At 46.1% G+C, this 72,089-nt stretch overlaps 1 protein-coding gene across 1 annotated transcript; it reads left to right on the top strand.

The window, feature by feature from the left end:
• The first annotated feature begins 13,108 nt into the window (after positions 1 to 13,108).
• prrt1 (proline-rich transmembrane protein 1) lies at positions 13,109 to 42,562 on the top strand. Its single transcript, XM_073065335.1, has 4 exons — positions 13,109 to 13,311; positions 24,722 to 25,017; positions 33,372 to 33,545; positions 40,851 to 42,562. The coding sequence occupies exons 1-4, from the start codon at positions 13,293 to 13,295 to the stop codon at positions 41,025 to 41,027; spliced, it is 666 nt and encodes a 221-aa protein (XP_072921436.1). The 5' UTR covers positions 13,109 to 13,292; the 3' UTR covers positions 41,028 to 42,562.
• The last annotated feature ends 29,527 nt before the right edge of the window (positions 42,563 to 72,089 follow it).

Consider the following 72,089-nt stretch of genomic DNA (forward strand, 5'->3'; position numbering starts at 1 on the left):
TATCTCAAAAAGCATTAATAATAGCTTTTAAAAAGTTCTTAAGTCCTGGCGGTTGAATTGTAAAGCCTAATGGCATTGGGGAGTATTGACCTCTTCATCCTGTCTGAGGAGCATTGCATCGATAGTAACCTGTCACTGAAACTGCTTCTCTGTCTCTGGATGGTGCTATGTAGAGGATGTTCAGAGTTTTCCATAATTGTGTGCATTTGGCCTTTTCTTCTTGGAGCGACAGAGGATGAGACGTAACCTGATTAGAGATGTACAAGATGATGAGAGGCATTGATTGTGTGGATAGTCAGAGGCTTTTTCCCAGGGCTGAAATGGCTAACACGAGTGAGCATAGTTTTAAGGTGCTTGAAAGTAGGTACAAGGGGGATGTCAGGGGTAAGTTTTTCACACAGAGACTGGTGGGGCGTGGAATGCACTGCCAGTGACAGTGGTGGAGGTGGATTTTAAGAGACCCTTAGGTGCATGGAGCTTAGAAAAGTGGAGAGCTATGCGATAGGGAAGTTCTAGGCAGCTTCTGGAGTTGGTTACATGGTCAGCACAACATTGTGGGCCGAAGGGCCTGTAATGTGCTGTAGATTTCTGTGTTTCTGTGACAGTCCAGGCCTGCTTTCTCGAGAGCTTATAGAGAGACAACCTATATAATTATAGAGTCAAACAGGCCCCTTTGGTCCAGACAATCCCATCTGCCCACTCTTGGCCACAAGATATAGGAGCAGAATTAGGAAATTTGGCTCATTGAGAAAGCTCCATCAGGTCTGATTTACTTTCCCTCTCAAACCCACTGTCCTGGCTTCTCTCTGTAACCCTTGACGTCCTTACTAATTAAGTGCCTATCAACCTCCGCTTTAAATATACTCCCGTGGCAATGAATTCCACAGATTCGCCTCCCTCTGCCTAGATAAATTCCTCCTCATCTCTGTTCTCAGTGATGTCCTTCTCATCTGAAACTGTGCCCTTGGGTTCTAGACTCCCCCACTGTAGAAAACATCCTCCCCACATCCAGGTCTTTCAATATTCAATAGGTAGCAATGAGATCCTCGCTCATTCTAAACTTCAGTGAGTACAGCCCCAGAGAATTCAGAACCTCTTCTATCGACGTTACTTATCCAGAGGGCATTCAAGTGTCGCTAACGTGCCCGGCTCAACCACTGTTTCTGACAGCTCATTCCAAATATGCACCAGCTCTTGTGTGAAGAAGCTGCCCCTGATCTCCCTTTAATCTCTCACCTCTGTTCTTAACCCTATTGCCTCCCTGGGAAAAAGACCATGTGCTTTCACCCTGTTCATTGTATACCTCTTCAGGATTTATGAGCATTTGGAGAGACATAATCCAATGGTCAGCATGGCTTTGTCAAGGGCCTGCAATCTCCTGCCTCCCAGGAATTCCAGGGTCTATAAAACCTCCCCTTGTAATTCAGGCCCTCAAGTCCTGGCAACATCCCGACATGTCCTTCGAAAGATTCAGAAGATTCCAAGGTTCAAAGTACATTTATTATCAAAGTATGTGTGAAGTAAACAACCCTGAGATTTGTCTTCCCACTGACAGCCACGAAACAAAGAAATACTGTGGAATCCATTCAAAGAAAAATACCAAACATCCGACACACAAGATAAAGGAACAAATCAGGCACAATGCTGGAGGACCTCAGCAGGTCGGACAGCGTCTATGGAAAAGAGGACAGTCAACACTTTGGGCCGAGACCCTTCATCAGGACCCTGTATAATGTTCATGAAGATCAGATCAGGTATCGGGGTGGTGTCCGCTGATGTCAGGATACCAGTGCAGGGACCAGCGTCTGGACAAGTGCCACAAACAGGGGTCGCTCTTGGTGCAGTGGGTGACCATGCCACGTTATGTGCCCTTCACTCTCCATGAAGTGTTGCAGTATGCCGTCCTGGCCATTGGATCAGGCTGTCGATATCATCTGCCCAGTCCACTGGAGCTGACTTGCATGCTGGGACAGGAACGTTCCTACCTCACCAGGGTATCAGCCCACTGGCTACCCTCCTGTCGAAGCGGTGTACCGGGGTGTGGCCACTGTCACATGCAAGCAGCTACTTGGAGCCACAGATGAGAGCTGCCCAGAATGGACATGACAAGCCCCTCACCATAGATGCTACCCCTCATGGACACCCCATTCACCCTGTATTGGGGTAGAACAGCTACGTAGAATCTGCCGTGCAAGTAAACGATAAGGTAGAAGATCAAAGCAAGGCAGATTATGAGATCAAGATCACATCTTATTGTGCTAGGGAACCATTCGATAGTCTTATAACTGTGGGATAGAGGTTGTTCCTGTGACTGTTGGTATTTGCTTTCAGGCATTTGTACCAGGGAATCAGAGGTGCCAGTGTCTGCAGCTATAAATTCCTCAGTATTTTCAGTTCAGAGGATCTGTCCTGAGACCAGCATGTAAGTGTCATTATGAATAAAGCTTAGCAGTGTCTTAGCAGGATTTATGAGCATTTCGAGAGACTTAATCTGATTCAGGATAGTCAGCATGGCTTTGTCAAGGGCAGGTGAACCTGATGTAACAGAACACATCCATGAAAGTGGAGCAGTGGATGTAGCGTATATGGATTTCAGTAAGGATTTTGATAAGGTTCCCCATGCAAGCTCATTCAGAAGGTAAGGAGGCATGGGATCCAAGGAGAACTTGCTTTGTGGATCCAGAATTGGCTTGCCCACAGAACGCAAGGGGTGGTTGTAAATGGTTCATATTCTCCATGGAGGTTAGTGACCAATGCTGTTCCACAGGGGTCTATTCTGGAATCCTTCCTCTTTGTGATCTTTATAAATGATCTGGATGAAGAAGTGGAAGGGTGGGTTAGTAAGTTTGCTGAAGATGCAAAAGTTGGGGGTGTTGTGGATAGTCTGGAGGTTTGTCAGTTTACAGCACATCGGTAGGATGCAGAACTGAGCTGAGAAATGGCAGATGGAGTTCAGCCCAAATAGGTGTGAAGTGATTCATTTTGGAAGGTCAAATTTGAAGACAGAATATAGTATTAATGGTAAGTCTCTTGACAGTGTGGAAGATCAGAGAGACCATGTCCATTGAACACTCAAAGCTGCTGCGCAGGTTGACAGGGTTGTTAAGAAGGCGTATGGTGTGTTGGCCTTCATCAACTTTGGGATTGAGTTCAAGAGCTGTGAGGTAATGTTACAGCTACACAAGACCTTCGTCAGATCCCACATGGAGTACTGTGTTCAGCTCTGGTCACCTCACTACGGGAAGGATGTGGATGCTATAGAGCGAGGGAAGAGGAGATTTACAAGGATACTGCCTGGATTAGAGAGCATGCCTTATGAGAATAGTTTGAATGAATTTAGCCTTTTCTCCTTGGAGTGATGGAGAGAGCAGTTTCTTGAATAAGTTTCATGGTCAGTTCAACATTGTGACTGAAGGGCCTGTAATGTGCTGTACATTTCTATGTTCTATGTTCCATGTCTCCACTTCCTTAGAAGTTTGTGAAGGTTTAGCATGACATGTAAAACTTTGACAGGCAGTTTGAATGGGGCACGACTGCGCAAGCGCAATAAGTTCGGCCTGTGAGAACAGCGGGAGAGTTTAAAAAGCGAGCAGATTAATGGAGTGGGCATCGTAGGAGTGGGTGACGGAGTAGAGGGAGACAGAGTAGGAAGGCTTTGGCTCGAGAGGCTTTGGCGAGCAGAGGCTGAGGATGAGTTTGCTCCCAGTGAGGAAAGGCTGGGTAAGCTCCTTTAGTAACTCTAATTAGCTTAGGAGTAGGTAATGGAGACAGCAGTTAGGACAGTTGAGTGCTCCGTTTGCAGTATGTGGGAAGTCAGGGCGAGCACAGCTGTCCCTGATGACTACACCTGCAAAAGGTGCATCCAGCTGCAGCTCCGGACAAACCAAGTTAGGGAACTGGTGCCAGGGTCCGCGATATCTCGGATCGAGTTCTCAGTATTCTCAAGAGGGAGGGTGAGCAGCCGGATGTCGTGGTCCATGTAGGGACCAATGACGTGGGTAGGAAAGAGGAGGAGGTCCTGCAAAGAGAGTTTGGGGAGTTAGGTGCCAAGTTGAAGGACAGGACCTCCAGGGTTGCAATCTCAGGATTGCTCCTCATGCCACGTGCTAGTGAGGCTAGAAATAGGAAGATAATGCAGCTGTAACAAAACCCAATTTCCCTCAGGATCAATAAAATATGTCTGTTTGTCTGTCTGTCTGAAATACATGGCTAAGGAGATGGTGCAGGAGGGAGGGCTTCAAGTTTCTGGACAATTGGGCCTTGTTCCAGGAAAGGTGGGACCTGTTCCAACAGGACGGGTTGCACCTGAACTGGAGGGGGACTAACATCCTTGTGGGAAGGTTTGCTAGTGCTGCTCCGGGGGGTTTAAACTAGATTTGCAGGGGGAGGGGAACCAGACTGTTAGAGCAGATAGTGAGGTGGAGGAGGATAAAGGTCATGCAAGAGCTGCAAGTATAGTGCATGGAGTAAAGCCAGATCTAACATATAGAGAGGCTTTGAGGAAAGAGAAGCAGAATAAAGGGTGTAAAGGTAGTAAGGTAGAAGGGCTAAAGTGTGTGTACTTCAATGCAAGAAGCATCAGGAACAAAGGTGATGAACTGAGAGCTTGGATACATACATGGAATTATGATGTAGTGGCCATTACAGAGACTTGGCTGGCACCAGGGCAGGAATGGATTCTCAATATTCCTGGATTTCAGTGCTTTAAAAGGGATAGAGAGGGGGGAAGGGGAGGAGGGGTGGCGTTACTGGTCAGGGATACTATTACAGCTGCAGAAAGGGTGGGTAATGTAGCAGGATCCTCTTTTGAGTCAGTATGGGTGGAAGTCAGGAACAGGAAGGGAGCAGTTACTCTACTGGGGATATTCTGTAGGCCCCCTGGTAGCAGCAGAGATAGCGAGGAGCAGACTGAGAGGCAGATTTTGGAAAGGTGCAAAAATAACAGGGTTGTTATCATGGGTGACTTTAACTTCCCTAATATTTATTGGCACCTGATTATTTCCAGTGGTTTAGACGGGGCAGAGTTTGTTAAGTGTGTCCAGGATGGATTCCTGTCACAGTATGTTGACAGGCCGACTAGGGGAAATGCCATACTAGATCTAGTATTAGGTAACGAACTGGGTCAGGTCACAGATCTCTCAGTGGGTTAGCATCTGGGGGACAGTGACCACCGCTCCCTGGCCTTTAACATTATCATGGAAAAGGATAGAATCAGAGAGGACAGAAATTTTTTTAATTGGGGAAGGGCAAATGATGAGGCTATAAGGCTAGAACTTGCGGGTGTGAATTGTGATGCATCATCAATAACTCTCGAAGACGTGAGGCGAGATATCGGTTTTTATTGGCTGGAAGAAAGAACAAGCAGCAATTGACCACCACACAACATCCTGGAGACTGAGGAAGGGGCTGTGCCTCCAATTTCCTTTATACCGGGGTCTGTGGGAGGAGCCACAGGAGCAGTCAACTGGGGGGGGGGGTGTCCAGACACGTATATGTAGTTCACCACAAATTGGGATGATGTTTTTTGCAAGGAAATGTACTATGGACATGTGGTCGATGTTTAGGGATTCTTGCAGGATGTTAGGGATAAATTTGTCCCGGTGAGGAAGATAAAGAATGGTAGGGTGAAGGAACCATGGGTGACAAGTGAGGTGGAAAATCTAGTCAGGTGGAAGAAGGCAGCAAACATGAGGTTTAGGAAGCAAGGATCAGATGGGTCTATTGAGGAATATAGGGTAGCAAGAAAGCAGCTTAAGAAGGGACTGAGAAGAGCAAGAAGGGGACATGAGAAGGCCTTGGCGAGTAGGGTAAAGGAAAACCCCAAGGCATTCTTCAATTATGTGAAGAACAAAAGGATGACAGGAGTGAAGATAGGACTGATTAGAGATAAAGGTGGGAAGATGTGCCTGGAGGCTGTGGAAGTGAGTGAGGAACTCAATGAATACAGTTTGTTGTCCATCCTGTTGGGATCAGTCTTCAACTGATTCTATTATGTTTCTTCGATTTACTGAGATTGCCCATATGAAAATGAACCTCAGGGTCGTATATGGTTACATATACGTACTTTGATAATAAATTTACTTTGAACTCTGAACTTCTGCCAGATGAATGGTGGGGGATGGGGGGGGGGGGGTCAAGAGAGAATGCCTGTGGTGTGTGGGGTCTTTGGTTATGCTGGCTATTTTACTGAAGGAGTGAGAAATATAGACATAATCTGTGGCTGGTTTCTGAGATGTGCCCACAACTCTGCAATTTCCTGCAGTCACGGGCAGTGCAGTTGTCATACCAAGCTGTTATTTATTTCAGTTCATGGTGTAGACAATGTCAGTAGGTTGGCAGAAATAAAAATAATGTAGTCTGCAGATGATACTCTGGAGAGCAACCAACCATGAAAGTGAAAGGACTTGTTATATGTTTCATTCTGATGCACCCGTTGCCATAGATGCCAGCGTCTGACTGTTAACATGGTCACATGTCTGGAAGGGTTAATGTTGTCTCCTGACAACGAGCCAGAAAGAGCAAATAGAATTTAATGCATGGGTGGGTTGTCAACATCAGGCACTTGCTGAAGAAGCATTTATGATTATTGTGACATGGATTTAAAAACGGTTTGTATTTAAAAATTCCTTTGCTTGTTTGGAGCAATATTTAACCGAACTCCTCAGTCTGGCAATGTATTCACATTCCCAGCCTGTCCCTCTAGCCATCTGCCACCCTCACAGTTCATTGAGGGTTCTGTACTCCATGAATCTTGCGCTCGTACACGGTCTGGTGTGTCATCATTGCTCAGCAGGAAGCCTATTTGTAAGATGATTAGACTTTCCACTCTGGAATGCTAATCTTAACCCTTGCCATCCATTTCTATCTGTATTCCTGCTTTCAAAGTGTGACTTCATTGTCGGTCTAATGCCTTAATCTTCCTCTCGGTGTCGGTCCTTTTCACTGGGTAATGGGTTCAAGGTCCAATGGTGAGGATGATTAACAAAGAGCATCCACAGGCCAGACCTCTGCTCCGCATTTGAAGTCCAGTGATACTGGCATGGGATGAAGGAATTCTGCAGCCAGGTCTTCACTCTGCACTGGAACGTCAGTGACATAGATGGGTGATGAAGAACATCTGCTCGAAGGCCTTAAGAGCAGGAGGCACAAGGTCTGGTCAGTTGGTGTGCCCAGTGTTTAAATCTGGAGTTCGCCTGGAGTTCGGGGTCTCGTCATCAGCTAGTCTGCAGGTCAATGCGAAAGATGTATTTCACTGTATGTTTCGATGTACATGTGATTAATAATTAAACCTAAATCTGGATTCAAATTTGAATATTGATGTCCTGGCAATGATATCCACTCTTAATGGTTCTTCAATTTCATACTTTTCAACACTGAATGTAGAACAGTAGAACAAAGTGTTGACCCTTTAACCCACAACGTTCTGCTAACCTGGTGGATGAATCAGTCATTGTAAATTATCCTGTGATTAGACTAGGATTAGATCAGGGCATTGCATCGTTCAAAGGGGTGGAAGGGCTTATTCCGTGCTGTAACTCAATTAATAAAATAAATACAAACCTTCCTCATGCTTAGTCTATCCCTTCCCTCCTTTCTTTTATCTATGTGCTTCTCTAAGGGTCTCTTCTATTTATTTAGTTGTTTACTTGCTTACATACTGAGATAGAACTTGGAACAGGCCCTTCTGGCCATTCAAGCTGCACCACCCAGCAACTCCCCCCCCCCCTCCCCCCCGCGATTTAATCCTAGGCTAATCACAGGATCTTTTACAGTGACCAATTCATCTACCAAATGGTACGTGAGCACCCGGAGGAGACCCACGTGGTGATGGGGAGAACATACAAACTCCTTACAGGCAGTGGTGTGAATTGAACCTGGGTCACAACAACTGTAAAGTGTTGTGCTAACCACTACACTACCATGCTACCCGAGATATATTAAATGCCCCTACCATCTCCCAACCAGGCACTTATCACTCTGTGTAAAAGTCCTACCTCTGACGTCCTTCCTAAAGTTGACTCCATTCACAGTAAGTGATGTCCTCTGGTGTTGCCATTGCCACTCTGGGAGGATGGCGCTGGCTGTCCGCTCTACCTATGGCTCTACGTTGACTTTTATCTTCCTTTTATCCAAAGAGAAAAGCCTGAGCTCACTCAACCTTTCCACATAACACACGCTCACCAGTAGAGTCAGAGAAAAGTACAGCACAGGAACAGGACCTACAACCCAGATAGTCCATGCTGAAACTTTTAAACCACCTGCTCCCATCAACCTGCATCGGAACCGTAGCTCTCCATATCCCTACCATCCATGTACCTAGCCAAACTTCTCTTAAACATTGAAATCAAGTTTGCATGCCTCACTTGTGCTGGCAGCTCATTCCACACGCTCACAACTCTCTGAGTGAAGAGGTTTCCCTTCATGTTCCCATTAAACTTTTCACCTTTCATCCTTAAGCTATGACGTCTGGTTGTAGTCCCACCCAACCTCAATGGAAAAAGCCTACTTCCATTTACCCTATATTTACCCTCATAATTTTGTATCCAATGTTACAAGGAATAAAGTCCTAACCTATTCAATCTTTCCTTATAACTTGAGTTATACCTTGTCATCATCCTTGTCAATTTTCTCTGTAATCTTGTTTACCTTGTTTACATGTTTCCTGTAGGTATGTGACCAAAATTGCACACAATACTCTAAATTAGGCCTCACCAGTGACTCGTACAACTTCAACATAACAGCCCATCTCCTGTACTCAATACTATGATTTCTGAAGGCCAATGAGTCAAAACATTGAGAGGAATAGACAGAGTGGACAGCCAGCGCCTCTTCCCCAGGGCACCACTGCTCAGTACAAGAGGACATGGCTTTAAGGTAAGGGGAGGGAAGTTCAAGGGGGATATTAGAGGAGGGTTTTTCACTCAGAGAGTGGTCGGTGCGTGGAATGCGCTGCCTGAGTCAGTAGTGGAGGCAGATACACTAGTGAAGTTTAAGAGACTACTAGACAGGTATATGGAGGAATTTAAGGTGGAGGGTTATATGGGAGGCAGGGTTTGAGGGTCAGCACAACATTGTGGGCCGAAGGGCCTGTAATGTGCTGTAGTATTCTACGTTCTATGTTCTAAAACCTTTCTTTAAGACACTATCTACCTGTGACACCACTTTCAATGAATTATGGACCAGTATTCCCAGATCCCTTTGATCTTCCACACTCCTCAGTGCCCTACCGTTCACTGTGTAAGACCTACCCTGGTTAATCCTACCAAAGTGCAACACCTCACACTTATCTACATTAAATTCCATCTGCCAATATTCAGCCCATTGTTCCAACTGGTTGAGATCCAGCAGGATGTGTTGGATTTTGTGTTGGGTCATTTCAGGTGTGTTGGATTTTGGCTGGGTCATTTCAGAGGATCATTTACACTCCAGAGTATTGATAGGTCTGAAGGCAATTGATTGAGGAACATCACTAAAGAGGGTGAACCCTCACAAGGTGGAAGATCCCAATGGATTACCTGATAAGGCTCTGAAAACATGAGCCAACCAGGTAGCGGGAGTATTCAAGGACATTTTCAACCGCTCACTGCTGCGGACAGAAGTTCCCACTCTCTTCAAAAAGGCAACAATTATACCAGTGCCTAAGAACAATAATGTGAGCTGCCTTAATGACTATCACCCCATAGCACTCACATCGACAGTGATGAAATGCTTTGAGAGGTTGGTCATGACGAGACTGAACTCCTGCCTCAGCAAGGACCTAGACCCATTGCAATTTGCTTATCGCCACAATAGGTCAACAGCAGACGCAATCTCAATGGCTCTCCACACAGCTTTAGACTACCTGGACAACACCTACGTTAGGATGCTGTTCATCAACTATAGCTCAGCATTTAATACCTTCATTCCCACAATTCCGATTGAGAAGTTGCAGAACTTGGGCCTCTGTACCTCCCTCTGCAATTGGATCCTCAACTTCCGAACTGGAAGACCACAATCTGTGCAGATCGGTGATAATATCTCCTCCTTGCTGACCATTAACACTGGTGCACCTTAAGGATGTGTGCTTAGCCCACTGCTCCACTGTCTCTGTACCATGACTGTGTGGCTAGGCACAGCTCAAATACCATCTATAAATTTGCTGATGATACAACCATTGTTGGTAGAGTCTCAGATGGTGATGAGAGGGTGTACAGGAGTGAGATATGCCAACTAGTGGGGTGGAGTCACAGCAACAACCTTGCACTCAACGTCAGTAAGATGAAAGACCTGATTGTGGACTTCAAGAAGGATAAGATGAAAGAACACATACCAATCCTCATAGAGGGATCAGAAGATTTACAAGGATGTTGCCTCGAGGAGATTTACAAGCATGTTGCCTGGATTGGGGAGCATGCCTTATGAGAATAGGTTGAGTGAACTCAGCCTTTTCTCTTTGGAGTGACAGAGGATGACAGGTGACCTGATAGAGGTGTACAAGATGATGAGAGGCATTGATCGTGTGGATAGTCAGAGGCTTTTTCCCAGGGCTGGAATGGCTAGCATGACAGGGCACAGGTTTAAGGTGCTTGGGAGAAGGTACAGAGGAGATGTCAGGGGTAAGTTTTTTAACACAGGGAGTGGTGAGTGTGTGGAATGGGCTGCCGACAACAGTGGTGGAGGCGGATATGATAGCGTCTTTTAAGAGACTCCTGGATGGGTACAGGGAGCTCAGAAAAACAGAGGGTTATGGGTAACCCTAGGTAATTTCTAAGGGAAGGCCATGCTTGGAACAGCTTTGTGGGTCGAAGGGCCTGTATTGTGCTGTAAAAAACATAGAAACATAGAAGACCTACAGGTTTCTATCTAGGTTTTCTATGTTCTCTGTTCTCTAGAAGTGGAGAGAGTGAGCAGTTTCAAGTTCCTGGGTGTCAAGATCTCTGAGGACCTAATCTGGAACCGATATATCGATGCAGTTATAAAGAAGGCAAGACAGCATCTATTAGGAGTTTGGAGAGATTTGTACTGCAGAGAGCATTCCGACAGGCTGCATCAGTGTCTGGTATGGGAGGTGGGGTCTACTGCACAGAACTGAAAGTTAGCTCCATCTTAGGTACTAGCCTACAAAGTACCCAGGACATCTTCAAGGAGCGGTATCTCAGAAAGGCAGCGTGCATTATTAAGGACCCCCAGCACCCAGGGCATGCCCTTTTCTCACTGTTACCATCAGGGAGGAGGTACAGAAGACTGAAGACACACACTCAGTGATTCAGGAACAGCTTCAGATTCCAAAATGTACATTGAACCCATGAACACTAGCTCACTTTTTAAATATATATTATTCCTGTTTTTTGCATGATTTTTAATCTATTCAATATACTGTAATTGAATATTTTTTTTACTTACTTATTTATTTTTTCTTCTTCTGTTAGGTATTGAATTGCTGCTGCTAAGATAACAAATTTCTCGACACATGCCGGTGATAATAAACCTGATTCTGATTCTGATTCTAAATCAGCTGAGGAATAGACAAATTGGCTATTCCTAACTTAATTAATTGAGATGAACATTATTTAATTAGTCTTGTTTCAGCAGGATTGGTCAACAGTTTAAGACAAAGTATGGAGTTTTATTTTATTTTAACTTTATTTAGAGATTCCATGCAGTAACAGGCCCTTCCAGCCTAACAAGCCAATGCTGCACAATTACACCCATGTGATCAATTAACCCACTAACTTGTCTGTCTTTGGAATAAGGGAGCACCCTGAGGAAACCACACAGCCAAAGGAGATGGCATCTTAAGGAGATGCTCCCATTTCATCCCACATTCTAAAGGTGTGTGGTTAGGGTTAAGGTCATTGAGTTATGAGCCCATGATGTTCTTTTGGAATTGTGAATAAACTCCTGTTGTCACCAAAGTCTGTCTTTCCTCCCCACCTGGGTTCTGATATTACCAACACACAGAAGAATTGATGGGTCAATCCATAAACACAAGAAATCCTGTAGATACTGGTGAGGCAGCATCTATGGAAAGGAATAAACAGTCAACGTTTGCGCCTGAGACTCAGTAGAGGAAAGGAAGGGGACAGAAATCAGAACAAGGATGGGAGGGGAATGAGTACAAGTTGGCAGCCAATAGCTGAAGCCAGGTGAGCGGGAAGGTAGGTAGATGGGGAGGAGGGATGAAGTACGAAGCTGGGAGGTGATAGGTGGAAGAGGTAAAGGGCTGAAGAAGAGGAATCCAATAAGAGAGTGTGGACCATCGGTGAAAGGGAAGATTAGTTTCCCTTTTGACAAGTGATTAAGTAAGGAGCATATTTAAATTGTAGAACCAATGGGTAGTTGAGGAGAAGGGTTGAGAGGGGAAACCAGAATGGAAAATGGAAAAAGACAGAAAGAAAGAAGGAAGGGGAGAAATTACTAGAATTTTGAGAAGTCAATGTTCAAGCCATCAGGTTGGAGGCTACCCAGATGGAATATGAGTTGTTGCTTCTTCACGGTGTGAGTGGCCTCATTATGACAGTAGAGGAGGTTATGGACGGACATGTCAGAATGAGACTAATGGCCTCTGTTCATGCCATAGGGAAAATAAAGATCAGGGATCAGAATTATTTGTCAGATCATCAACAGAAATTTGCTGTTTGCTTTGGCAGGACAGGCAATGAAATGCAACAACATTCTACAATGATTAATAAAAATTGGATAAATTATAAAGAATGAATAATATAGGATTATAATGAATTTTTAAACGATCATGAAACCAAACCATCTGTCATCAAGAGCATTTGGCATCTGGGTAGCCTCCAACTTGTGAACTCTACATGTGAAAATTCGAGGATGGGGACAGAAACGTCGGATGAATTTGGATTACAGGCCGTAATCTCTTTGCACATTAAAACAAGCAAGGGGTGCAAGTGGAGGAGAAATGAAGAGATATCCTCCTTTTGTTCCAGTGGTCCTTTGCCCTACGTCTCTCTGTACGCCTGGCATCTCTGCAAGCCAGCCAAGGGGTTAACCGAGGCTCTGGCGACGGCAGATCGGATAAGTGTGTGATTGACGTGGCGATGGAGCAATCAAAACGGCTACTCGCAAACGAGGGCGGGCTCCTGTGCTTTGAGCGCCACTGAACGGCAAGCAGGCTTTGCCAGGTTAGGTTGAGGGTGCAACCATGAACAGTTTTTACTATTAGACGATATAGGCAGGCAGAGGGATTACTGCAATTTATTTTATCTGCTTATCGATCTTTCCCTCCTTTAATCTCAACAAACGTGAGGCTTCTGTTTTTTTTTTGAAAATCCCATTTTAACACAGCGACCATGTCAACTGAAAAAACAGGTAAATAGATGTTCCCTTCTGACTTTGATGTTTGTCAGCCCAAAGAGATTCTGGATCGGATTACTGCTGAGTTGAGAGGGCTGGGAGAGTTCTGTTTGGATCTTTTAAAGGAACAGTCCCGATGATGTGACAAGTTCAGCCAATTGCACGTCATTCCTAAAACAATATGTTTATCGCAACAATACTGCATTAATGACTGCAACCACTGTATTAATATCGCAGCGTGTTAACTGCGTTAAAATAGCAAAATAATAATGTTAATATTGCAAATGCAACATAGTATTAATATTGCTACACATTATTGATCGTAGTAATATTCCAACATAGTAATGACCGTATTAAGTTCGATACAATTATTGACTTCTTTATTGATACAATGCAGTCTAGTAAAACTGTACCATTAACTGCACTAATGTTGCGATATAATAGTCATCGTATTATTGAAAATATATTATAGCAACCCGCAATAATGTTAGTAAATGATGCATTAATAAGCACATTATATGTGGTTAACCTCTTGATAAGTTTAACTCAATTAATAGAATGAGGTTATTAACCTCTTTGGAAGGAAATATTAGCCATATTAATATTGCATCAAATTAAGCCTATTAATAAAAATGCTCATTTTGTTTGTTGTATAGATAGTGTAACATTAGTTTCATTATTATTAATATTTAAATATATTATTAATTGTTTTCATTCCATGCGTGTTAGCGATTGAATGATGTTATTAAATTTAGAAATTTCGCAACACACTGAACAATTGTAAGTGTTACTTTTTAATATCGCAGCACTGTAGTAGTTCAAATTACCACAATGTACATTTTGACCACAGCCTGTAGCCGGTGTACTGGGAACCCTTGCGAAGGGATTGATTTAGTGCTACTGTGTAACATCAGAGCAGAATTAGGCCACTTGGGCCATCGTGGCTGATTTATTATCCCTCTCAACCCCATTCTCCTGCCTTCTCTCTATAACTTTTGATGGCCTCACTAATCAAAAACATTTAAATATACCAATTAACATAGTCTCCACAGCTGTCTATGACAATGAATTCCACAGATTCACCTCCCTCTTTCCTTTCTTTCTAAAGGGATATCCTTCTATTCTGAGGCTGTGTCTTCTGGCTCTAGACCTCTCCTCTAATGGAGACGTCCTTCCCACATCCACTCTATCCATGTCTTTCAATATTTGATAGGTTTAACTGAGATCCCCTCCCCATTCTTCTAAACTCCGGTGAGTACAGGCCCAGAACCATCAAATGCTCCTCAAGCATCAACCCTTTCATTCCTGGGATCATTCTGGACGCTCTCTGGACGCTCTCCTCCTCTGGACGCTCTCCTATGACAGCACATTGGGTATATTTAAGGTGAATGGGGGAGGGTGATGAAGTAAGAAGCTGGGAGGGGCTAGGTGGAAAGGGCTGAAGAAGAAGGAATCTGATCGGAGAGGACCACCAGCTTAAGAATCAGAATCAGACTTAATACAGTACTGGCAAACAATTCTGTGCAAATATGTATAGCTAGGGTGTCTAAGAATTTTGCGCAGGATTGTACTTTTCAATGTGGAGAGTGAGTTTGTAAGTCTACTGGGAGCAAACGATGTTGGGAATGGTGAGAGTGGAGACTCCAGGAGGGGTGTGGGACAGGTGGCAGAGAAGGAGTCTGGCTTAGTGATCATTACAGAATGTCTCTCTGGTGCTTCCCACTCCCTCCCCCTCCGTTTCCCCTTTTTCCAACCACAATTCCCCTCTCCCTGTCCCATTCCTACTCTCAGTCCACAATTCCATATCAGAATCTGGTTTATCATCACTCACATATGTCATGAGATTTGGTTTTTTTGCAGCAGTACAGTGCAATACATAAAATTACCACAGTGCTAGGCAAAAGACTTAACTATATAGGTGTGCCTAAAGATTTTGCACAGTACTGTATGTCATGAAATATGTTGAAGGGGATGATGAGGGGCAAGCAGGAGAGAAGGGGTAAGAGGGGAGTCAGAATTGGGAATGGAAAAAGAGAGAAGGAGGAGAATTTACTAGAAGTTAGAACACCCAATGTTCTTGGCTACTCCTCAAATTGGGAGGAGGAGCCAAGAACCTCTATGGCCACATGAGGCCATGGTAATTTATTTATGAGGATAAAGTTTATTCTGTAACATAAAAATAGATTTCACACAGAGCCGCTAGTCATTACTGAAACATGCTGCAAACATCCTTTATCAACCCAGAGTGTCTGGGGCAATGAAATTCAAGTTATGGGAATGTCCAGCACCAGTGTTGCTCTCGATATAAGACAGCAGCAGAGATCTGCATTTTGATGTGGGGATGGTGACGCAGAGAAAAACCAGCGCAGCGTGAGTCTGTTTACGTGAGAAACCGCCCTTCTCCGAGAGAGTGAGCCAGATACCTGAGAGACCTACAAACAGGAACAGGAGTGGCGCAGATAGTTCAGACACAGGGTGTGGAATCAGAATCTGTAATGGGCTTCAGTACAGACCCACTTTCCAGGGTTCTGCAGTTCATGTTCTCAGTATTATACTTCATGTGCACAAATTGTCTTCTTTTGCACCTTGGTTGTTCATCAGTCTTTATTTTTGAATAGTTTTTCTTTCAAAAATTCTATTATACTGTATATCTTTATTTTTCTGAAAATGCCTGAAAGAATGGATCTCAAGATAGTGACATATAAGTATTTAGATAAAACGTGTACTTTGATTTGACTTTATTGTCACTGACATACCTTGTGAGGCTTGTTTTGCAGTGGCAGTAGAGAGTAGTACAGAGAAAAGAGAGGGGGAGAGTGAGAGAGGTTTTGCAATCAGAGACAGACAGAGAGAGAGGTGGAGAATAGGTGAAGGAGGGGAGGGGAGAGAGAAGGAGCGGGTGGGGGAGAGAGAAGGAGATGGGGAGAGAAAGTGAACAAGGAGAGAGAAGAAGGGAGAAAGAGAAGGAGAGAGAGAAGGAGAGAGTGTGAGAGAAGGAGATAGAGAGCAAGAAGGAGTGGGAAAGAGAAGGAGAGAGTAGAAGGCAAAGAGGAGAGAGAGAAAGAGATAGAGAAGGAGAGAGGGAGAAAAAGAGAGAGAGAGCAAGGGAGAAGAGAGAGAAGGGGAGGGAAACAGAGATAGATGCATTGCAGAGAGAGAGAGAATAATGCTGCAGAGAGAGAGAGTGGGGGATGGACATACTGCAGAGGGACTTTATATATAGCAAGAATTAAAGGGAGATACTGCAAAGAAAGGCACTGTAGAGTGTCAGAGAGTCTGGGGAACTAGGGCAATGAGAGATGGATAGAAGTATACTGTGCAAGGAGGAGGGGACAACGGGTTAGGTAAATTTAGTTAAAGTTCTGTCAGAGAGGCAGATGCCAGATTTATTTATCATGTGTACATGGAAAATTTGTCGCTATGTAGCTTAGTGGTTAGCGCGATGCTATTACAGCTTGGAGCGTCTCTCCTTCCAGATAATCCTGCAACTGCTGGGCCTAAACACCTCCCACTGCAACTGGATCCTAGACTTCCTGACTGGGAGACCTCAGCCAGTCCGGATCGGGAGCTGCATCTCTGATGCACCATCAATAACTCACGCCGAGACTTAGGAAGTGAGATATCGGCTTTTATTGACTGAAGAACAACACTACATCCTGGGAAATGAGGGAGAGCAGCAGGCCACAGTCGCCTTTATACAGGGGTCTGTGGGAGGAGCCACAGGGGCAGTCAGCAGGGTCTTGGGAGGAGCCACAGGAGCAGTCAGACAGGTATATCTAGTTCACCACAATCTCCAACACCATCACACTGAGCACGGGGGCTCCCCAGGGCTGTGTGCTCAGCCCACTGCTGTTCACTCTGCTGACCCACGACTGTGCTGCAGCACACAGCTCGAACCACATCATCAAGTTCGCCGATGACACCACCGTGGCGGGTCTCATCAGCAAGCGGGGAACATTGTCATGACCTCCCAGGGCAAGCTGGTTCTGGATTGGAAATCTAACACGGTGGATCCCGAGTCTTCAGCAGCCTTTCCTTTCCAGGAGAATCTTCTCCTCCTTCTGTTGCCCTTCTTCTGACAGACAAATTTCAGAAAGAGCAGCTAGGTCAATGTGGCATGAGAGTATGACCATAAGACAGGAGCAGAATTAGGCCATTTGGCCCATCGAGTCTGCTCCAACAGTTCATCATGCCTGATCAAGTTTCCCTCTCAGCCCCATTCTCCTGCCTTCTCCCCATATCCCTTCATGCCCTGACCAATTGACAATCTATCAACCTTTGCCTTAAGAATGGCCAATGACTTGGACTCTACAGCTGCCTGTGGGAATGAATTTCACAGGTTCACCACTCTCTGGCTCAGGAAATTCCTCCTCATACTCATTCTAAAAGGACGCCCCTTTATTCTGAGGCTGTGTCCTCTGATTCCCCCACCATAGGAAACATCCCCTCCTCATCCACTCTGTCGAGGCCTTTCAACATTTGATAGGTTTCAATGAGGTCATCCCCTTATTCTTCTGAATTCCAGTGAGTACAGGCCCAGAGTTGTCAGACACTCTTCAAATGACAAGCATCTCATCAGTTCTCTGGCAATGATCGGGGGTTTCCTCTCTGCTCGAGCACTGGTTGCACTATGTGCGCAGTTCCCAGGCCCTAAAGGTCATGTTTCTTTGTTTTTTGACCATGGGTGGTGATCCGTCTGGACGCTGTAATCCAATTGGGAGCTTTGGAATCGGGTTATTCTTAACCCCTTTCCTGAGAGGGCTGAGCAGAGCGGATCCTAAATAAGACTGCCCGGTAGTGGGTACAGCTGCTGAGGCCTCTTCCTATCTCAGTCCAAGAGTACGGGGACTGAATCAAGCACCCAGTGCCCAGGGTAGCAGCTCATGTCTAGGTGCTTCTAGAACAGTCGATGTTTCCCATTCTGGCATGTTGGTACATGACCTCTGCTATTGCCATGACGTGGTATCTGGGAAGCCTCCAACCGTCCTGAGCCCAGAACGTGAGCACCGTTATGAAGAAAGCATGGCAGTGCCTCTAATTTCTGAGAAGTTTATAAAGATTTGTTGTCACCTGAAAGTGACAGATTTGTGTAGATATGTGGCGGAGAGTATATTGACTGGTATGGAAATAGCACTGCTCTTGCATGGAGAAACCTACAGAATGTGGCCCAGTCCATTATGGGTAAAGCTCTCCCCACCACTGAGTACATCTACACAGATTGTAGGTGTACAAGATAAGGAGAGGCATTGATCGTGTGGATAGTCAGAGGCTTTTCCCCAGGGCTGAAATGGCTAGCACGAGAGGGCACAGTTTTAAGGTGCTTGGAAGCAGATAGAGATGAGATGTCAGGGGTAGGTTTTTACGCAGAGAGTTGTAAGTGCGTGGAATGGGCTGCCGACGGCAGTGGTGGAGGCAGAAACGATAGGGTCTTTTAAGAGACTCCCGGATGGCTACATGGAGCTTAGAATAATAGAGGGCTATGGGTAAGCTTAGGTAGTTCTAAAGTAGGGACATGTTCGGCACAGCTTTGTGGGCCGAAGGGCCTGTGTTGCACTGTAGGTTTTCTATGTTTCTATGAAAGCAGCATCGATCATCAGGGACCCCAACTACAGTTCATTCAGTTCTTGCTGCTGCCATCAAGAGCTTCCGGACTCACACCGCCAGGTTCAGGAGGAGTTATTGCCCCTCAAACCGTTGAATTAGAGGAGATAACTTCACTTAATTTCACTTGCCTACAAGCTATGGGCTTACTCTCAATGTCTCTTCATCTCATGTTCTCAATATTTATTGCTTATATATTTATTATTATTTCTTCAGTGCAGTGTATTTGCACAGTATGTTGCCTTTTGTACGTTGATCCTTTGCCTGTTATTTTGGGGTGGGGCAGTCCTTACTGGATTCTATTTCGTTTCTTTCATTTACTGTGAATGTCTTCAAGAAAGTGAATCTCATGGTTGCATACAGTGAAATCTATGTACCTTGATAATAAATTTACTTTGAATTTTGAACCTTAAAACAAGAACGTTAATTCCTCCAATTTCAGTAATTTCTCCTCCCAGCCCTTCCCCCTTTCTCCAGTCCCCATTCTTGTTCTCCTCTCACCCCTTCTCTTCTCTTCACCTGCCCAACGACCCCTTTCCCCCTTCCCTTTGTCCCATGCTCCACTCTCATCTCTTATTAGAATCCTTCTCCTTCAGCCCATTTCTTATTCTTCTTTCTTCCACCTTCCTTTCCAGTCTTGATGAAGGATCTCAGTTCCAAATGCCAACTGTTTATTCCTCTGCTGACATGCTGAGATCCCACTGCATTTTGTGTGTGTGTGGCTCTGGATCTCCAGCATCTGCTGAATCTCATTGCCCTTCAGTTGTGGTGTGAGCAGTGCCTGATGTGATTGGAGTCTTGCCAACAAGGTGATAATTGATTGAAGGATGTTCCCCTTGGAGATGGACAGAGAAACCAGCTGGCTGAGCCATTATCTATTTACCTCTTTGTTGGATTCTCAGATACACAATCAATGAACCAGGAAATTCTGAGTGTAGAGCGATCTTTTAAAACGCTAACTCTAACTGATCGTTCAACAGAAACCTATGTTTCCATTGTCTGTACTGTTGAATTTTTTCTCTCTCTATTTGAAATCAGCCTAAGATAAGATAAAGATTGGCTTCATTTGTCACACGTATATTGAAACAAACAGTGAAATGTTCAACACGTACAAACAAGCTGGAAGAACTCAGCAGGTCGGGCAGCATCCGTGGAAACGAGCAGTCAACGTTTCGGGCTGAGACCCTTCGTCAGGAAATGTGCTTTGTGCAACAATGGCCATCACAGTCCAAGGGTGTGCTTGGGGGTAGCCCATAAGTGTCACTGCACTTCTGGCGCCAACATAGAACGCCCACACTTACTAAGCCTAACCCAAGCATTTTTCGAATTTGGAGGAAACCCATGAAGTCACGGGGAGAATGTACAAACTCCTTACAGACAGTGGCAGGTATTGAACCTTGATTGCTGTTGATGTAAAGCATTACGCTAGCCACTAATGCCACAGTGCTACTGTGTTCAAATAGAAGTTATAAAAACTTTAATTATCATTCAACCATATGTAACCATCTCACCATGGCTCATAAAAAAAAATTAGGCTTGTTAGCTATCCTTGGTTAAAAGCCAAGTGACTCAGGGATACTTGGGTATGGTGAAATAGCTATCTCCAATGAACAACACATGTCTAGGGTCGGTATGAGTCGGGTTCAAACAAAATAAAGTTATGGTGAATGCTGTATAAATACTGCACAGTGCAGTTACTTTTTCACCAGGAAATAGTGGAACTTACACCAGCATAAATATAAAGTGGAAGTATATTTACAGATATTAACAAACAACTTACAGAACAAGGGCCCATTACAGTTCAACCAATCTGTAATGTGCACATTAACATCAGAGTTCATTGCTAGTAGTCGGGAGCCTTGCTTTAATTACTCACAGCGCTGAACACGCGTTCTGCGTAAAGGCCACCAGCCACAGTTCAAGTCTGTTATGAATGAACTGGCTGACTCAGAAGCATTGCCACTTTCTCCATGGAACCATTCGTCTGCAGCAAGCACTTCTTCAGATAGCGTCTCTCCTCCAGGCAGGGTTCTGCGAGTGCCTTCCATTTTCTCTGCTCCGCACCCCACTTCTTCCCCAACTCCAGCAAAAAGATCTCTACCCAAAACCCACGTTCTCCTAGAAGCTGGATGTCACCGATCTCTCGCCAGTGTTCCACGGCAACCTACTGGACAGAATGTTATCAAAGCAAACCTGATTGACTGACACAATATTCCTAATCTGATTAAATAACTTCTTAGAGAATAGTACAGCACATTACAGGCCCTTTGGCCCACAATGTTGTGCTGACCCTCAAACCCTGCCTCCCATATAACCCCCCACCTTAAATTCCTCCATATACCTGTCTAGTAGTCTCTTAAACTTCACTAGTGTATCTGCCTCCACCACTGACTCAGGCAGTGCATTCCACACACCAACCACTCTCTGAGTGAAAAAACTTCCTCTAATATCCCCCTTGAACTTCCCTCCCCTTACCTTAAAGCCATGTCCTCTTGTACTCAGTGGTGCCGTGGGGAAGAGGCGCTGGCTGTCCACTCTGTCTATTCCTCTTATCTTAACAGAAACCAAAATGCTGGCAGTAACACACTGCGTTTTACAGAAAAGTTGTAAAAAATAAAGTACCCAACAGCCTGACTCTGATTCTGAGCATAGCTGTAGCCATACAATAAGACATCATCTTAACCAGGGTATTACACATACATGAATACACCCAAACGAAACAGCGTTCCTCCAGGACCAAGGTGCAGAACACATTACCAACAGCACGCAACACACTGCACAGAGCAGAAATAGCACATATGGTTACTATTTCAGAAAAACACAAAGAAAAAAATAATATAGCTCAGATCACTGAAGAATTGCTGCTAAGTTATCCTGGTCCAGCTTGATCTACTACTGAACATGCACAGGATGGCCAGCCCCCAATACCGGTACAGATTCCAGTGCATCCCACTGAGGCTACTCTACACCAACTCGACATCTCCTCCTCTGGTCCGCTCTAGCAGTCTTGACCTATTCCTTGCCACAACCGAGGCAACGCAGCTTTCCCATCGTTTGTCTTGCCAATGAACCAGTGAGCAGAACTTGCAGTACTTTATGTTACCCATGTCCAACAGAGTGTTGGGACCACAATAGAAATGTGCGAGGCAGTCACTCACACCGAGCAGTGTCTCGGCTCAACGGCACACGATAGGTCCAGGTGGCAACACAACAACGTCCAGCTCCATCACTATCAAACAGCTTGCTGTTGTTCTTGAGGAACTGCCTTTTGAAGATGACCTTGATGGTGGGCAGGGTTAGGAACCAATCAGTTGTGCTGCTTTCTTCTGTCCTCCCTGCTGTGTCGTTCACCCTGACCCTCTGTTCGGGAATGGCTACATTCCTTGCTGACTCAACCATGGAGCAAAAGGTTGGGTGGCTCAGAAATACAAACCCTTCCATGGGTTCCTAACTTGTGGCTGACGATGGGAGCCTGAGGTGGTTTGCTCGGTGAGGAGGACGTCACTGATAGAATGGCTGCTCATTTAGTTTAGTTGTCATTCCACCATACGTGAATACCCAGAGTACAGCCAAACAAAACGGCGTTACTCCGGGGACAAGGTGCAAACCACAGTACCAACAGTCACACACAGCACAAGGCACATGTAAGGTCACAGTGAAATACAGCCACACAGAAGAAGTCGATGACTGTTGCAGCAGTCTGCAGTCAAACACAATGGAGCTCGTCTTCTGCCAGTGAACAGTGTGAGGCAGCACTGACTCCAGCGTTGATGCCGTGCCACACTGCCCCAGCACTCCAGTGGAGCACACTGACTCTCGGCGGAACAGCTGACAACAGGCAACAACGCGGCCCGAGGCCTCGTCCTCTATGACTGACACCATGCAGCTCCCCTCCCGTCGCCAATAAATCAGAGAATCAGACTGGCAGCATTCTACACCACCAAGAGAAACAACTAAGGCAATCACTTGCCGATAGACTGCACACCAACTCCTCCAATGCCTCTCCGTCGCAGAGAGCAGCACGATCCTCACGAAGTCCAACTCCTTGAGTTTCTCTGCCCATTGTACTTACAAACAGGAGCAGGCAACTCAGCTCCTCGACCCTACTCCCACATGGATGATCTACATCCCACCTGCTCACACTAACTGTTCATTCTCTCCCTGAACAAGCAGAATGAGAGTAGTGTTCATTCTCACTGACATACGTCATGAAATTTGTTGTTTTAAAACAGTGGTCAGTGCAATGCATAAAATGACTATAAATTACAATTACTATAAGAGTATATAATACATTTATATTGAATCATTATCACTATGTGCTGCGTCATATGACGTGGGCGATCATGATCATCCTTGGCAAATGTTTCTCGCATTGCCTTCTTCTGGGCAGTGTCTTTACAAGTCAGGTGATCCCAGCCATAATCAATACTCTTCGGATTGTCTGCCTGGTGTCAGCGGTCGCATAACCAGGGTTTGTGATATGGACCGACTGCTCATACGACCCTCCACCACCTGCTCCCATGACTTCACGTGACCCTGATCGGGGGGAGGAGAGGGGCTAAGCAGCTGCCACTCTGACTTGCAGGTTAGGGGAGGGAGGGAGCACCTTACACCTCCTTTGCTAGAGATGTATCTGCACCCTGTCTCCCAATAAAAATCAATAAATAGTAAAAAAGAGAGAAAATAGTGATCCGAAACACAAGAGTCTGCTGCTGTTGTTAATTTTGAGCAGCAAATACAAAATGCTGGAAGAACTCAGCAGATCAGGGAGCATCTATGGAGCGGAATGCTTTTAGAGCAGGGATCCCCAGCTTGGGGTCTCTGGACCCCTCGGTTAATGTATTGGTCCAGGGCATGAAAAGTTTGTGAATCCCTGCTTTAGTGCAATAGGGTCAAAAGCAGACAAATAGAACTCTGCCAGTAGATAACTTGCTCGGCAAAGATGGACTGAGCGAGGGGGCCTGTCTATCTCTACGACTCCGTATCTCTTTATCAAAGTTCAAAGTAGGTCGACTGTCAAACATCTGTTGTGCAAAAGAGGACAAATCATGCAAACAATAAAAAGGTAAACAAATTGGACATAGAACCTGAACTGTAGGGTTCCTGTAAGCGAGTCCGCAGGCTTCTGAGTCAGTTCAGTGCTGAGGCGAGTAAAGCCAGTCCAGGAGCCTGAGGGCTGTAGGGTAACAATTGCCCCTGTACCTGTCATCATGAGACCCAAGATTCATGCACCTCCCGCCCAATGGTGGTAGTGAGAATAGAGGGAGACGGGTCAAATGCAGGCCGTTGGGCCAGGCTCAGTGAAATGTCCTCTTTATTACCTACTCTCCTAAAGAACTCTGTATCATCACCAAATTTACCAAGATTACCTTCAGTGCATTTATCAGGTAATTTATTGGAGTTATATAAAGTACTGATCAGAATCAGAATCAGGTTGACTATCACTGATGTAAGTCTTGAGATTTGCTGTTCTGTAGCAGCAGTACCATGTAATACGTGAAAATAATGATAAATAGTACAAAAGAATATTTAAGAAAACTAAATAAGTAGTGCAGAAAGAGAGCAAATTAGTGAGGCGGAGTTCATGATTCTTACAGAAATTTGATGGTGACTGGGAAGAAGCTGTTTCTAAAACATTGAGTGTGTGTTTTCAGGTTCCTGTACCTCCTCCCTGATGGTAGTAATGAGACAAGAGCATATCCTGGATGGTGAAGGCCCTCCATGATGGATGCTGCCTTCTTGAGGCATTTCCTTTTGAAGATGTTGAAGATGCTGAAGATGGTCAGGACATGAATAATCGTTCCCCTTTCTCCATACTTTGTAGGTCCTTCAGATGCACCAGTTCCGACATCTTCACCTCCCCCCTACAGCCAGGCGATCGAGCCACGACTCCATGCCCTGTCCACGACTTACTCCGTGCAGACACAGATACCCGCTCCTCCTGTTGACGTGCGGGGACACATGCAGGAGACAGCATTCCACAGCGGAGCCCCAGGGTTTACCACCTTGCTGCCATGTGGAGCTGTGGGCCACTCCTCCTACGTTGTACCACCACCCCCTGGCTATGCCGTCCAGCTGCAGCCCTACACAACCCTTATACCTGTCTATCCCATCGGGAATGTAAGTACCATCTGATTGTGCAGTCCTGACTGGGCGCGTAATGTTCGTTTAACTATTATTTTTGAATGCCATCCTAACCTTAACCAATGCGGGGAAGCAGGAAGATTAAAGAAGTAGCTTTATTTGTCACACACACATCAAAACATATTGTGAAATGCGTCATTTGTATCAATGACCAACACAGTCCGAGGATGTGCTGGGACAGACCAGGTGTCACCATGTTCCAATGTAGCATTTCCAAAAATGATGGCAGTATAATTTTTCAAGATGGCGGCGCGATGCAGCTTGCAGCGGCCACTCCGGAGCTGGTTATCTGTTATTTGTGAAGCGGGGTGCCGTGCGCAATCATAATCGATTGAAAATGGACGTGGGAGCACGGAGGACCATCGGGAAATCTCCAGGAAGACCTTCTTCATTGCTGCTGCTGCTGTGAGGTCCGGGATTCTGCTGGGTAGGACAGGCCCCCAGTCCTCGGGGTCGCGTTGCCGATGGCCGTTGGCAGGGCTGTCTTAATACGCTCGGCAGAGGATGGTGCTCGGAGAAGCTGTGCCGGAGGGGATGGTCGGAGGCTCGGAGGTTCGACGGACTCGGAGTCCGCTGCGGTCAGGTCGCTTTCGGTGTGTGCTGCGTCTGCGAGGCTGAGTTGGGCGGTACCGTGGAAGCCCATAGCGGGGGTATTCCCTTCTGCCGCCGGCGTGGGATGGCGAGTCTGTCGGGACCCTGGGGACTTGTGGAAACCGTGTGGTGATTTCTTTTGAACTGATAGTCCTTTAACATCTTTGGACTATTTTTACTGTGCCCATGGTCTGTTTTTTTATCAATTATGCTATTGTTTGCACTGTTGTAACCATGTGGTTTTGTGCAGGTCTTGTAGCTTTAGTTTTTGGTCTTGTTTTGTCTGGTGGATTTGGAGCTCCTTTCCGGGGAATGCGCTAAGACGGTAGTGCGATATTAATACGCAGCAGCCTCTCCGGACTCTGGACTGGGGATTGCCAAACGTTATGTGGATTTTCTGGTGTAGTCTGTTTTGTCATATGCTTTTCTGATATCATTCTGGGGAACGTTGTCTCATTTTTTAACTGCATTGCATTTGTGGTTTCTAAATGACAATAAACTGAATCTGAATCTGAGGATGATGGCACCATTAGATGGTGACTTTTGCATGCAGCTCCAATAGAAATCATCAGATATTCCCACTAGGGACATGACAGCTGTAATCCAGTCACAGCCATAGGTAAGCAACACTGTTTTAAGATATTTGATACACAAAATCAAAGGACCTCAGACAGCATACTCAGGCCCAGAGTGCATTTCCCCTTTAAGAAAACCGAAGCAGGGATGCCACACTGGACTACAGGTACAATTGAACCAGAAAGGTCTTAGACTTTCACTCTCAACTATCCTGCTGGCAAATGCAAAATAAAACTGGAGACCTTGGAGGAAGAGTGATGTACCAAAGGGACATCCGGGACTGCTGAGTACTCTGCTTCATGGAAGCATGGCTATCCCCCGCCATTTCAAACACAGTGCTGGAGCTCAATGACTTCACCATTCTCTGCAAAGGCAGGACTGTTGGGTTGTTTAAAGGTCGAAGAGGTGGAGTGGTGCACAAATGTTGTGGTTCTGTCTCAGTCGTGGTTACCTGACCTGGAACATCTAGCAGTCATAGTTTGTCCATTTTATCTGCTGAGGGAGTTTTCCACCATCAGGCAGACACTGGAGGAGCTGAGCAATGTAATCAGCAGACATGAAACAAGACTCCCTTCACTACCATTGTGGGAGATTTCAACCAGACCAGCTGGAAGAACTCTCTGAACAACTACCACCAACATATCACCTGTGGCACCAGCACACTTGACCATGGTTATACCACCATCAAGAGCGCTTACTGTGCCATCCCACGCCCTCATTTTGAAAAGTTCAATCACCTGCCTGTACTTCTACTCCCAGTCTATAGGTAGAAACTAAAGACAGCAGCACCGGTGGTGAGGACCAAGAAAGGTCAAGGAAGGCAGAGGAACGCTGACGGGACTGCTCTGAGTCGCAGGACTGGACAATGTTGACTGGAGTGGGGGCTTCGAGCTTCGGCTCTTGATAGGTCACCCAAGCCAAACAGGTCAAAAAGTAGAGTGGTCGATCGTTCCTTGGGTTCAGGGGTTCAGTTCAGCGCCAACAACTCTGACTGGGCAAACAAAACTGTTATGGAAATAGCAATGAAAAACCCTTCTACCTCTGAGTGGCCAAGGACAGAGAGATGGAGGATTGCCATTGCCGCCCTAAACACCAGCACTGTGTTGGGCAGCAATGACAGTCCTCCGTCTCTCTGTCCTTGGCCACTCAGATCTAGAAGGGTTTTTCAAAGGGCAGCAGAATCCCTTCCCTGCAACCAGCAGCAAGTCTTATTTAACTCAAAGCTAAACACGCGACAAGTTACAGTGACAAATAAACCTATCCAGTAAGTGTTTGGAATGCAGAAGGAAATGGAAGGACCCGGAGAAAGCCCCTGCATTCCAAGGGGAGGACGGACAGACACTCCTTACAGAATGGCTGCGGAATTGAGCTCCGAGCTTTGGGACACCCCAAACTGCGGTAGCAACAAGCCAGCTGTTGTGATTCCATCATTTAACCACATCACGTACCCATCACCGTCACCAGTACCTCCTCCAACTGTGATAAGCTGTCAGGTTATCTGACCACTATAAATGAACATTCAGTGTGGTTTTGTGTGTGAGAAGAGAGTTGATGGGAAAAAGTTTCAGGAAAATGTGGAGAGGGTTATGGGGTCTGACGGGATTACTCTGTTGCGGGCTAGCATGCACCCAGTCAGGCAAATAATATCCTCTTCTGCAGTGGCTTCTTCATGGTGTACATCTCAATCACTCGAGGTGTCGAGGGACCATGGGGTAGTGATGCAAAAACAGTTTGAATCCCATTTTAGCAGCTGGGATTTTAATGAATGTAATTGAATGAATTCTGAAATCACAGAGCTATTATCAGTAATTGGATTGTGGTGAAAAACACATCTGGTTCATTAATTCTCATTCAGGGAAGGGATTCTGCTGCCCTTTGAAGAGCAGGGGTGTATTGAGACCCGTGACAATGTGGAATATTCTTAACGGGTGGCACAGTACCATAGCGGTTAGCAGAATCTCTTTATAGCCCCAGCGATCATGGATTGGGGTACAATTCTCTAAGGCATTTGTATGTTCTGCCAATGACTGTGTGGGTTTCCTCTTGGTGCACTGGTTTCTCCCTTCATTCCAAGGATGTGTGGTCAGGGGTAGTGCATTGTGGCCTTGCTATGTCACCACTAGGAGCGTGGCAACATTTGCAGGCTGACCCAAGCACATCCTTGGACTGAGCTGGCTGTTGATGCAAAATACGCATTACACTGCATTTCAAATCTTCTCCTATGTTTTATGGTCTAAAGATTAGTGATTTTTTTTAAAAAGCTTGGCATTATTTGGCACATGTACATCAAAACATACAGTAACCTTCCTCATAAGTTGGTGCCAATAACTTAACGAAGTGATCCCCCAATTATTTTCCAAAAATTATTGTAGCTAAGTACAGACAAAATCGACAAGGATGTTGCCGGGACTGGAGGACCTGAGTTATAAGGAAAGATTGAATAGTTTCGGGCTTTATTCCTTGGAATGTAGAAGATTGAGAAGAGATTTGAGAGAGGTATACAGAATTATGAGGGGTATAGGTAGGCAGGCTTTTTCCACATTTAAGAGAAGTTTGGGTGGAAGGCAGGGGTATGGAGGGTACGTTGATGCAACTAGGCTGTCTAAATGGTTTGGCACAGACTAGATGGGCCAAAGGGCCTGTTTCTGTGCTGTCTATTTCAGGAATAACCTCAATGCTGTAACGTGGGAAGTTCAGCAGACAATTTGTGCATAGTTATCGACCACAGCCTCCAAAAGGACCACAACCTCATCGTGGTTGGGAGGCTTGCGTGCCTCAATGACCCAAGGAGCTATGCTGGCCGGGGTCAGGGCTTAACGCATTGACCCTTAATTGGATCACCCATGCCAAACAGGTCAAAGAGTAGATGCATCAGTCTAAGTGTGGACCGTTGGTTCTCCAGATTCGCAGGTTCAGCTCAGAGCTAACAATCCCAACTGACCAAACAAAACTGTTACAGAAACAGCAATGAGGAATCATTCTACATTTGAGAATCTCGCCAAGAGCGAGATAAATCTGGTTTTTGGAATGTACAACACTGGCAAGCAAGTACATTTAACCACAGAAATGCATTGTTACAGCCTATATATCATATACTGGGTGTCAGTGAAAGCAGATAAACAGTCTTGTACTCAGGATGGAAAGGTGGTCAACGTCATGATGGCGTGGCTGCCATTTTGAAGAAAGACATGGAGAAGTGCTTGTTGGAGTGCAAACCTATCAACAATAGCCTGTAACATATGGGGAATCAACAAATACAATGTCCATACCAAGGTGAAGCTGTTCCACAGCTGTGTTCTGTCCACACCCTTGTATGGGTCAGAATGTTGGCACGTGACAGAGACCGACCTTGTCAATCTGTTGACATTTCACACCACGAGTCTCCAGGAGATCCTCCACACCTTCTGGCCAAGAATGAGCTCCAGCATCACCCTACGTCAGTACCTTAAGAGGACGTGGCCACAGTTATCATGAAGAAGCATTAGAGATGGACTGGGCACATGAGAAGAGAGGCTAACTCCATCATCAAAGCGGCACTTGTCTTCTCCCCTGCAGAGCAGAAGAAACACAGGAGACCAAAGGCACCTTGGGGCCACACTGATGAGGTGGAATTGAGGGCCCCAAATCAACAGTGGAGAAGATGGCCAAGGACACTTGGAGATGGAGCACCTCCATTGCTGCCCTGAATGTCAATGTTGCAATGAGCAGGAAGTAAGTAGCTTCCCAAAGTGACTGGTTGTCATGGAAACCAGTGGTGTGTGGGATGCTGCTGATTTCCGTCATCATCAATCCAATTTGGTGCGGAGGCTGAGAGGGTTGAGAGCTTCAGGTTCCTAGATGTAAACATCACCAAGAACTTGAGTAGCACACACATAGAGGGTCAGGCAGCATCTATGGAGTCAAGACCCTTCATCAGGATTGAAAAGGAATTGAGCAGAAGCCAGAAAAAGGTGTTGGGTGGAATGGAAGGAGCTCAGCATTGACCTAGAGGACAGTGACGAGACTCCTCTGCTCCTTATAGAAATGGTAGCCATGACATCAGATTCAAAGTCAGGTTTACTATCAATGTGTGTTGTGAAATTTGTTGCTTTGTGGCAGCAGTATAGTTATATTACAATAGGAATGTAAAAATAGGCAGTGCGAAAAGAGAGCAAAAAGTGAGGTAGTGTTCATGGACCATTCAGAAATCTGATGGTAGAGGGGATAAATCAGTTCCTAAAGTCTTCAGGCTCCTGTACCTCCTCCCTAGTGGTAATAATGAGAAGCGGACATGTCCTGGAAGGTGAGGGTCCTTAATGGTGGATGCCGCTTTCTTGAGATGTTACCTATTGAAATTGTGGAAGCTAGTGTCCATAACCTTCCTGGCTGTGTTTACAACCCTCAACAGCTTTATCTGGTCCTGTACATTGGCCCCTCCATAGCAGACAGAATGTTGTCCATACTACATTTGTCGAAATTTGTTAGAGCCATTGGTAACAAATCTCTTCAGGCTTCTAATGAAATATAGTCATTGTCATGCCCTCTTCGTAATTGCATTAATGTGTTCAGCCAAGGACAGACCGTCAGAGATGTTGACACCCAGGAACCTGAAGCTGCTCACCCTTTTCACTGTGGATCTTAACAGGAAGTTATCCTAAGTGGACAGGAAACAGGAAGTAACAGGAAATTCAACGTTTCAGTGGAAGGAAGGCACCTCCAACAGTGTGCTGCTTTCTTCGGGTGACCCCAACCGGGATAATTGCACCCTAGCATCTGCCATATGTCACCAATGCAACTCACAAATTTGTTCAGGTGTAGGGTGGGGAGTATTCTAACTGGTTGCTTCCTCATCTGGTATGGAGGTGTCACTCTTCAGGTGTAGGGTGGGGAGTATTCTAACTGGTTGCTTCCTCATCTGGTATGGAGGTGTCACTCTTCAGGTGTAGGGTGGGGAGTATTCTAACTGGTTGCTTCCTCATCTGGTATGGAGGTGTCACTCCAGGTGTAGGGTGGGGAGTATTCTAACTGGTTGCTTCCTCATCTGGTATGGAGGTGTCACTCTTCAGGTGTAGGGTGGGGAGTATTCTAACTGGTTGCTTCCTCATCTGGTATGGAGGTGTCACTCCAGGTGTAGGGTGGGGAGTATTCTAACTGGTTGCTTCCTCATCTGGTATGGAGGTGTCACTCCAGGTGTAGGGTGGGGAGTATTCTAACTGGTTGCTTCCTCATCTGGTATGGAGGTGTCACTCCAGGTGTAGGGTGGGGAGTATTCTAACTGGTTGCTTCCTCATCTGGTATGGAGGTGTCACTCTTCAGGTGTAGGGTGGGGAGTATTCTAACTGGTTGCTTCCTCATCTGGTATGGAGGTGTCACTCCAGGTGTAGGGTGGGGAGTATTCTAACTGGTTGCTTCCTCATCTGGTATGGAGGTGTCACTCCAGGTGGAGGGTGGGGAGTATTCTAACTGGTTGCTTCCTCATCTGGTATGGAGGTGTCACTCCAGGTGGAGGGTGGGGAGTATTCTAACTGGTTGCTTCCTCATCTGGTATGGAGGTGTCACTCTTCAGGTGTAGGGTGGGGAGTATTCTAACTGGTTGCTTCCTCATCTGGTATGGAGGTGTCACTCTTCAGGTGTAGTGTGGTGAGTATTCTAACTGGTTGCTTCCTCATCTGGTATGGAGGTGTCACTCTTCAGGTGTAGGGTGGGGAGTATTCTAACTGGTTGCTTCCTCATCTGGTATGGAGGTGTCACTCCAGGTGTAGGGTGGGGAGTATTCTAACTGGTTGCTTCCTCATCTGGAATGGAGGTGTCACTCTTCAGGTGTAGGGTGGGGAGTATTCTAACTGGTTGCTTCCTCATCTGGTATGGAGGTGTCACTCTTCAGGTGTAGGGTGGGGAGTATTCTAACTGGTTCCTTCCTCATCTGGTATGGAGGTGTCACTCTTCAGGTGTAGGGTGGGGAGTATTCTAACTGGTTGCTTCCTCATCTGGTATGGAGGTGTCACTCCAGGTGTAGGGTGGGGAGTATTCTAACTGGTTCCTTCCTCATCTGGTATGGAGGTGTCACTCTTCAGGTGTAGGGTGGTGAGTATTCTAACTGGTTCCTTCCTCATCTGGTATGGCGGTGTCACTCTTCAGGTGTAGGGTGGTGAGTATTCTAACTGGTTGCTTCCTCATCTGGTATGGAGGTGTCACTCTTCAGGTGTAGGGTGGGGAGTATTCTAACTGGTTCCTTCCTCATCTGGTATGGAGGTGTCACTCGTCAGGTGTAGGGTGGGGAGTATTCTAACTGGTTGCTTCCTCATCTGGTATGGAGGTGTCACTCTTCAGGTGTAGGGTGGGGAGTATTCTAACTGGTTGCTTCCTCATCTGGTATGGAGGTGTCACTCTTCAGTGTAGGGTGGGGAGTATTCTAACTGGTTGCTTCCTCATCTGGTATGGAGGTGTCACTCTTCAGTGTAGGGTGGGGAGTATTCTAACTGGTTGCTTCCTCATCTGGTATGGAGGTGTCACTCTTCAGTGTAGGGTGGGGAGTATTCTAACTGGTTGCTTCCTCATCTGGTATGGAGGTGTCACTCTTCAGGTGTAGGGTGGGGAGTATTCTAACTGGTTCCTTCCTCATCTGGTATGGAGGTGTCACTCCAGGTGTAGGGTGGGGAGTATTCTAACTGGTTGCTTCCTCATCTGGTATGGAGGTGTCACTCTTCAGGATTGGATGAAGCTGCAGAAAGGTGCAAACTCAGCCAGTTGCATTATGGGTACTGGCCTCCCCAGCATCGAGGCCGGCCTCAAAAGGTGATGCCTCAAAGAGGTGACACCTATCACTAAGGGCCCACACCAACCCGGACATGCCCTCTTCTCATTACTACCAACAAGCATGAGGTACAGGAGCCTGAAGGCACACCCTCAGTGTTTCAGGGACAGTTTCTCCCTCTCCACCATCAGATTTCTGAATGGACATTGAACCCCTGAATTTTCCCTCAGTATTTTTTCCTCTCTTTTTGCACTATTTATTTAATTTTTTTATACAGATTTAATTGTAAGTCATAGCTTTTATTATTCTACCACAAAACAACAAATTTCACCGCATATGCGGGTGATATTAAAGCAGATTCTGTAGGGCCGCTGGCTCAAGAGGTGATGGGAAGCAGAGTTTAACATGGCATTTTGCTATTTGGTTACAGCCTCGTCAGCCGTACCTGCCTGGATATCTGGGCATTGCTCCAAACGGCACACAGTCCCGGATCAGAATCCTGAACCCCCAGAGATCACCGCATGACTACCTCCCCATTGCCGTGCTGACCACCATCTGCTGCTTTTGGCCAACGGGGATCTTCGCCATTATCAAAGCACTGGAGGTAAATGAGGCCACCCTAACTCATCTCACTTCCCATGGATTAAACATCAGTGCAGCATTTGGTCATAGTGCCATAGAGCATGACAGCACAGAAACAAGCCCTTCGGCCCATCTAATCCATGCTGATTTGTTGTTCTGTCTAGTCCCATCGACTTGCCAGTTGGACTTGATCCACCTTGACAGATATAGAATCAGAATCAGGTTCATAGTCATTGACATTAGAAAATAGAACATAGAATAGTACAGCAACGTACAGGCCCTTCAGCCCACTATGCTGTGATGACCTTTTAACCCACCCCAAGTTCAATCTAACTCTTCTTTGTCGCATAGCCCTCGATTTTTAATTCAACAATGTGCTTATTTAAATGCCTCTTAAATGTCTGTAATATATCTGCCTCCACCACCACCTCTGGCAGGATGTTCCACACACCCACCACTCTCTGTTTAAATGTCTGTAATATATCTGCCTCCACCACTACCTCTGGCAGGATGTTCCACACACCCACAACTCTCTGTTCAAATAAAAGCTGCCTGTGGTTTTCCAAACATAAAGTAAATTTATTATCAGATTCCATATATGTTCCTATGTACTACCTTGAAATTCATTGTCATACAGGCTTTTGCAGGAAAATAAAAACGACTATAGAATTTATGAAAAACTATACAAATAATAAAAACTGACAACCAACCAATGTGCAAAAGAAGACAAATAGTGCAACTAACAAAATAAATACCAAAACACCTATACCTTCTTCCAGTCAGCTTAAAATTATGCTCCCTCTTATTATCCATTTCTGACCTGTGAAAAAGTGGCTGGCTATCCACTCTGCCTATGCCTCTCTTCATCTTGTACACCTCTACCAAGTCCCCCCCTCATCCTCCTTCACTCCAAAGAGAAAAGCTCCAGAACTCTCAATCTATCCTCTTAAGACATGCTCTCTAATCCAGGAGGCATCCTGGTAAATCTCCTCTGCACCCTCTCTAAAACTTCCACATTCTTCCCACAATGAGATGACCGGAACTGAACAGAATATTCCAAGTGTGTCCTAACCAGGGTTAGTTGATATTCATAAAATTTGATTGTGGCAACAGTAGAGTGCATAACAAGTTACTGTCAATCTCAGCAGGTAAGTAAATAGATTGATGGGTAGATTGACAGGTAGGCAAGTAGTCGGTAGAGAGAATAGAGAGAGTCATAGAGTCCATAAGACCATAAGACACAGGAGCAGAACTAGGCCATTCAGACCATCGATTTTGCTCTGCCGTTCCATCGTGGCTGATCCCGGATCCCACTCAACCCCATACTCATGCTTTCTTACCATATCCTTTGATGCCCTGACCGATCAGGAAACATCAACTTCCACCTTATATATACCCACGGACTTGGCCTTCACCGCAGTCTGTGGCAGAGCATTGAACACATTCACTACTCTAAAAACATTCCTCCTCACCTCTTCCAAAAGGTCGCCCCCCAACTTTAGGTCTGTGCCCTCTATTTCTGGATAGCCCTGCCTCTCCACGTTCACCCTGCCTTGTCTTTTCAACATTCAGTAGGTTTCAATGATATCCCCACGCGTTCTTCTAAATTCCAGTGATTACAAGCCCAAAGCTGCCAAATGCTCCTCACATGTTAACCCCTTCATTCCCAGAATCATCCCTGTGAACATCCTTTGGACTCTCTCCAATGATAACACATCTTTTCTGAGGCCCAAAACTGTTGGCAATATTCCAAGTGTAGCCTGACTAGGGTCTTATAAAGGCTCAGTATTATTTCCTTGCTTTTTTATTCTATTCCCCTTGAAATAAATGCCATCATTGCATTTGTCTTCTTTACCACAGACTCAACTTGTAAGTTAACCTTCTGAGAGCCTTGCAAAAGAACTCCCAAGTCCCTTTGCACCTTGGATGTTTGAACCTTCCTCCCATTTAGATAATAGTCCACACTATTGTTTCTTTTACCAAAATACGTTATTGTACATTTTCCAACATTTTATTCCATCTGCCACTTTTTTGTCCATTCTTCCCATTTAGAAACATAGAAACATCGGAAACCTACAGCACAATACAGGCCCTTCGGCCCACAAAGCTGTGCCAAACACACTCACCACTCTCTGTGTAAAAAAACTTACCCCTGACATCTCCTCGGTACCTACTTCCCAGCACCTTAAAACTGTGCCCTCTCGTTCTAGCCATTTCAGCCCTGGGAAAAAGCCTCTGACTATCCACATGATCAATGCCCCTCATCATCTTATACACATTTGTCCAACTCCTGCTGTAATCACATTGCTTCCTCAGCACTAGTTGACCCTCCACCTATCTTTGTATCATTCGGAAACTTTGCCACAAAGCCATCAATTCCTTTATCCAAATAATTGACAAACAATGTGAAAAGTAGAGGTCCCAATACTGACCCCTGAGGAACAGCACTAGTCACGGCAGCCTGCTAGAAAAGGCCCCTTTATCCCCACTCGCTGTCTCGTGCCTGCCAGCCATTCCTCTATCCAACCCAGTACCTTTCCTGTAACGCCATAGGATTTTATCCTGTTAAGCAACCTCATGTGTGGCACCTTATCAAGTACCTTCTGAAAATCCAAATAAATTACGGCCCCTGTGTCTCTTTTGTCAACCCTGCTTGCTACTTCCTCAAAGAACTCTAATAGATTTGTCAGGTAAGTTTTCCCTTGACAGAAACCATGCTGACTTTGACTTATCTTAACATTAGTCTCCAAGTACCCTGAACCTTCATCCTTAATAGTAAACTCCAACACTTTCCCAACCACTGAGGTTATGCTAACTGGCCTTTAATTTCCTTTCTTTTGCTATCCTCCCTTCTTAGAGTGGAGTGGCATTTACAATCTCCCAGTCCTTTGGGACCATGGCAGTATCAATGATTCTTGAAAGATCATGACCAATGCATCCATTATCTCTTCAGCAACCTCTCTCGGGACTCTGGGATGTAGTCCATCTGGTCCAGGTGACTTATCCACCTTAAGACCTTTCAGTTTGCCTTGAACTTTTTCCACTGTAATAGCAAAGACACTGACTCCTGCTCCCTGACACTCACAAACCTCTGGCACACTGCTGGTGTCTTCCACAGTGAAGACAGATGCAAAATCCCATTAAGTTCATCTGCCATTTCTTCATCCCCCATTACTATCTCACCAGCATCATTTTCCCGTGGTCCAATATGCTCTCACCTCCCTATCACTCTTTATCTAACTGTAAAAGCTTTTAGTATCCTGCTTTATATTATTGGCTAGTTTGCCCTTTATTTCATTTTTTCTCTTCTTATAGCTTTTTTAATTGCCTTTTGTTGGATTTTAAAAACTTCCCAATCATCCAACTTCCCACTCACTTTTGCTACACTGTGTACCCTTTCCATGGCTTTTATGCAGTCCTAACATTCCTTGTCGGCCACGATTGCCTACCACTGTCATATCAAACTTTTTCTTCTGTGGGACATATCTATCTTGCACCTTGTGAACAACTCCCAGAAACTTCAGCCCTCTCTGCTGTGCCGTCATCCCCTCCAGTATCCTCCTCCAATCCACCTGGGCAAACTCCTCTCTCGTGCCTCTGTAATTCTCTTTATTCCATTGCAATACTGATAGATGTGACTTGTGCTTCTCCCTTTCAAACTGCAGTATAAATTCAATTATCTTATGATCACTGCCTCATAATGTTTCCTTCACAGTAAGCTTCCTATTAAGATTTGGGTTATTACACAAGCCCCCAGTCTAAGATAACCTTTCCCTGAGTGGGCTCAGGCACAAACTGCTCTAAAAAGCCATTTCATAGGCATTCAACAAAATCCCTCTGTTGCGATCCATAGAGCCAAAGAGTCATAGAAAACTACAGGACGAAAACAGCCCATCTAGTCCATGCTGAAGCACTTAGACTGCCTAGTCCCATCGATCTGCACATGGACCACAGCTGTCCAAACCCCTACCATCCATGTACCTGTCCAAGCTTCTCTGAAATGTTAAAATTGAAATTGCATCCACCACTTGTGCTGTCTGCTCATTCCACAGACGAATAAATAACAGTCAGCCCTCACACAGTCTTATTCACGAACCTGTAACTATAGCTTGTTTTTCTCCATCACAGACTGCTTTTTCACTAATGTTTCTCTTCGTGTTGCTTCGTGTTTGTGTCTAATCTGGCAAATGAAGCAGGATTGGTGACAGGGTCAATCACTTCACATTAGCTGGCCGCTCATACACTAATATGAATAGAAACTCCCAGCTGAGTGCATTTCCCGTGACCTACTTTGTCACAGGTCAGTGGTGGATGTAATTACAGCTCAGTAACTATCACCGTTTCCGCTGAGGGGACTCACCGAAGGCCAAGGTATCTTCCTGATGCTGACAGCTCTGACAACGATAACATGCAGCTCTTCCCAGTGAACCTGACCTGAGAATTGCCAAAATTGTCATAAAATTTGTTCCTTCTTCTTTCCTGATCCAGGAGTGAAGTATCTGATAAAATAAAGGAGATACTGCACCTTTTATAAACATTTTAAGAAATCATTTTCTTGAATTGAATTGACTTTCTTTCTTACATCGTTCACTTACATGAGGAGTAAAAATCTTTATGTTACGTCTCTGTCTGAATGTGCCATGTGCAAATTATAGTAATTTGTAATAAATAGTATGTACAGTAAGATGAACAGCGGAACAGTCAGTATAGCTTAGAAATACAATTGTGTCAGTGTGAATTAATGAATAAAATACAGAAAGAAAGAAAAATGGTTAATATTTATCAATCAATCCCTAAGCCACTCCACAAAGTATATACTGCCGGAGGGAACTGCAATTGTCCAACAGGTTTTCTTTCCCCCTCACCCCCTCTCTCTCTCTCTCCTCTCTCTTTTCCTCTCTCACTCCCCTTCTCTCTTCCTTCCTCCTTCCCTCCTTCCCTCTCCCCCCACTCTCTTCCTCTCATTTCCCCCTCCTGATTTTCTTCTTTATCTCCACCTCTTAGCACTTATTGTAACCCAGCCAAAGAGAAGAATCCCCCTCACACAAAGAAATTGCTGCTTTTAGTACCTTCAAGGCCATTTACCTTAATACTTTTCCAGACAAACACATTTTTCACCATGATCTACTCTCAAGGCTGTAGCCTGATGCTCACACTAAGTTCTCAGAACATGGTTGTGAATTTTGTCAAAACATTCCCACATCACGGGCTAACACCATTTTGTCTTGCAAACTTCCATCTTGTGCTAAACAATGGAACACTTACCAAGAAGGAATTAAATTTAAAGCTCAAAGGATTCTACGATGTTGGAAATCGTGATGAAGGGTCTTGGCCTGAAGCCTTGACTGTATATTCCCCTCTCTAGACACTGCCTAACCTGCTCAGTTCCAAATCAAATTTAACTCTTTCCTTACACCACTGCAGTTGGGATCATTCCCCTCATGTGGGTAGCTTGTACTGTGGTAGCACTAACCTAGTCATACAATCATCGAGTGCTACAGCAACGATAAAGGCCCTATGCCCATCCAGTGCTGAACTCTTAGTCTGCCTAGTCCAATCAATGCACACCGGCACCATAGCCATCCATACCCCTCCTATCCATATACCTAACCAAACCTCTCTTCAACGTGACAACTGAACCGACATCCACCACTTCCACTGGCAGCTCGTTCTTCACTCTGAGCAAAGCAGATCCTCTTCAGGTTTCTCGTGAATATTTCACCTTTCACCCTTAACCTTCTAGTTTTTGGCATAGCCAACCTTGGTGGAAAAATCCTGCTTGCATTTTATACCCTTAGAGCAGGGTGGAGGAGGAACCTCCTCAGTCAGGGAGTGGTGAATCTGTGGAATTCTTGGTCACAGGAGGCTGTGGAGGCCAAGTCATTGGATATATTTAAAAAGGGGGTTGATAAATTCTTGATTAGTAAAGGTGTCAAATGTTAGAAAGTGGGAAAATAGGATTAAGAAGAAAAATAAAACAGTCATGAATGGTCAGAACAGATAGAATGGTGGAACAGATTTGATGGGCTGAATGGCCTAATTCTGTTCCTTTTTCTTCTGGATTTGTGGACCCACATGGGACTATGAAACAGCCTGTTATAGCAAAATCAGTATTCCAGTGTTCTTGGGGATGGCAGCAAGACACTTTCTCTGGGGAAATGATATTAAATGAATACCAAGTTTATCAATGAGACATCTGTAAAAAGCATCAGGGAGTTGGACAAAATTTCTAATTAATTCCACTAAGGAAAAAGTCATAGTCTGTAAACAGACTCCGCCGCTTTATTTGTGATTAATTGTATTCTGCTGATTGCAAACAGAAGACATGTTTGGAATAAACAGTTGAAGTTATGAACTGAGATCCTTCATCAGGACCCAAGGTTCTTGACCTGCAATGTTCAATGTTTATTTATTTCCATAGCTGCTGCTTGATCTACTGGGTCCCTCCAGTATCGCTCTGGATTTCCAGCACCTGCAGAATCTTGGTGCTTCTTCCCTTCCTCCATCAGATTTCTGATGGTCCGTGAACCCACCAACATAAAGGTCCTCTTCTTCCTCCCTGATGGAAGTAGTGAGTGACCTTCCTCATAATTGGACATCAGTGATTAGGGGATGGAGGTTTAGGGTGAGGGGGAAGAGGTTTAATGGGGATCTGAAGAAGAATGTTTTCCCAAGGCGGGGAACTTCACTCACCTCATTTCTGAACTGCTTCCACAACCTACAGCCTCCTTTCCAAGGACTCCATGACTCACGTTCTCAGTATTATTTATTTACTTTTTTCCTTTTTACAATCTGGCTTCTTTTGCACATTGGTTGTTTGTCAGTCTTTGCTTATGTACAGTTTTTCTTCAATTCTATTGTATTTCCTTATTTGCCAATAAATGCCTAGAAGGAAATGAACCTCAAGGTAGTTTTGGGGCTCTATCTGTACGGAGTTTGTGAGTGCGTGGGTTTACTCTGGATGTCTGGTAATCTAAGACCCCAGGCACCCTAGACATTCTCTCTTCTTCACTCTCTCATCGGACAGAAGGTACAAAAGCCTGGAAGTGTGTTCCAGCAGGCTCAAGGACAGCTTCTATCTTACTGCTTTAAGACTGAAATAGTAGGATAGATGCTTGACCTCAGAATCTACTTCACTTTCTCTGTAACTGTAACATTCTGTGATTGTTTTTTCTTGTACTGCCTCAGTGCACTGATGTGATGAAATGATCTGTAGGGATGGGGATGCAAAGCAAAATAATCCATTGTGCCTTGGTACATGTGTTAATAAAGAAACCCCATTTTCCACTTCACTCAATAAAACTAACATACCTTTTTGCCTCTGCAGACTCGGGCAGCGGTGTCACGGGGAGACTACCTCTCAGCACAGATCTCCTCCCGCCAGGCCCGTAACTACTCATTCATCAGCCTGGCTGTGGGCATCTCTGCCATGGTCCTCTGTGCCATCTTGGCAATCGTCGTGGCGATTGAGGGCAAGCATCGCGACACTGAATGGGACCCCTAATCCCACAGGGAGCGGGTCTGACAGATGTGGCTCAATCAAACCCCAGGAATTACAGAGCTCTCTGTCGGACAGGGGAACAAGGAGATTTAAACTGAGACGTTCAAGAATAATTATCCTCTTTCATTTTCTTTGAATGCATTTATTGTTACAAACACTGGCGATCAGTGTTATTCAGATGCAGACATGAATTGCCACGGCTACATGAGAAAGATTCTCCAGGTATGTCCTGTCAAAGACGGCGATCTGAAGGCCTGAGCGAAGAGGGAAGTGGAGACTGATCTCAGAACCATTGGAGACCTGATTCTCTCCACACGCCAGACAAACTCTCCCACATGGAGATTCAGATTAATTCACATATTTATCACATATATATCAAGGCATGTAGTAAGATGTGCTAACAGCCTACACAACCTAACAACCCGCCCCAGGCCTCTGCTCCATCCTCGGTCCAGTAAAGTGAACGTGTGATGACGGACATCCGCGGATGGCGGACTGTCGCAGGTCAGAGGCTTCTGCCAGCAGGAAGCACGAGTTGGTACGATCGGAGTTCAAGGCCTGGACTTCAGGGTCCCATCATTAGTTAGTCCAGAAGTTGAAGAGAAAAGTCTGAGGGTCAATGGAATTCCAGAATTCCTGATGGCTGAATCCTGGAGTTGGAGGAGTGTGTGTGTGTGTGTGTGTGTGTGTGTGTGTGTGTGTGTGTGTGTGTGTGTGTGTGTGTGTGTGTGTGTGTGTGTGTGTGTGTGTGTGTGTGTGTGTGTGTGTGTGTGTGTGTGAGAGAGAGAGAGAGAGAGTGTGTGAATGTGATTTTGTGTGTGTGTCTGTGCGTGTTTGAGTTTGTGTGGGTGTGTGGGAGTGAGAGAGAGAGAGTGTGTGTGAATGTGAGTTTGTGTGTGTGTGTGAGGGAGAGAGAGAGAGTGTGTGTGAATGTGAGTTTGTGTGTGTGTGTGTGTGTGAGGGAGAGAGAGAGAGTGTGTGTGAATGTGATTTTGTGTGTGTGTCTGTGCGTGTTTGAGTTTGTGTGGGTGTGTGAGGGAGAGAGAGTGTATGTGAGGGAGAGAGAGGGAGAGTGTGTGTGAATGTGATTTTGTGTGTGTGTCTGTGCGTGTTTGAGTTTGTGTGGGTGTGTGGGAGTGAGAGAGAGAGAGTGTGTGTGAATGTGAGTTTGTGTGTGTGTGTGTGAGGGAGAGAGAGAGAGTGTGTGTGAATGTGAGTTTGTGTGTGTGTGTGTGTGTGAGGGAGAGAGAGAGAGAGTGTGTGTGAATGTGATTTTGTGTGTGTGTCTGTGCGTGTTTGAGTTTGTGTGGGTGTGTGAGGGAGAGAGAGTGTATGTGAGGGAGAGAGAGGGAGAGTGTGTGTGAATGTGATTTTGTGTGTGTGTCTGTGCGTGTTTGAGTTTGTGTGGGTGTGTGGGAGTGAGGAAAGGGGCTTGTCTTTGTTGCTTTTGTCTTGTTACTTGTTGTGCTCTGTGTTATCCAGATGTCTCCAGATGTCAACTCCTTAAACAGTGAAAAATAAATAGCTGGTTTCTAAAATGCAAATAGTTGATTCAATGCTAAACTGTCTATCAAACATAGATTTACAGCAGTAAGAGCCAGGAGTGAAGGAAGGGAGGTAGGTGGGGAAGGGCAGATGAAGCAAGAAACTGGACAGTGATAGGTGGTAAAAAGCTGAAGAAGAAGGAATCTGATAGGAGAGGAGAGTGGACCATGGGAGAGAGGGGGAGGAGGGGGATTTGATAGGCAGGTGAGGAGAAGGGGTGAGAGAGGGAACCAGAATGGGAATGGAAAAAGGGAGAAGGAGGGAGGGAGGGAAATTACCTGAAGTTAGAGAAATCAATGTTCATGTAATGTATAAGTGTACTCATCACAGAGAGCTATGTGACAGAGGAGGAGATTTCACTCCCCATTGGTATCGGTTTATTATCGTCACGAGTCAGGGAAAGTTTGCCTCGCAGACTGTTCATCCAGAGTAGTTCATCACACAGTGCATTGAGGTATAACAAGATAAAGTAACAGTCGAGAATAAAGTGGAACAGCTGCAGAGAGGAAGTAGTGGTCCTCCGCAGGTCAAGGGTGTACGTCCCAGCTATCTACACCATGTGTGGTTGACAAGACCAAAGTGAGAGTGGCAGTCTCTGTTGCAAGAGTCTCATCTATAAGCTGGAATGCAGTGTCCCTTTCTATGGGCCAGATTGTCCTCTGGCGCTTTCAGGATGTTTCCCTCGCCTGACTTAAGGTGTTGTTTCAGGGTGCCTCTGCGTCTGGCATGCTCAGCTGTATTGAGTCCTCCCAGATATGCAGAGCCTTCGTGTCCTGCTTGCAGACATCCTCGGGGCAGTTGTGGGCGGCCGGCAGTTCTCTCGACTGAAGCTGGCTCTGTGTAGAGGATGTCACTTGGGGTGCGGCCACCCTGCATGCAAGAAACATGAGAAGGGTCTAAATGCTAGGGAGACTGGTACAAAAGAGAAGCTCGGTATTGGGTACTCTGTCCCTCCAGGAGATGCCCAAGATGCAATGCAGGCATCTTAAATGGAGGGGCCTGAGCCTTCGCTCCTGCTTAGCGTATGTTGTCCAGGTTTCACTGCTGTACAGCGGTGTGCTGGGGACACAAGTGCTGTACGCTGTCATCTTCGTGTTGACTGAGAGCTGCCAGCCTCGTGTGGTGAAGCAGGCAGGAGTTGTTCAGCCTTCCCAATACACTTGTCGGTTTCTGCCTCCACTGATGATGGCCCCCATGTATGTGAAATGATGAACAACATCCAGTTTGTAATTATTAATGTTAATGACTGGTGGTGCCTCCACACCTTGTCACAAGATGTTCGTGTTTTTCAGGCTGATAGTCAGACCAAATTCCTGCAGGCCTGGGACAAACAATCTAACATGCTCCGGAGGTGCATCAGCGTGTGGATTGTGACTGCAAACAGTATGTCTCTGATCATAGCCTCGCGCACTTTCGATTTGTCCTTGCGGTGGGTGAGGTTAAAAAACCTCTCATTTGATCTGTTGTGGTTAGATCCCCTCTGTTGCAATGCCAATCCATGCCACAGGAGAAGGGCAAAGAGTATTTTTTTATTAAACTAAATATACTTTATTCCAAAATAAAATTACATACAATAACCATTCAAAGACTTTCAGTTCTTTACAGTTGGTACCATTACTGTCTTTACATTTTCACAGTTCTAATGTTTTGCCAGCAACGTGGCACTTTATTCTTTCATATTTACATTCAGGGGGTATACCCCCGCCCCCCTACCCCTCAACTCCCGCAGGAGAAGAACCCTAGACTGTGGTCCTTCCCCACCGGGCTCTTGCGGTGGCTGCACCGAGTTTGAGTGCGTCTCTCAGCACGTACTCCTGCAGCTGAGAATGTGCCAGTCGGCAGCATTCCCCCACGGACATCTCCGTGTGCTGGTAGACCATCAAGTTTCGGGCCGACCAAAGAGCGTCTTTCACCGAGTTGATGATCTGCCAGCAGCACCGGATGTTGGTCTCGGTGTGCGTCCCCGGGAACAGCCCGTAGATCAGAGAGCCCTCTGTTACGCAGCTGCTGGGGATGAACCTCGACAGAGCCCCTTCCATCCTCCTCCACACCTTCTCAGTGAACCCACAGTGTGCAAAGAGGTGGGTCACCGACTCCTCCTCACTGCAGTCCTCCCGTGGGCAGAGAGGTGTGGAGACGATGTTCCGGGCGTACAGGAGGGATCGGACTGGGAGGGCCCCTCTCACCGCCAGCCAGGCGAGGTCTCGCTGCCTGTTGATGAGGTCTGGCGATGAGGCATTTTGCCAGATGAACTGGACAGTCTGCTCAGGAGAAGGGCAAAGAGTATTGGGTTGAGAACACAGCCTGGCTAAACGCCACTGCTTAGGACAAAAGGCCCTGAGGAGATGATTCTGGACTGCACAGCCCTTTCACGTTGTTGTGGAAGGATCTGATCGTGCTCTGCGGTCCACCTTACAGAGAATGTGAAAGAGCCTGTCCCTGCTGACCAGGTCAAATGCCCTGGTGAGGGCAATAACACGATGTCGAGGGGTTCTTTTGCTTTCTGCAGTTGGCAGAGAGAGAAAATCATGACCACCTTCCAACATGGAAACCACTCTTTGGCTCTGGGTAGACACGCCCAACCAGCCTCTGTAGGAGGAGCGAGGAAAGTCAGGCAACGGCTTTGCCAACAATGTGGAAGAGTGTGGCTGTCACATTCACTTCTCTCACCTATGTGCTGGGAGAGGGTAATGATCTCCATATCCTGCGGTACAGCTCCCATCTGCCAGCACTGACAGAGAGCAGTCAAACGGTGCTTGATCAGGTCTGGGGCAGTCCCATTACTGCTTTCCCTGATGCCTTCCCTCTGGGGTCTGCTCTGCACCCAGTTCTTCCATTGTCGGCAAGCATTCCGCGGCGTCCGGGGCTGAAGTGGAGACAATGTTCACTCTAGGGTAGAGGTCAGAGTGATGTTCCAACCATCTCTCTATCTGTCTGCCCCTGTCTGTGATTACATCCTCGTTAATGGATTTGAGGGGAGCCACCTTGGTCTGAGAGGGGCTGAGGGCTTTCATGCTGCCTGTCGGTGCTGTGGTCTGGATGTCTTCACTGAGCTGCGTCCAGTACTTGTTAGCACAGCGCCTGGAAAGCTGCTGAACTTTACTTCAAGTCAAGTCAAGTCAACTGAAGTCACTTTTTATTGTCATTTCGACCATAACTGCTGGTACAGTACACAGTAAAAATGAGAGAATGTTTTCCAGGACCATGGTGTTACATGAAACAATACAAAAACTACACTGAACTACGTAAAACAACACAGAAAACAAACTACACTGGACTACAGACCTGCCCAGGACTGTGTAAAGTGCACAAGACAGTGCAGGCATTACAATAAATAATAAACAAGACAATAGGCACAGTAGAGGGCAGTAAGTTGGTTTCAGTCCATGCTCTGGGTATTGAGGAGTCTGATAGCTTGGGGGAAGAAACTGTTACATAGTCTGGCCGTGAGAGCCCGAATGCTTCGGTGCCTTTTCCCAGATGGCAGGAGGGAGAAGAGTTTGTATGAGGGGTGCTGTTTGCTTTGTGGATGCAGCGTGTAGTGTAAATTTCTGTAATGGTGGGAAGAGAGACCTCGATGATCTTCTCAGCTGACCTCACTATCTGCTGCAGGGTCTTGCGATCCCAGATGGTGCAATTTCCGAACCAGGCAGTGATGCAGCTGCTCAGGATGCTCTCAGTACAATCCCTGTAGAATGTGATGAGGATGGGGGGTGGGAGATGGACTTTCCTCACCTTTGCAGAAAGTAAAGAATTTTCTGGGCTTTCTTTGCTATGGAGCTGGTGTTGAGGGACCAGGTGAGATTCTCCGCCAGGTGAACACCAAGAAATTTGGTGCTCTTAACGATCTCTACCGAGGAGCCGCCGATGTTCAGCGGGGAGTGGTCGCTCCATGCCCTCCTGAAGTCAACAACCATTTCTTTTGTTTTGTTCACATTCAGAGACAGGTTGTTGGCTCTGCACCAGTCCGTTAGCCGCGGCACCTCCTCTCTGTAAGCTGACTCGTCGTTCTTGCTGATGAGACCCACCATGGTCGTGTCATCGGTGAACTTGATGATGTGGTTCGAGCTGTGTGTTGCAGCACAGTCGTGGGTCAGCAGAGTGAACAGCAGTGGACCGAGCACGCAACCCTGGGGAGCCCCCGTGCTCAGTGTGATGGTGTTGGAGATGCTGCTCCCGATCCAGACTGACTGAGGTCTCCCAGTCAGGAAGTCTAGGATCCAGTTGCAGAGGGAGGTGTTCAGGCCCAGTAGGCTCAGCTTTCCAATCAGTTTCTGAGGGATGATTGTGTTGAAAGCTGAACTGAAGTCTATAAACAGCATTCGAACGTATGTGTCTTTTTTGTCCAGGTGGGTTAGGGCCAGGTGGAGGGTGGTGGCAATGGCGTCATCTGTTGAGCGGTTTGGACAGTACGTAAACTGCAGGGGGTCCAGTGAGGGGGGCAGCAGGGTCTTGATATGCCTCATGCCAAGCCTCTCGAAACACTTCATGATGATGGATGTAAGTGCAACGGGGCGGTAGTCATTTAGGCAGGACACTGAAGACTTCTTTGACACGGGGACAATGGTGGCGGCCTTGAAGCACGTTGGAACAGTGGCGCTGCTGAGGGAGATGTTGAAGATGTCAGTGAGAACATCTGTAGCTGGTCTGCACATCCTCTGAGCACTCTACCAGGAATATGCTCAGAGTGAGGGGGCTTCCGGTGGCTTAGTAAACCACGTGGGCGCGAGTCTAGCTACAGATTATAGTGTGAGGGCCGTGACCAGGGTGCACTGCAGAATGGTGAGATGAGGCCCAGAGGGATTGCATTAAAAGTAAACTTTACATGGGAATCTTTGCAGAAGAGGAGCAAGGATGTTTTATGTTCTTTCTTGTAGAAGATCCTATGTGGAAGTTCTGTCCCTGTTCCTCTCACTCGATGGAAGGAGTGGACACATTAAGGGAACAGTCAGGACGACCCCTCGGTTTCTTTGAAAGTAAGGCCGGGGGGGGTTCTCATCTGCTTCACACTTCACAAAGCAAACCCGAAGCCCTCTGCCGAGCTGGTCAGACGTTGGGCACTCTCACTTGCACTCTCCTGCAGCTGAGGTCAATTTCTTTCTAACTCACCATCACAATAAACGTGTATTGGATTTCAAACTCTGCATTCTAAATATGTGCAGGTCGTCTGTCGGGAATCTGATGCCTGATTGAATCCCATGGTGCTTCACCGGGATTCTGTGCCGTGTCCTGGGATTTCCCGGCAGCTGTCCTTCTGCCTGTTCCAATGGTGCACAGTGTGTTCAATCGGAATCAGGAACAGGGTTATTTGTATGTCATGCGTTGTGTTGTTTTTCAGCAGCAGGACACTGCAATCCATAGAAATTACGATAAGAATATATTTTAAAAAGAGAACAAAATAGTGAGGTCATATTCCTGGGTTCATGGTCCATTTGGAAATCTGATGGTGGAGGGGAAGAAACACTGAGTGTGTGTCTTCAGGCTGATGGTGGTAATGAGTGGACGGCATGTCCTGGGTGGTGAGGGTCTTTAATGGTGGATGCCACCTTTCTGAGGCATCGCCTTTTGAAGATATTCTCGATGGTGGAGAGGCCTGTGTCAGGGCTGAGTCAACAACCCTCTGCAGCCTTTTCCGATCCTGTGCATTGGTGACAGTGATGCAGACCTGTCAGAAGGCATTAACATGTTGATCATGCAAACAATTATGGATTTGAGCCAGAAACTAGAGGGAGTGTTGCTGTGAATGCACCATATAAGGTGTTGAAGAGCTGTTATATACTTTTGAGGAGCAGGCTCAATGGGGCGAATGGCCCAGTTCTGCTCCTATACATTATGGTATTACCAAGTAAGCATTCAGAATGCTCTACATGGTACACCGGTAGAAATTTGTTAGAGTCATTGGTGACGTAGCATATCTCCTCAAACTCCGGGAGAGGTGGTGTGCCTTCTTTGTGATTGTATCAATGTGTTGAGCCCAGGATAGATCCTCTGAGATATTGATCCCAGGATAGATCCTCTGAGATGTTGGGCTCCGGATAGATCCTCTGAGATGTTGGGCTCCGGATAGATCCTCTGAGATGTTGATCCCAGGATAGATCCTCTGAGATGTTGGGCCCAGGATAGATCCTCTGAGACGTTGGGCCTAGGATAGATCCTCGGAGACGTTGGGCCCAGGCTAGATCCTCGGAGACGTTGAGCCCAGGATAGATCCTCGGAGACGTTGGGCCCAGGATAGATCCTCGGAGACGTTGGGCCCAGGATAGATCCTCTGAGATGTGGGGCCCAGGATAGATCCTCTGAGATGTGGAGCCCAGGATAGATCCTCGGAGATGTTGGGCCCAGGATAGATCCTCTGAGATGTTGATCCCAGGATAGATCCTCTGAGATGTTGGGCCCAGGATAGATCCTCTGAGACGTTGGGCCTAGGATAGATCCTCGGAGACGTTGGGCCCAGGATAGATCCTCGGAGACGTTGGGCCCAGGATAGATCCTCGGAGACGTTGAGCCCAGGATAGATCCTCGGAGACGTTGGTCCCAGGATAGATCCTCTGAGATGTTGGTCCCAGGATAGATCCTCGGAGATGTTGATCCCAGGATAGATCCTCTGAGATGTTGATCCCAGGATAGATCCTCGGAGATGTTGATCCCAGGATAGATCCTCTGAGACGTTGGGCCCAGGATAGATCCTCGGAGACGTTGGGCCCAGGATAGATCCTCGGAGACGTTGGGCCCAGGATAGATCCTCTGAGACGTTGAGCCCAGGATAGATCCTCTGAGACGTTGGGCCCAGGATAGATCCTCGGAGACGTTGGGCCCAGGATAGATCCTCGGAGACGTTGGGCCCAGGATAGATCCTCTGAGACGTTGAGCCCAGGATAGATCCTCGGAGACGTTGAGCCCAGGATAGATCCTCTGAGATGTTGATCCCAGGATAGATCCTCTGAGACGTTGATCCCAGGATAGATCCTCGGAGACGTTGGGCCCAGGATAGATCCTCGGAGACGTTGGGCCCAGGATAGATCCTCGGAGACGTTGGGCCTAGAATAGATCCTCTGAGACGTTGGGCCCAGGCTAGATCCTCGGAGACATTGGGCCCAGGATAGATCCTCGGAGACGTTGGGCCCAGGATAGATCCTCGGAGACGTTGGGCCCAGGATAGATCCTCTGAGATGTGGGGCCCAGGATAGATCCTCTGAGATGTGGGGCCCAGGATAGATCCTCTGAGATGTTGATCCCAGGATAGATCCTCTGAGATGTTGGGCCCAGGATAGATCCTCGGAGACGTTGGGCCCAGGATAGATCCTCGGAGACGTTGATCCCAGGATAGATCCTCTGAGATGTTGAGCCCAGGATAGATCCTCTGAGATGTTGGGCCCAGGATAGATCCTCTGAGATGTTGGGCCCAGGATAGATCCTTGGAGACGTTGGGCCCAGGATAGATCCTCTGAGACGTTGGGCCCAGGATAGATCCTCTGAGACGTTGGGCCCAGGATAGATCCTCTGAGATGTGGGGCCCAGGATATATCCTCTGAGATGTTGGGCCCAGGATAGATCCTCGGAGACGTTGGGCCCAGGATAGATCCTCGGAGACATTGGGCCCAGGATAGATCCTCTGAGACGTTGATCCCAGGATAGATCCTCTGAGATGTTGGGCCCAGGATAGATCCTCTGAGATGTGGGGCCCAGGATAGATCCTCTGAGATGTTGGGCCCAGGGTAGATCCTCTGAGATGTTGATCCCAGGATAGATCCCCTGAGATGTTGGGCCCAGGGTAGATCCTGTGAGATGTGGGGCCCAGGATAGATCCTCTGAGATGTTGGGCCCAGGATAGATCCTCTGAGATGTTGATCCCAGGATAGATCCTCTGAGATGTTGATCCCAGGATAGATCCTCGGAGATGTTGATCCCAGGATAGATCCTCGGAGATGTCGGGCCCAGGATAGATCCTCTGAGATGTCGGGCCCAGGGTAGATCCTCGGAGATGTCGGGCCCAGGATAGATCCTCTGAGATGTCGGGCCCAGGATAGATCCTCGGAGATGTCGGGCCCAGGATAGATCCTCTGAGATGTCGGGCCCAGGATAGATCCTCGGAGATGTCGGGCCCAGGATAGATCCTCGGAGATGTTGGGCCCAGGATAGATCCTCTGAAGGTCAGGTATACCGATGCTGCTGCACCACCAGACAAGGACTCGCCACCGGCCACATAACGGGAGAGTGTGCCTGATGGATTGGGAGATGAGGTAGGTTTTAAGATATCTGGGAAGAAGTTGGTTAGGGATGAAGAGAAGGTGGAGAGTTTTGGAGAGGAACAACATGTCAATGACAATTCTACAGGAACCTGGAGACATTGCTGCCAATGGCAAAGTGATTGTCATCAGGAAACTGCATGAAGCCAGAACTCAAGATAGTTGTGCCTTTGGAGAATTACCGGGCAGAGGAGGATACTGGGGTGATGAGCAGTAATTAAAAATAAAATCTCCCACGTGGGTTGCATCTTCTATGCCTTTTTAAAATTCATATTTGCTCGCAGCCGAGTATGTCACTGTTGTAACACAGGCTCCCCTCCAAGTCACACTAAATCTGGGTTTGGAAATGTATCGCTGTTCCTTCATCATTGCTCCCTATTGCTTTATTATGGGATGTCGTGGATCAGATCAAACATGGAAAGTCGACTTCACTAACAAATCTCTTTCCTTTGTGGATAAGTCAGTCCTTCTCCACGTTACAGAGTCACAGAGAACTACAGCACAGAAAAAGGCCCTGTGACCATCTGGTTCTGCCTTGTCCCATCAACCTGAACCTGGACCATTGATCTTCATACCCTTCCCATCCATTTACTTATCCAAACTTCTCTTAAATGCTGTATTCGAACCTGCGTCCACCCTGGCAGCTCATACCACACTCTCTCTACCCTGTGAGTGAAGAAATTCCCCCTCAGGTTCTCCTTAAATATATCACCTTTCACACTTAATCTATACCCTCTGTCTCAAGTGGAAATAAAATGCTGTATTTAACCTATCTATGTTGCTCATAATTTTGCATCACATCTCCCCTCATTCTCCTGCCTTCCAGGGAATAAAGTTCTAACCTGTTCAACCTTTCCCTGCAACTCAGGTTCTCAAGTCCTGGCAACATCCTTGTAAACTTTCTCTGCACTTCTTTAATCTTATTGATATTGCTCCTGTAGGTCGGTGACCAGAACTGCGTAAAATACTTCAAATTTGCAGATGCTGAAAATCTGAAGTAATAGAAAATGCCTCACACACTCAGAAAAACATTTTAGTGTTTCTGGTTGAGGACCCTCATTCAGAGCTCACCAGTTTTATTTTGTTTGCTTGTGGAGCCATAAGGCCATACAGTTAAACTCTTGGTCCATAGAGCAATTGTCCTTCCTATATTACTGTACAGAACTGAATCATGGACCACCTACAGCAAATACCTGAAAACCCTTGAACGATACCACCAAAGATCCTTATGAAAGATTTTGAAGATCATCTGGAAGGAGAGAGGCACTAACACTGGCAGAGTAGAGAAGGCCAACATGAACGTCATCTCCACCATGATAATGCAACACCAACTTCAACGGATAGGTCATGTCATCTGGATGTCTAACTCACGTCCCCTCCAAACAGATTTTTTTACTCCCAGACGAACAAGGTCAGCGAGTCACTTGTGGGCAAAGAAACACTTCAAAGATAACGTCAGGATCAGCCGGAAGAAACTCAACATTACATCTAAAAACTGGGAAGACATTGCACTAAGTAGATACCCCTGGAGGAAATTTGTTCAAGAGGGAGCTGTGCTAAAGGAGAACGATCTCCATTGTGCCACAGAGAACAAGTGGCAGCTGCAAAAGGAGAGACTGAACAACCAAAAGACGGAAACACTAACCACAGTCACCACTTTCTCCTGCTCACACCGCACCAGAATATGTGGATCCCGGATCAGCCACTGAAGCCATATGAGGACCCACCAACAGGCAACCCCTTTGGATATCATCATACTCAACTCGAGTGATCACACCTTTGCTAGAGTCAAACAGTATGGAAATAGGGCCTTTGGCCCATCTTATCCATGCTGCCCACCAAACAGGTCCCATTTGTCCATATCCTCCTACCCACACTCTTATCCAAAATAGTTTGGAACGCTGTTATTATAATTGTACCCCGGGACATATTGACCTTCCCTCAAGCTTTCAGCTTCCCGTTTTGACACAAGGTTCTTGGTTGCCAGAGTGGATTTCACCGCTGATAGTACACGGACACCTCTGGGGGGGTTATCGCTTGCAGACTGTAGTGAAGCTTGAGTAATGCACATTCCTCACCTGGGGGAGAGAGTGACGGAGCTGGGGGAAGGGGAGACGGAACACATGACTTAAGGTCCTGTTGTAAACGTACATCAACTGTTGTAAATTCCAACAGTTCCTCTATAAGAGAAGGAATTACAAAGGTAAAAATATTCTGCAGATTAGAACATTTCAAAGGATTCAGCAGATGCTGGAAATCTTGAGCAACACACATAAAATGCTGGTGGAACTCAGCAGGTTAGGCAGCAAATATGAAGGGCCAGATGAAGGTCTTCAGCCCAAAACTTCTGCTGTTAAGACCACAACAGCATAAGACATAGGAGCAGAATTAGGCCGTTCAGCCCATCGAGTCCACTCCACCATTTCATCATGGCTGGTACCTGATCCCATTCAACCCCACTGCCCTCTCACGATGTCCCAACCAATCAGAAATCTATCAATTACCCACGGCCCATGGCCTTGGCCTCCACCGCAGTCAGTGGCAAACATTCCACAGATTCACCACTCTTCAGCTAAAAATATCCCTCCTTACTTCTGTTCTGAAAGGTTGCCCCTCAATTTTGAACCTGTGCCCTCTAGTTCTGGATACCCCCACCAGAGGAACCATCCTTTCCACATCCACTTTATGTAGTCCTTTCAACATTCAGTAGTTTTCAGTGAGATCCCCCTGCATTCTTCTATGTTCCAGTGAGTACAGGCCCAAAGGTGCCAAACGCTCCTGTTCATTTCTCTCCGTATATGCTGCCTGAGCTGCAGTTCCCCCAGCATTTTGTATGTATTATGGTACATTTAAAAACAATCATTTACTGCAGTAAACAGAAGGTCAGAGAGCACTCCAACATAACAACGAACACCCTGTCCTAGGAAAAAAACTCTCTCTCCAATGTAATAACACCTCATTCAGCAAAAAGAAGGAAAATATCCAAAATCAACTGTCTAGGCTCAAAGTCAGGCACGAAGTTGAACTTAGAACTAATTAGAACTTAGAGCAGTACAGCAGAGGAACAGGTCTTCAGCCCACAATGTCGGTGCTGAACATGATGCCAAATTATATTAAATCTCTTCTGTCTGTACGTGACTCATCTCTCTCCATTCTCTGCACACTCCTTCTTAAATGCCGTGATTGTATCTGATTAGAAACCCATTGTAAGCACCTACCGCTTTCTGTATACAAAATTATGTAATCAGAGGTAAGATTATTACATAGAGTGGTGGGTGTGTGGAATGTACTGCCAAGGGTGGTGGTAAAGGGACACTTAAGAGACTCTTGGATAGGAACAAGGATGATAGAAAAATGGAGGATCATGTGAAAAGGGTTGGATTGATCTTAGAGTAGGTTAAAATCAGCAGAACACTGCGGGCCGAAGGGCCTGAACATTCTATGTCCTCTCACTTCTACGTGAGGGGTACAGATAGGGTAAATGCAAACAGGCTTTTTCCACTGAGCGACAGATACAAATTGCTGGAGGAACTCAGCAGGTTATACAGCATCCATGGAGAGGAATAAACAACAGACATTTCGAGCTGAGACCCTTCATCTGGACTCCACTGCGTTTGAATGAGACTGCAACTAGAGGTCCTAGGTTAAGGATGAAAGGTAAAATATTTAAGAAACAGCTCTTCATTCAGAGGGTGGAGCAGTGCAGAACGAGCTGCCAGAGGAACTGTTGGATGCAGGTTTGATTTCAATATTTAAGAAACGTGTTTATAAATACATGGATGGGAGGGGTATGAAGGGCTGTGGTCCAGGTGTTGGTTGATGGCACTGAGCAGGATATATTAGGGGCTTTTAAGACCCTAAGACCATAAGATTTAGGAGGAGAAGTAGGCCATTCAACACATCGAGTCTGTTCTGCCATTCAATCATGGGCTGATCCACTTTATCCCCACTTCATCCCCACTCCCCTGCTTTCACCCCATACCCTTTGATGCCCTGGCTAATCATGAACCTATCTATCTCTGCCTTAAACACACCCAATGACTTGGCCTCCACAGCCACTCGTGGCAGCAAATTCCACAGATTTACCATCCTCTGACTAAAGTAATTTCTCCGCACCTCAGTTATAAAAGGACATCCTTCAAACCTGAAGTTGTGCCCTCTTGTCCTAGAATCCCCTAACATGGGAAATAACTTTGCCATGTCTAATCTGTTCCAGTCTTTTAACATTTGGAATGTTTCTATGAGATCCTCCCTCATTCTCCTGAACTCCAGGGAATACAGCCCAAGAGCTGCCAGACGTTCCTCATACGATAACCCTCTCATTCCTGGAATAATTCTCGTGAATCTTCTCTGAACCCTCTTGAATGTCAGTATATCCTTTCCAAAATAAGGAGCCCAAAACTGCACACAATACTCCAAGTGTGGTCTCACAAGTGCCTTATAGAACCTCAACATCACATCCCTACTCCTATACTCTATACCTCTAGAAATGAATGCCAACATTGCATTCGCCTTCTTCACAACCGACTCAACATGGAGGATAACCTTTAGGGTATCTTGCACAAGGACCTCCAAGTCCCTTTGCATCTCTGCATTTTGAATTCCCTCTCCATCCAAATAATAATCTGCCTGTTTATTTCTTCCACCAAAGTGCATGACCATACACTTTCCAACATTGTCTTTCATTTGCCACTTCTTTGCCCATTCCCCTAAACTATCTAAGTCTCTCTGCAGGCTCTCTGTTTCCTCAACACTGCCCTTTCCTCCACTTACCATTATATTGTCAGCAAATTTAGCCATAAATCCCTTAATACCGTAGTCCAAATCATTGCCATACATTGCAAAAGGTAACGGTCCGAACACTGACCCCTGTGGAATTCCACTAGTAGCCGGCAGCCAGCCAGAATAGGATCCCTTTATTCCCACTCTCTGTTTTCTGCTGACCAGCCAATGCTCCACCCACACTAGTAACTTCCCTGTAATTCCACGGGCTCTTACCTTGCTAAGCAGCCTCATATGTGGCACCTTGTCAAAGGCCTTCTGAAAATTCAAGTACACCACATCTACTGCATCTCCTTTGTCTACCCTGCTTGTAATTTCCTCAAAGAATTGCAGTAGGTTAGTCAGGCAGGATTTTCCTTTCAGGAAACCATGCTGGCTTTGGCCTATCTTGTCATGTGCCTCCAGGTACTCTGTAATCTCATCCCTAACTATCAATTCCAACAACTTCCCAACCACTGATATCAGGCTAACAGGTCTATAGATTCCTTTCTGCTGCCTCCCACCCTTCTTAAATAGCAGAGTAACATTTGCAATTTTCCAGTCATCCGTTACAATGACAGAAACTATTGATTCTTGAAAGATCATCGTTAATGCCTCCACAATCTCTCCAGCTACTTCCTTCAGAATCCAAGGGTGCATTCCATCAGGTCCAGGAGATTTTCCCACTCTCAGACCATTAAGCTTCCTGAGCACCTTCTCAGTCGTAATTTTCACTGCACAAACCTCACCTCCCTGACATTCTTGAATGTCCGGTATACTGCAGACATCTTCCACTGTGAAGACTGATGCAAAATACGCATTCAGTTCCTCTGCCATCTCTGCATCTCTCATTACAATATCTCCAGTGCTGTTTAGTATCGGTGCTATATCTGCCCTCCACTCTCTTTTACCCTTAATATGCTTAAAAAAGCTTTTAGTATCTTTTAAGAAACTCAGATAGATTCAAGATTGTTTAATGTCATTTCCAGTATGCAAGTGTAAAATAGACAGAATAATTGGTACTCCAGATGCAATGAAGCACAAAATACACAATAAGATAAAGAACACAATAATGATAATAATAAATGCAATAACAATAAATACATAAGATAGCCTATATACAGAGACTGGTTGGATGTCCGTAAAGCAAAGCCAGGCACTGGAGTGTCTGCACGTAAGGTGACGGACAGGGAATGATAAAGTAGTGGTGGTGGCGGTGTAGAGGGCTGGAGCCCTCCTGTTTGAGGAAAGGAAATGTTTCTGAGTCTGGTGGTCCTGGTGTGGATGCTCCGTAGCCTCCTCCCTGAGGGGAGTGGGACAAGCAGTCCATGAGCAGGGTGGGTGGGTGGGATTCTCTATAATGCTGCTGGCCTTTCCCCGGCACCCTTTTGCCCTCACCTGGAGAACTGTGAACAGTTTTGGGTCTCTTATCTTGGAAAGGATTTGCTGAAACTCAAGAGGGTTCGAAGGAGGTTTGAATGGCTCGTCATATGAAGAGTGTTTGATGGCTCTGGGTCTGTATTCACTTGAATTCAGAGGAATAAGGGGTGAACTCATTGAAAATTACCGAATGGTGAAAGGCCCTGATAGAGTGAACGTGGAGAGGATGTCCACGGTGAGAGGTGTCCTAAGGTCACGGCCTCAGAATAGAGGGGCCTCTTTTTAGAACAGAGATGAAGAGGAATTTCTTTAGTCAGAGAATGTTGTATCTGTAGAATTCATTGCCACAGGCAGCTGTAGAGGTCAAGGCTGTATGTATATTTAAGGCAGAGACTGACAGATTGTTGATTGATCAGGGCATGAAGGGACATGGGGAGAAGGCAGGAGACTGGAGCCATGATGAAATAGTGGAGCAGACTCGATGGGCCAAATAGCCTAATTCTACCCCTGGGCCTTATGGTCTTATGGTGTTATTTGTTCCTGATGCGGGCGGGTGCCTTTGACGCATTGGGCAGTTTATACTACCCATTTTGTAGCCTTCCTGCCTGCAGCAACGCAGGTTCGGTACCAAGCAGGGACGCAGCTTGTCAGGATGCTCTCCACTGTGCACCTGTACAATGACCCGAGTATCGACGGGCAGAGTTCCGCTTTCCTCAGTAAGTAGATGAACTTTCCTAATTGTGTAGAATGTGTTGAGGGACCATGATGATGGAATAAATGGAGACCTATGTAGGAGGGAAGGGTTAGATTGGTGGCAGAGTAGGTTAAAAGGTCGGCACAACATTTGGGCTGAATGGCCTGAACCGTGCTGTGATATTCTACGTTCCATGTCCCTAATATGTCTGATCTACCCCTACCATCCTCCCTGGCAGGACCTTCCGCGCACCTCGCGTTAGCCATTTCTGACCAGTGTCTGAGGGGTCGACTTGTTCTACCCCTCCTATCAATACGCCATCGTGCCGCTCGATTTTCACAGGGGCTGTCGGCAGGGAGCCAGACGTGGTGAATAATCTCCGCGAACAGGTGCAGCAGCCTGGGAAGCGCCTGTGGATCGTCGCCAGCTCCACGGCGCAGCCGATGACAGCGCTTGGAGCCGATATCCTTGCAGCCTCCGACCCCGCGAATTGGGCCGGCACTGGATGGACACGTGCGGTGGTTAGGGCTGCAGCCTGTGATCAAGGCACTGAACCAGGGAAGAATGCGATCGTTAGCCTGAACACGCCTGTTCCGCTCTCAAATTAAGCGGAGGCAAGGATGTGCAAGCTTGTATTTATTTCTGAAAGCAAGCCCTTCCGGTGAAATAATGACAGGAGATCATTCCCATCGCAGCTCCGCGCACACCATCCAACTAGACTATTGCCAGTAACTGTGATTTTCTTTTAAAAAGCCACAGAGCACCGCAGCGTGTCCTGCGGCCCATCGAAGCCGTGCCCAACTATTATTCTGCCATTTGTCGTCGACCCTCGCTCGGTCTGTAGCCCTCCATCCCCGTCCCATCCGAGAGCTTATCCAAATTTAGAGATTGTATTACAGTGCAGAGTTAACGATAAAAAGTGAATATAATATATAATTGTTAAAGACATTCTCTGTGTATACGATATAAGACCATAAAATATAGCAGCAGAACTAGGCGCATCTAGTCTGGTCCGCCTTTTCATCATGGCTGATCCAGTTGTTTTCTCAGCCCCAATCTCCTGCCTTCTCCCCATATCCCTTCATTCCCTGACAAATCAAAAATCTATTAACCTCTACTTCAATATACATAAAGGCTTGGCTTCCACAGCTGCCTATGGCAAATAATTTCACAGATTCAGCACTCTCTGGCTAAAGAAATTCCTCCTCATCTCCATTCTGAAAGGACACCCCTCTGTTCGGAGTCAGTGTCCTTTGGTCTTAGACTGCCGTCATAGGATCCTCCTCTCCACAGCCACTCTGTCAAGGCCTTCCACCATTCCATGGGTTTCAATTAGGTCTTCTATTATTCTTCTGATTCTGGTGAATCCAGGCCCATATCTGTCAAACACTTATGTGACAAGTTGTTCAATCCTGAAATCATTTTTGTGAGCCTCATTTGAACCCTCTCCAGATTCAGCACATCCGTTCTTAGATAAGAGGCCCAAAACTGCACAGAAAACTCCAAGTGCAGCCTCTCCAGTGCTTTATAAAGTCTCAACATGATATAATTGCTTTTATATTCCAGTCCTCTTGAAATTAGTGCTATTGTTGCAGTTACTTTCCTCACCACAAACTCGATCTGCAAATTAACCTTTGCAGAATCCTGCACAAGGACTCCCAAGTCCCTTAGCCCCTCAGCTTTTTTTGGTATTTTCTCTTCATTTAGAAAATAGTCTGCACTTTCATTTCTTCTACCAAAGTGCATGATCATACACTCCTCAACACTGTGTTCCATCTGCCACTTCTTTGCCCATTCTCCTAATCTGTCCATGTCCTCCCATAACCTCACTACTTCCTCAAAACAACCTGCCCCTCCAACTACCTTCGTATCATCTGCAAACGTTGCAACAAAGCCATCGATTCTGTCATCTAAATCATTGACATATAATGTAAAAAGAAACGGTCCCACCACAGCCTCCTGTGGAACACCACTGGGCATCAACAGCCAACCAGTAAAGGATCCCTTTATTCCCACACTTTACGTCCTGCCAATCAGCCACTACTTTATCCAAGATAGAATCTTTCCTGTAATACCATGGGCTCATAACTTGTTAAGAAGCCTCATGTAAGGCACCTTGTCAATGGCTTTCTGAAAATCCAAATACAAAACATTAACCAATCCTCCTTTGTCTATCCTGCTTGTTATTTCTTCAAAGACTTCCAACAGATTTATCATGTGCCTACAAGTACCCTGAAACCACATCCTTAAGAATCGACTCCAAAATCTTCCCACCCGCTGAGGTCAGACTAACTGGCCTATCAGTTATTGCCTTCTGCCTCTCTTCCTTCTTGAAGTGGGCAGTGACCTTTGCAATTATCCAGTCTTCCAGAACAGTTCCAGGTTCGAGTGATTCTCGAAGGATCATTACCAATGCCTCTACAATTTCATCAGCCACCTCATCATCCAGAACCTTGAGCTGGCCTAGGTGACTTATCTATAGACCTTTCTGTTTCCCAAGAACCTTCTCCCGAGTAATGGTATCTTCACACATTTCACAACCTCTGACACTGAGAACTTCCACCATACTGCTGTGCCTTCCACAGTGAAGAATGATGCAAATTACTTATTCAGTTCATGCACCATATTCTCGCCCCCTTACCTCTCCAGCATTGTTTTCAGTAATCTGCTATCCGCTCTTGCCTCTCTGTCCTCTTAGTGACTTTTTAGTTGCCTTCTGTTGGTTTTGAAATGCTTCCCAATCCTCTGACTTCCCATTAACTTCAGTTCTATTATACACCCCTTCTTTGACTTTTACATTGGCCTTGATTTCTCTTGCTAGCAGCAATTGTGTCGTCTTTACTTGGAATACCTTTCCCTCTTTGGAATGTATATACCCGATGATTTCTGAATTGCTTCCGGAAATCCCAGCTATTGCTGCTCTGCTAGTGTTCTTTTCCAATCATTCTGGCCAACTCCTCACTGATGCCTTTGTAATCCCCTTTACTCCACTGTAACGCTGATACATCTGACTTTAGCTTTTCCTTCTCAAATTTTGGGGTGGATTTGATCATATTATGATCACTTGCCCCGAAGTTTCTTTTACCTTAAATTCTCTAATCAATTCCAGTTCATTGCACAACACCCAATCCGGAAAACTGATCCCCTAGTGGGTTCAACCATGATCCGCCCTAAAAAGCCATTTCATAGGCTTTGTAGAAATTGCCCCTCTTAGGATCCATCACCAACCTGATTTTCCAATCTACCTACATATTGAAATTCCCCAATGACTGTTGTAACATTGTCCTTCTGGCATGCATTTTCAATCTTCCATTGTAATCTGTAGACCACATCCTCACTACTTTTGGGGGTCTCCCTTCATGGTCGTTTTCACCCTTGCAGCTCTATCCACAACGATTCAACACTTCCTGAACCTAAGTCACCTCCTTCTGATGATTTCAATTCAATTTTTTACCAACGGAGTCACACCGCCCCCTCTGCCTTCCTGCCTGTCCTTTTGATACAAAACATTAACATAAAGCTCCCAGCTTTCACCTTCTTTCAGCCATGATTCAGTGATGCCTACAACATCATGTCTGCCAATCTGTAACTTCACTACAAGTTCGTCGATCTTATTCCGTATACTGTGTGCACTGAAATGTAACACCTTCAGTCCTGTATTCACCCGTTTTGATTTTGCCCACCTTTTACATTGCAACTTGTCTTGTTGACTACAATTTTCCCCTTTCAGCAGCTACTCCTTGCTAGGAATCTCTCTTTGCATTGCCTTTGTTTGTAATCCAACTACCTCATCCTCAACACATTCACTCTGGTTCCCATCCCCCTGCCAAATTAGTTTAAACACCACCGAACAATTCTCGCCATCCTGCCTACAAGGATATTGGGTCAGGTGTAACCCATCCCCTTTGTACAGATTGTCCATTCCTCAGAAGAGATTCCAATGATCCATAATTCTGAACCCCTGCCCCCTGCACCAGTTTCTCAGCCACACAGTGACCTGCCAAATCATCCTATTCTTACCCACGCTGCACAGGAAGCAATCCATAGATCACTAACCTGGAGCTCCTGCTTCTCAGCTTTCTACCTGGCTCCCTAAAATCTCTCTCCAGGACCTCTTCACCTTGACTACCCATGTCATTGGTGCTAATATGTACCAACGCTTCTGGCTGCTCACCCTTGCCCTTGAGAATATCACGGACATGTGTCTTACGTAGTTATATTTATTGATTTTTAGTTTTGTGTTCTTTATCTAATTGTGTTTTTTTGTGCGGCATTGGATGTGGGGTAACAATTACTTTTTTCTTCTCCATACATGTAAACTGGAAATGTAATTTAAAATCTCGAATCCTGAAAATTAAATTTATCTGTCACACAGACATCGAAACATACAATAAAATGTATTGTTTGGATCGATGCAAGGATGTGGGGGCAGCGCGCTAGTGTCCGCCAGCTTCTGCCACCAACGTAGCATGCGCATGGCTTACTAACCCTAACACCTACCAATGGGATGTGGGAGGAAACTGGAGCACCCAGAGGAAACCCATGCAGTCAAGGGGAAAACGTACAAACACTTTGCAGATGGCGGCAAGAACCGAACCCCTTTTGCTGATCAGCAGTGCCATAAAACAATTGAGCCAACCGCTAGGCTACCATGCCATCTCCTTGGAGCATCACCAATGAAAAGTAATGACCTAACAAATTTCTTAAGGAGTAAGACCTCCGCTCATAGACTCTGTCTACTGCCTTGTTGTAATTTGTAGGCCACGTCCTTATACTGTTTAAGGGTGCAGAATATGACCCATCTACAATCACTCTTTGCCTTCTGTGAGCAAACCAATTCTGGATCCACAAAGCAGTGTCCCCTTGGATCCCTTGCCTCCTTACTTTCTCTATAAGCCTTGCATGGGGCACCTTATTAAATGCCTTGTAGAAATCCATATACACTACATCTACTGCTCTTCCTTCATCAATGTGTTTAGTCACATCCTGTTGACTGCGTTTGTCCTATCATCAGCCTCTCCTTGCTCGGAATCTCACAACACATTACCTCTATAAACCAACTACCTGCTCTTCAGCATGATCACTCTGGTTAATGTCACCTAAAAATTTCCAGCTCAGAGCAATGATTAGTCAGTGCGGCTGTAAAATATTCGCTGTAGTGCTATTATAACAAAAAGCCCTCCACCTTAAAAGTTTCTTGCCCCAGACGGTTAATCTGATCAACCATTATATTTACCCATTAACTCTATCCATTACTCCCATCACTGCGCTGTATTGTAAACACTTTTTGTAATGCTGCTTACATTGTAAATGCATACTGATATTTAAGCATTTATCCACATTTTATTCCATATCTGTACTTCTAACTTTATATTTATATTATTATTGAATGTTGTTTTTTATGTCATGTCAACAGCCCAGAACAAATTCCTAAAACATGTAATTATATATGGCAAATGAAGTTAGTGCTTGAGATGCCAATTGACCTCTTGGCTATTTCCAATATCCTCTGTCATTCCTGATTTCCAGCTTTTCCAACTGGTTAAAGGGTCACTGAGGAGAATCATGCACCCGCTTTCTCTGTCTCCACAGATGCTGTATCATTATGTATCCATTATGTATCCTTGGCATCTCGCACTCCTATTTCAGATTTCCAATATTTATAGTTTGGTGTTGCATTTGTTGTCATTTATCTTGTCTGGATCATTGAAATATTTGTCATGTACAACAGTTCCAAAATGCTCGAGAAATTCAGCATGACAGGCAGCATGTATAGATGGGAATGGTTCCTCTGCTCCTTCCCATTTTTCCATTGTCCGCTGCCCTTTCCTATCAGGTTCCTTCTTTCACAGTCTTTCACCAATCCCTTCCCAGGGTCTGACATCATCAACCCCTCCCCCACCCACTCACCTTCCTCCTCACCTCGTCACGCCTATCACCTGCCCACTTGTATTCCTTCTCCTCACCCTACCATCATTCTGACTTCTGCTCCTTGCCCTTCCAGTTCTGATGGAGGGTCTCGGCAGGAAACTGTTCATTTCCCTCCAAAGACGCTGCCAAACTTGCTGAGTCCCTCTTGTCTTCATCTTAGTGTGTTGCTGAAGATTTTCAGCGTCTGCAGAATCTCTTGTGTTTATCCAAATGTTTACACAGTCTTGTCAGAAGTCCTGTCAGGGCATTTGGTAATTCTAAATTTGAGAAAGATAGGAGGTTTGGAAATATGGTGAATGACAGGAAGGTAGAGGAAATGGCAGTGGAATTGGTTTGTGATTGTCACATGTACCGAGATACAGTGAGGAGCTTGTCTTGCAAACTGTTCACACAGATCTAATCATTATACAGTGCACTGAGCTAGAATAAGGCAGAATAATAACACGATCCAGGATAACGTGTACCATCTACAGAAAGTGGAGTGCAAGTAGACAAGAAGGTGACAGATCATAACAAGGTAGATATGATGAGGTAGGCAACTAGCTGAGTTGAGGCTGAGTCTAAACTATGGTGCTAGGGAACTATTTAATAGTAGGTGCTACAGTGGCACAGCAGTTAGTATGGCAAGATTACAGCTTGGGACTTTCCAGATTTCGGAGCTCAATTCCAGCTCTGTCTGTAAGGAGTTTGTATGTTCTCCCCGTTACCTGTGTGGGTTTTCTCCAGGTGTAATGTTGAGACTGGAGAGGCCTCACTTGGAGTATTGCGAGCAGCTTTGGGCCCCTTATCTTAGCGAGGACATGCTGAAACTGAAGAAAGTCCAAAGTAGGTTCACAAAAATGATTCCAGGATCGAATGGCTTGTTACATGAAGAGCGTTTGATGGCTCTGGGCCTGTATTCACTCGAGTTCAGAAGCATGAAAATCGACCTGATTGAAACCTATCGAATGGTGATAGGCCTTGATAGAGTGGACGTGTAGAGTCTCCTAAGGTGGGAGAGTCTACGACCAGAGAACACAGTCTCAGAATAGAGGGGTGTCCTTTTAGAATGGAGATGAGAAGTAATTTCTTTAGCCAGAGAATGGCGAATCTCTGGAATTCTTTGCTACAAGCAGCTGTGGAGGCCAAATCTTTATGTATATTTAAGGCAGAGGTTGATAGATTCTTGATTGGTCAAGGCATGAGGGGATATAGGGAAAAGACATGAGATTGGAAATTGGATCAGCCGTGATGAAATGGCGAAGCAGACTTGATGGGCCAAATGGCCTAATTCGGCTCCTATCTCTTAATGTCTGATGGTCTTTTAGAGACAAATCTCAAGGTTTCATAATGTATACATACTTTGATAATAAATGTACTTTGAACTTTGAAATAGCTGGGTGGCTGGGTGGAGTGGTTCAATGGGCTGGAAGGGTTGTTCCAAGCTGTATCTGGCAATAATAAATCAATAGATAGATAGACAAGGAAAGAAAAGAAGTATTATAATGAGATGGAAGCCTCCCTTGAGCCTGTAGGTACATGTTTCCAGATTTTTGTATCTCTTGCCCTATGAGTGAGGGGAGAAGGGAAAATATCCAGGGTGGGTAGGGTCTTTGATCCTGCTGGCTACTTTATTGAGGCAGTGAGAATTGTAGAATTGTAGAGTCCAAGGAGGGGAGTGAGATCACAGCTCAACCGCAGTATCACTAAACAGTGAACAGACTCAAGAGACTGAATACCTTGCCTTTGCTTGTGCGTTTCTATGGTTTCTTTCGTTACCATGGTGATTGTAACAGAAAGAGGCCACTTGGCCCAAGAGATTCATGCCGGCTCACAGTGGAGCAATCCTATTGGACCCCAACCCACTCCTCCCCCACTTCATTCCCCAGTCGACCTGTAGCTTATTCTTTCAAATGGGCACATCAGTAGTTCTTTGACTCATCACCTGAACATGGAGACATTCATGTTAGCAGCCATCACGCCCAAGAGGGTGCTGGAGGCAGCTCGCAAGTCTCACCACTGACTCCAGTGCCACCATTGCATGCCCACAACGTTCAGAAGAACAACAACATCACACACAACGCAGAACACCACCAGCAGCGGCAACGCCAGAGCAAAGCAACAACAGCAAAAGGAGCCATGTCCCCACCTTCCCAAGATCAAGATGCACAAGCAAGAAGATGCCGAGAAAAGAACAAAGGTGCCCAGATCTGTCAGAACCACTTCCTGCAGTTCCAGACTCAATCCTGCAACCTCCACAGAGGGGGCCCCGGAAACGCCTGTCTCACTTGCTAAGCACAGTCATCCCCCTTGTCGGGAAAGACGTTATTGCACCAGAGTGAGAAAGCCCCCACAATGATTACATCTTTAAGCCTGAATGGCACAAGTTAACATTTACTTGTGTGTGTGTGTGTGTGAGTCTGTGTGTATGGGGGCTTGTGTCTGTGTTTGTGTGTGCACGTGCTTGTGTGTAGGTGTGACAGTGTGTGTGTATGGGGGCTTGTGTCTGTGTTTGTGTGTGCGCGTGCTTGTGTGTAGGCGTGACAGTGTGTGTGTATGGGGGCTTGTGTCTGTGTTTGTGTGTGCGCGTGCTTGTGTGTAGGTGTGACAGTGTGTGTGTATGGGGGCTTGTGTCTGTGTTTGTGTGTGCGCGTGCTTGTGTGTAGGCGTGACAGTGTGTGTGTGTGATAGGGTATGTGAGTGAGTGTGGGTGTGGGTTTGTGTGTGTGTAATGAGAGATGAGAGTAAACGTAGAACACAGTGCATTACAGGCCCTTCGGCCCACAATGCTGTGCTGACCATGTAACCTACTCTAGAAACTGCCTAGATTTTCCCTTCCGCATAGCCCTCTATTTTTCTAAGCTCTATGTACATATCTAAGAGTCTCTTAAAAGACACTATTGCATCCGGCTCTACCACCGTCGCTGGCGGTGCATTCCACGCATTCGCCACTCTCTGAGTAAAAACTTACCCCTGACATCTCCTCTGTACCTGCTCCGCAGCACCTTAAACCTGTGTCCTCTTGTGGCAACCATTTCAGCCCTGGGAAAAAGCCTCTGACTATCCACACGATCAATGTCCCTCATCATCTTATACACCTCTATCAGGTCACCTCTCATCCTCTGTCGCTCCAAATAGAAAAAGCCAAGTTCACTAAACCATTTCTCATAAGGCATGCTCTCCAATCCAGGCAACTATCTCTATAGTATCCACATCCTTACTATAGTGAGGTGACCAGAGCTGAGCACAGTACTCTGTGGGGTCTTATATTGCTATAACATTACCTCACGACCTTTGAACCGTAGAAATGATCGCCAAGATACTTAATGCAAATAGAATGGGCCACAGTGGTTTAAGATGCTGTTTCACAGCCCTGTTCTCATCAGCACCTAGGCTGGGCAGAAAATGCTGGCATTCCTGGCTATGGCCAAATTCTCCCATTAAAAAAATCAATAAAGAATTAATTGTGCAATTGTTAAAAATAAGTAAGGTCTATGACTAAATTGCAAATGCATAATGACATCGTAGCAACATTGCCACATTGCCATAGCAACGGAGAAGATCTACTGTGAGGTCATCGGCTTGGTAACGGTGTCAGTGTCTCCTGAAGTTGGCTACGTGTCTCTGTGTCAACATCAATGGAAGAAACTGGGAGGGCTGCACGCTACTATTAGGACGCTGAGGGGTTAAGTGTGAGCCAGGATGCCTTCCCACCTCTCCCTGCGGGTAAGTGGGCCCTCTCCTTTGTCAGATCCCAGCTTATCTCTGGTGATGAGGCAGGTGATGAGCGCTCCAAGAATCCTTTCAAGAAAATGGCCACCAGTCACTTCAGTGTTAGTCAGCCCAAGGATCTCCCCTCCCTTAACACAGACAAAAGGGCGTTGCTTTGGGACAGAGATGAGAGGGTGGTGAATCTGTGGAGTTCTTTGTCACAGGCAGCTGTGGAGGCCAAGTCACTCGAAACATGTAAAACAGAGGGTGATCGGTTCTTGATTAGTCAGGGCATCAAAGGTTACAGGGAGAAGGCAGGAGAATGGGGCTGAGAGAGAAAATAGATCAGCTGGGATAGAATGGTAGAGTGGACTTGATGGGCCAAATGGCCTAATGTTGGAAGAACACAAGACAGCCTCTATGAAGAGGAATAAACAGTTAGTTTTTTTTTACGCTGAAACCCTTCGTCAGGACTGGAAAGGAAAGGGGGACGGAAGCCATGAATCAGAAGGGTGAGGGGGGAAGAGGGACAGAAAGTTTAGAGAAAGAGTATAAAATGGATCAAGGTTTGATGAGAGCTCCTGAGATTCTTTAATGACAGCAACACAGACAAAATGCTGGCAGAACTCATCAGCTCGGGTAGTATCCATGGAGAGGAATTAACTGTCGATGCTTTGAGCCAAAACCCTTCATCACGAGAGGAAAGGAAAGGGGGAGAAGCCAGAAGGAGAAGTTCAGATGGGGAAGAATACAAAGTAGCAGGAGATAGGTGAAGCTGGGTGCTGGGGAAGGGGGAGATGAGGTAAGAAACTGGGAGGAGAGAGCTGAAAAAGCTCAAGGGCTGAAGAAGAAGGAATCTGATATGAGAGCCCAATCAATGGGGGCATTGATGAGGCTGCCCTGTTGGCGGGGCGACGATGAGGACGGCTTGCATATGGCCGAGGGAGTTGGAGGTGCACTGGCAGGGGACCTGTACTGAAGAAGCTGGAGAGGAGTAATAAGGTATTCCATTGTCAGGGAGGCAGTACTGGGAGAAGGGAAGGAATCATTACTGGGAGGAGCTGTGCCCACTGGGAATAGATAGATAGATAGATACTTTATTCATCCCCATGGGGAAATTCAACTTTTTTTCCAATGTCCCATACACTTGTTGTAGCAAAACTAATTACATACAATACTTAACTCAGTAAAAAATATGATATGCATCTAAATCACTATCTCAAAAAGCATTAATAATAGCTTTTAAAAAGTTCTTAAGTCCTGGCGGTTGAATTGTAAAGCCTAATGGCATTGGGGAGTATTGACCTCTTCATCCTGTCTGAGGAGCATTGCATCGATAGTAACCTGTCGCTGAAACTGCTTCTCTGTCTCTGGATGGTGCTATGTAGAGGATGTTCAGAGTTTTCCATAATTGACCGTAGCCTACTCAGCGCCCTTCGCTCAGCTACCGATGTTAAACTCTCCAGTACTTTGCCCACGACAGAGCCCGCCTTCCTTACCAGCTTATTAAGACGTGAGGCGTCCCTCTTCTTAATGCTTCCTCCCCAACACGCCACCACAAAGAAGAGGGCGCTCTCCACAACTGACCTATAGAACATCTTCAGCATCTCACTACAGACATTGAATGACGCCAACCTTCTAAGGAAGTACAGTCGACTCTGTGCCTTCCTGCACAAGGCATCTGTGTTGGCAGTCCAGTCTAGCTTCTCGTCTAACTGTACTCCCAGATACTTGTAGGTCTTAACCTGCTCCACACATTCTCCATTAATGATCACTGGCTCCATATGAGGCCTAGATCTCCTAAAGTCCACCACCATCTCCTTGGTCTTGGTGATATTGAGACGCAGGTAGTTTGAGTTGCACCATATCACAAAGTCCTGTATCAGTTTCCTATACTCCTCCTCCTGTCCATTCCTGACACACCCCACTATGGCCGTGTCATCAGCGAACTTCTGCACATGGCAGGACTCCGAGTTATATTGGAAGTCTGATGTGTACAGGGTGAACAGGACCGGAGAGAGCACGGTCCCCTGCGGCGCTCCTGTGCTGCTGACCACCGTGTCAGACCTACAGTCTCCCAACCGCACATACTGAGGTCTATCTGTCAAGTAGTCCACTATCCAATCCACCATGTGAGAGTCTACTACCCTGCCAGGGCACAGTGCACGACTGGAGAGGTCATCACAGAGCGTGTGGTACGGAGTTGGAGCGGGCATCACTGAGAGGCAGGCAAGCCGTGCTGATCAGCTGTTATCCAAACACCTCTCCAATCTCTGGAGCAGCTGTAAAATGAGTTCAGATTCAAATTTAACACGAGTGAATCTGCAGATGCTGGATCAGTCTTTGACCCATGTTACTTCACTCCTGATGAAGGGTTTCGGCCCGAAACGTCATCACTACCTCCTCCCGTAGATGCTGTCTGACCTGCTGAGTTCTGCCAGCATTTTGTGTTTTTATCAGATTCAAATTTATTTATCACGCGCATATCGAAATGCGAGATTTGTGTTAACAGCCAACAAGGCCCAAGGATGTGCTGGGCACTGCCCACACGTGTCGCCACACGTTCCAAGTCCACAATGTTCAGCAGAACCACACAACAGCAGGACCAACAACAGTAAATAACAACCTCCTTTCCCATCCCTACCACCCACCCACTCACAGGCCGGCTACATGCCTCCTGCCCATAAGACTATACGACCATAAGATACGGCAGCAGAATCAGGCCATTTGGCCCAGCGATTCTGCTCTGCCATTTCATCATTGCTGGTCCATTCCCTCTCAGTCCCAGTCTCCTGCTGTCTCCCTGTATCCCTTCATGCCCCGACTAATCAAGAATCTATCAGCCCAATGACTTCACCTCTACAGCCGACTGCAGCAACAAATTCCACAGATTCACCACTCTCCAGCTGAAGAAATTCTCGTCTTCTCGTCTCCATCCTAAATGGACATTCTTCTTCCGAGGTTGCGCCCTCTGGTCCTAGACTCTCCCACCAAAGGAAACATCCTCTCCACATCCACTCTATCAAGGGCTTTCAACATTCGATAGGTTTCAATGAGATTCCTCCCCCATTCCTCTGAATTCCAGTGAGTACAGGCCCAGAGCCTTCAAATTCTCAATAGACAATAGACAGTAGGTGCAGGAGTAGGCCATTTGGCCCTTCTAGCCAGCTCCGCCATTCACTGTGATCATGGCTGATCATACACAATCAGTACCCCGTTCTTGCCCTCTCCCCATATCCCTTGACCCCGCTATCTACAAGAGCTCTATCTAACTCTCTCTTGAATGCATCCAGAGACTTGGCCTCCACTGCCTTCTGGGGCAGAGCATTCCACATATCCACCACTCTCTGGGTGAAAAAGTTTTTCCACATCTCTGTTCTAAATGGCCTACCCCTTATTCTCCTTGTATGATATCATTTCAATCCTGATATCATTTTCGTGAAGCTCCTTTGAATCCTCTCCAATGTCCTTTCTTAGATAAGGGACCCAAAACTGCTCTCTATTCTCCAAGTCAGGCCTCATCAGTGCCTTATAAAGTCTCAATGTTATATCCTAACTTTTATATTCTAGTCCCTGCTCCCCCTGCCCTCCCTAGACTCCCAGACTCACAGACATTGAGCCTGCAATTTGCAGAAAGGTTGGAATTAGAAAAGAGGAAAGCTCTGTCCAGAATTCTGCCAATATTTCCACCCTAACAGCACGTGTTCAGTTCTGGCAGCTTTAGAGAGGATGTAGAGGAGCTTTATCAGGACACTGCCTGGTTTAGACAGCATACTTTATGAGGATAGGTTGTGAAAACTAAAGCTTTTCTCATTGAAGTGAAGGAGGATGAGGGGCGATTTGATGGGATGTCAGGATGATAAGACGCAAAGCCCTGATGAAGTTTCTTGGCCCAAAACATCAACTGTTTTTTTCTTCTTCATAGATGCTCAAGAATCTCAGCATGACCCGCTGAGTTCCTCTGGCAGTTTGTGTGATCGAGTGGACAATTAGAGTCCTTTTTGTCAGGGTGGAAATTGCTCTTCCAAGAGGGCATAACTTAAGGTGATTGGAGGAAAGTGTAGGGGGGAATGTCAGAGGTAAGTTTGGGCACATGGAAAGCCCTGCCAGGGGGGATACATCAGATACACTTGCTAAGTATGTGGATGATAGGAAAATGGAGAATTGTGTGGGAGGAAAGGGTTACATTGATCATAGATGGAATTGAAAGGTCAGCACAATGTCCAGGAGCCTGTAACGTGCTGTAGTGTTTTATGTTAACATACGATATGGGATCTTGCTCTGTGGCAGAAACCACGTGGCATGTTTCCTTCACTAAATTCATTGCAAAGGACCTGCCTGGCTTTGGGCTAGAGAAAAGCAGGTACTTTCCCACCTCTGTGGCTTGAACAAGCCAAGTGTTTTCGATTGGCAGATTTGACTCCCCCGTCTTATTTTGCAGGTGGCAGGGTTTGTGCTGGAGAGACTTTGGCCGGTGTGGAACTGCCCCTTCTCTCTGCGGCTCTACTGCAGAGGTTTCATCTGCACCCTGCATCTCCTGTCGCTCACCTGGACCTTGCACCTACTGTAGGAGCGACACCGTCTCTGGGCTTGCCTGTCGTCTGCTCGGTGACCAGGCACGTGCCAGGAACAACCCTTAGCACCCAGGATGAACTTCAAACAATCTTCATAGACTGCTAGGGGGAGCTTATACCTCCGATCGCTGACTGTCAACATTAGTGTAAGCTTCGAACTTTGAACTTAAGCTCCCCATTTTGTTGAATGGAACTGTTTCTGTGTGACTTTATGCTGCTACTGGAGAAGATAGATTGCGCCTCC

Source organism: Hemitrygon akajei, chromosome 2, assembly GCF_048418815.1.
Source record: "Hemitrygon akajei chromosome 2, sHemAka1.3, whole genome shotgun sequence".
NCBI classification, from domain to species: domain Eukaryota; kingdom Metazoa; phylum Chordata; class Chondrichthyes; order Myliobatiformes; family Dasyatidae; genus Hemitrygon; species Hemitrygon akajei.

Coding starts and splice junctions, on each gene's coding strand:
- prrt1 (XM_073065335.1), top strand. Junction 25,018..33,371: donor CTGTCTATCCCATCGGGAAT/GTAAGTACCATC, acceptor ATTTGGTTACAG/CCTCGTCAGCCGTACCTGCC. Junction 33,546..40,850: donor CCATTATCAAAGCACTGGAG/GTAAATGAGGCC, acceptor TTGCCTCTGCAG/ACTCGGGCAGCGGTGTCACG.